Here is a 69,691-nt window from a genome sequence, read left to right on the forward strand (position 1 = left end):
ATTCAGAGGCTTAATATTAATTATCAATTATATAGCCTACGGCAGGCCTTTTGCTAGCTAGTTCTTATAGTTTAACTCAACACATAATTATTAATCTATATATTGCCATGTGTTCCATGGCTTTATCTGTATCCCATTACATGTTGCTCCTTGGGCAGCAGGCTCAAGTCTCTCCCTCCTTTCTTTTCTTCTCCCCATATATCTGCTTGGATTTCCTACCTGCCTCTAAGCTGCCTTGCCATAGGCCAATGCAGCTTTATTTATCAACCAATCAGAACAATACATATTGACAGCATACAGAAAGATATCCCACAGCACTGCAGGGGTCCCTGAGCTCCACCTAATTTTTGGCTGTGGGTCTCTGAATCTGCTCTTATCAGTTGCTGGATGAAGCCTCTCTGATGACAATTATGATAAGCTCTGGTATAAGAGTATAACAGAATATCATAAGGAATCATTTACTTGACTTTTTTTTTTTTTGCCAGTTATGTTTGTTTCTATCCTAGGTCTCTAGGCCATCCAGCTTCTGGTTCCTGGCCCTCCAGTCAGTGTCAGGCATGGGCTCCCTCTCCTGGAGTGGGTCTCAAGTTGGACTAGTCATTGGTTGGCGATGCCCACAAGTTCTGAGCCACCATTACCCCAACACAGCAGGCAGGACAAATTGTAAGCCAAAGGTTTTGTGACTGGGTTGGTGTCACAATCTTTCCACTGGAAGCCTTGCCTGGTTACAGAAGCAGGCCAGTTCAGGGTCTGTATCCCCCATTATTAGGAGTCTTCACTAGGGTAACCCTTGTAGATTACAGGGAGTTCCCATTGCACTAGGTTTCTACCTCGCACCCAAAATGCCCCCCATTCCAATTCGTCTCTCCCAGTACTCTCCCCCACAACCTCATTCTTCCTGTTTCCATCCCCACCCACCCCAAGACCACCTGTGAAATCTATTATTTCCCCTTCCCAAGGGAGATCCATGCATCTCCCCTTGAGCCCTCTTTGTTACTTAGCTTCTCTAGGTCTGTGGGTTGTAGCATAATTATTACTTACATCACTAATATCCATTTATAAGTGAGTACATACCATGTTGTCTTTCTGGGTCTGGATTCCCTCATTCAGAATTATTTTTTTCTAAGTTCCATCCATTTGCCTGCAGATTTCATGATGTCATTGTTTTTAACAGCTGAGTAATACTCCATTGTGTAAATGTACCACATTTTTCTTTATACATTCTTCAGTTGAGGGACATCTAGGTTGTTTCCAGTTTCTGGCTATGATGCATAAATTTGCTATCAACATAATTGAACAAGGGTCCTTGTAGTAGGATGGAGCATCCTTTGGGTATATGCTCCAGTGGTGTAGTTGAGTCTTGAGCTAGATCAATTCCCAATTTTCTGAGAAGCCGCCATATTGATTTCCAAAGTGGCTGTACAAGTTTACATTCCCGCCAGCCATGGAGGACTCTTCCCCTTGCTCCACATCCTTTCCAGCCTGAGCTGTCACTTGTGTTTTTGATATTAGCCATTCTGACAGGTGTAAGATGGAATCTCAGAGTCATTTTAATTTGCATTTCCCTGATGGCTACGGATGTTGAGCAATTCAATGTCTTTCAGCCATTTGAGATTCTTCTGTTTAGAATTTGAGGATGGATTTCAGAGTAAATAGCTCTGAGAGAGCTCATTGGAAATGGATCCATCCCTGGAAAATAAAGGCTACTGTAGGTGATTTATTTATATGGAATAAAATGCATTCCCTTTTGCCTTTGTTTCTCAAAACCTGCAATTCTCATGCCTCATCAGAATTTGAACACGACTAATAAAACACCCTTTGCCCTTCACAGGCATTTTTCAGGTCCCCATTGCAAACAAGTCTTTTAAGATGCAACGGAACACAAGTGTATGTACTATTGAAAAGGTTTTGTCAAAACTACTTTGCTGCATTATTAGTCTAGTCATTGTTTGGTAATAAAATTAGGCCGGCCACTCTGACCCTCCACCTGTCCCAATCTAAGGGGAAATTAACCTTTCCCTGCCTTGCCTCTCCTCCTGTCCTTGGCCCTTCCAATTCCATTCCCCTTTCCTTTCTTCCCATTTATACATTTTATTTTTTATTTACTTACTTTCCTGGGAGTGGATGCTAGGGGGAGATGGCTCTGTTTGGTTTGTTTGTTTGGTTTTTTTTTTTTTTTCCTTCTGAGGTAGGGTCTTACTGTGGGGCACAGTCGGTTATTGACTGCAATTCTCCTGCCTCCATCTTCTTCCAGGAATCACAGCACTCCACCAGGCCCTTCAGCTATTTGTCTTTTCAAGGTACCCTGCTCCTATGGGCCCCAGAGACCCAAGTGTGATCCACCCACTCTCCGATCCATATCTTCCTGCACCACCCCTTACTTCCCAGCGGGTATGAGCTCTGCCAGGCCTGCTGCCCCTACCAAGTCCATAGCAACCTACTCAATGCATCTCCCTCCTCTTGGATCAAGCGGCACCCTTGGGCTCTCAGCCCTTGGGCCACTTTGGGCAGAGGAATCTGGGGGTAGAGGACAGAAGGGTAGGGGCTCCAGGACACAGGACAGCACCGACTTCAGTCTCTCTGAGCATATCAGGCTCATAGTGCAACCCATCTGGCCAGGCTCTTGGCATGGCCAGGCAGAGATTCAAGCGCTCAAGTTCCTGCCTATCCCAGCCCTAGCTGTGGCCTGGCCCACAGTAACTTGTATCTAAAGATAAAAGGTGGGTGGAAAGGGTGTTGTTCCCAGTCCACCTAGCTGGAGTCAATGAAGAGAGGACCCAAGAACATGGGAGGGAGTGTGGAACTTTCCACAAGACGCCTAGAACTTGCCAGAGTTCCCAGGGCCCAGTGAGAACTGAACTTCTGTACAGGGAAGACACGTCAGGGTGTGAAAGAGTGCCCCATGCAGAATGTCACTGTGTCCTCAAACAGGTGCCTTCTACAGCCTGGGCAAGTAGTCCTTGAGGTCTCGAACACCTTAGTTTGCAGTCCCCAGAACCAGCCTCCAGGCTAGCCTACCTAGAAAAAGGAAAACTTTGGCCTCCGGAAGCCGAATATGGCCAGCCAGGGAAGGCTACACCAACTGAGCAACATAGCTGACCGCCTGAAGGGAGTGGATACTAGGGCTCAGAGGGGGCACCTCACTACCCACAGGGACCAAGCAAGCTGGGTAAGGGGGGCTGGGAGATACTTGAGGGGTTTTGTCTTCCCACCTGGACTACCTGTGACCACCTGACGGAAGAGACAGACAGGGACTATGCTGGGCCTCTTTCTGCGATCTGGTGGTAACAAAGCAGAAAGACATAAGCATATGACAAATGGGGACAGGAAGGCAGCCATTGCTACCATCATGTACGAGTTAGGTTTGGCCACCAAGTGGCCCTACCCCACATCAGTCTGAGGAAGTCATCCATTCTGCCCTAAAGCTCTTGATCCTGCCTCTGCCCCCTCCCCCTGGGCAAGGTTTCAACCACCCTCTCCAAGCTGGACCTACGTCACCAAGCTGAAGAGGAGGATGGACCGTTGGAGGCCCACAGTCACATGGGACACCATCACACTGCAGAGCCCAGTCTCCATTGTGCAGCCAGGCTGACCCACTTAGGTGAGCAGAGGGAGGACTTTGGGATTTGGGGTGAGTAGGCAAGGGCAGAGGAATCCGGGGAATGGAACAGCTGAGACCCTCATTAGTCTACAGAGGACCCCAAAGAACTTGCTAGAGGAAGATAAGGGCTGAAGCCTGTGCCAGCCAGGAAGCCTGTCTCCCAGGAAGAGATTTCACACCGTTCTAACATGGGATCGTCTTGCAGGAAAGACTGGAGCAGAGACAATGACGGGTCAGTGGTGGGTGGGGCCACACCTTGACCCGGACCGCTTAGTCATGTATACCTCTTCTCCTTATTTTAAACCAAACTTTATATTAGTACCCTAAAGATGGGCTTGGAGGAATCACTGGATCCCTTCATTTGTTCCTCTCTCAATGTGGCCACACTGAATAATTCTCTTTTCTCTGCTTTTCACTATTACCCATATCTTTAATTAGTATATTGGACACCAATGGCCAAGTCTATCTTGTTGGGGTTTCCAAGGTCAAGTCTATTACCCTAAGAACTCTGGTTACATCAGGAGCCCTTTAAAAGTCTGGAACAAGACACTGGAAAAGCTGGCAGCAAGATGCTTAAAGGAGACAGACCCAAAATGAAGGCAGAAAAGCCAGGCTTTCATCCATCCCCACTTTAGTTATCTTGTGGGCCCAGTGAGCCAATGGAAGAGCAGTTTCTCAATGCCTGCTGCATAGTCATAGCCAAGAAAGTTCCACTTGTTTCAGACAGGGTCTCATGGAGTCCAGGATGACCTTCAACTCTCAGACATTCTGCCCATCGTCCCTCTTCCAGCACCCAAGAGCTGGGATTATAGGTGTGCACACCAAATTGCTTTTCTAAGCCAGGTTAAATATTCTCATCTGAACAAACAGCATAGCAGTGCTTGGGGGACTCACTCATAAGCCTCAGGGACAACTCAAGGATGATAACCCAGCCATTAGTGCTATCTTGCCTGTCTGGCCTGCCCAGTCTGGCACTGATGGCGTTAGGGGAACATGCTCCTCACCTTGTCAGTTTCTTTCTATCCAGTGCTTGGCATCAGACCCCCCAGGCTCCCTAGAAGTGCTGCATGGGAACAAAGGGCAGGCATGGGAGCTGTCAAGAGCCCAGGACCCAGGAGCTCAGGTCATTCCCGCCTTTCAGTGTGGGCACCCCTCCCATGCCCAAGTAATTATGGCTCCAAGCATCCTAAACAAAGGGCTCCAATGGGGAGAATCTTTATCCAGGGACCCAGAAAATCCATCAAAGGCTCTGCCACCCCCTGTAGGATGTAGGAGGTAAGAACCTACTGGTCAAATGATAAATTTGTAGTTCTTGAGGACTTCCAGGGGTTTCAGGCCATGAGGACTGACCCTTATGAGTTGGCTTGGGACCCCACCTCCTGTTACCCTAATAACACCAGAAAGGTAAGTAAGCTTTGCTACTCACTAGGATTTAAATTACCATGTAGGGGTTGGAGGGATGGCTCAAGGATTAGGGTTAAAAGCATCTCTTGCTTTTCCAGAGGCCCACGTTCAGTTCTCAGCAACCACATCACGTGGCTGTAATTCCTCTTCCAAGGGGTCTGAAGCTGTCTTCTGTCCTCTGAGGGCTACTGCATGCACGTGGGGGCACATACACGCACACAGGCAAATATACACCCACATAAAAAAGATAAATAATACATATCTTTAATTAAAACTAATGTCTGGTGTTAGAAAACCTGCAGGGAATTTTTCCTGGGTACAGAAAATGCTATGGCTCTCTGTGCTAAGCACCCAAGAGTACTCTCAAAGTGAAGTCAATACTTCCATACTCGAAGGGGAAGTGGGGGAGGACAGTAGTAACTAACTCTGTGGCTAGCTCTGTCCTCTGGTCTTCAGGCAAATTTTATTTCTTAGATTACATAATATACCACCACAGTTCTGTCTCCTTATTTGGGTATTGGTTACATGATGACATGGGGGAGTACGGTTTATGAAGTTTGCCTTCACACTTACGTGCAGTTTCCAGTATATGCATCATATTTCAGTACGGTCTCATTTATTTTCATTAACATATTTTTTGGTTTTGTGTATGGATTTTTATTTTGGGTTTTTGTTTTATTGTCTTTGTTTTTGGTGTGAGTGTCTGTGTGCACATGCGTGCATGCGTGAGCCTACACCAGTGTGCACGTGGGTGTCAGAGGTCGACATCTTTTGCCAGATGTCTTCGAATCTTACTGCACTAGGAGCTCACAGATTAGTTAGGCTAAGGGGCTTGTGAGTTCTGGGGATTCACCTGTCTCTATCCACACACACACACACACACACACACACACACACCTCAGTTCAGCAGTTTACATGGGTCCTGCGTACCTGAACTTGGTTGGGTCCTCAGGCTTGCCCTGCAGACATTTTACCGACTGAGACATTCTCTCATAACTAGATTTAGGTTTCCTTCCCTTTTCGTTAAAAATTTATTAATTTACTTATTGTATATGTGTGATGGACGTGAGAGTATACTTGTGCCACGGTATGCATGTGGAGGTCGAGGACAATTTCTGTGAGTTGGTTCTCCCCTTCCACCTTCATATGCGGGTTCCGGGATGGAACTTGGGTGCTTCTGTAAGCCATCTGGGCAGTTTTAAGTTTTGGGGGACAAGGTCTCACTCTGTAGTCCAGGCTGGCTTGAACAACTCTGATGCTCTTGGCTCACAGTCTCTCAAGTGTTGGTATTACAGGTGCGTGCCCTCACGCTCTAGGAATTCAGTAAGATTTTAAAAAACATTTTGCCATGCTCCATAGCTGTTTATAACGGTATTGCTCACAGAGGAAATCATGGAACCCACCTGAACAATCCCAGCACGTGGGATCCCGCCTCCAACTTAAATTAATGAAATTCCCACCCCTTTCTTCCTGCCTTGACAGGCAGGTTGTTTCTGGAAGGGGATCTGAAGGTACAGGAGCACTTACTCCTCAGTGGTCAATTTGATTTCACTACAACGTTCCGCCCTCCCAGACGCTGCCGGTTGGTGTCACGTGATCGCCGAGTCAGCTGACCTGTGTCTGGCCGGAAGACTCCTTGGATTCGGTCTCTTGGCACCATGGTGAGGGATTAGTGGAGATGCGGAGCTGGGTATCGGGCGAGAAGGGGGTTTGGTGGTTCTAGGGGCGCAGGGAGAGACTCTTCACCGGTGCCTGCTGGGTGCGGCAGGACGGCCGAGTTCGCAGGCGCAGCCACGCATCACAGCATGGGCGCGCGCCCGCGTTCATCCCTGGCCAGGCCCCACCTCCCGGGACCCCGATTCTCACACACTCCCCACGGCCCCAGGAGGCCCTCCCGCGGGAGCCTACTTCCCGTGCTGTCCGGTAACCAAGACGAGAACATGCTTAGGACGGGTCAACACGGTTAGGAAGCCTCTGCCGCTTTCCAGAGCCAGGAAGTGGTTCCTGATTGGATTGAGCTTTCTTACTCCTGCGTCCATTCATACAGCAGATTCGTGTTGAGTGTCCAGCCATCGGGACTTCAGCTGCAAAAGGGGAGGGCAAGTCAGAAGCAGGAATTGGCAGGCATAGTTCTTTCTCGAACCGCAGAGACTTTTCCTGAACCTTGGGCCCACTCGGCTCAGTGAAGGGTAGTTTCTGTAATCCTGTTGGGAAGCAGGGGCAATGGAAAGGTGTCCTCAGACAGGAAACAGTTGTGCAACCTCTGAAAGAGCGAGGCCCCCGGGAGAGTGCCTATCTTGTCTCGCCAGAGCTTGGTTAAGATCAGGCAAGACCAGCAAAGATCAAATCTTGCTGGGACTTGGATCGCCTTGTCAACATAGTGGGCTTTCCATCTGGCCGCCCAAAGCGCTTTGTTTAAAGAGGAGATTGTGGGAAGTAGAATCTGGTGCAATGACTTAATGGTAGACATGCCCGAGGCTCTGTCTTTGAGCCCCAGGACTGCCAACAACAAGCCCCCAAAAACCTAGGATCGGGAAGGGCACATCTGATAACTTGATGTTTAAGTAGATCCCTGAATGAGATGGGAGGGTTGGGGGCGTGGTGCGTGAGAATAGAGGGTCTAGCGAGGATGAAGGCGGGGTGAGGCTGGGGTCAGCAGCTCAGGCAAACTGGTGGCTGGAGCGTGCTGGGCACTCAACTGTAGAACTGCCACAAACTGATGTTTGTTGAGCAGATACAGTAAAAGTCAGAACAAGGTCAGGTGGGATCGAGTACTCAAGACAGTCTAGTGATAGGGGAGAACAGGTGACCAGAGAGTGCTCATCCTGGACTTTTGGATCCTGACCACACCTCAGCCCTTCCTGAAGCCTCATTTCCCACCTTACTCTCTTGCAGAGGTTCCGGTTCTGTGGCGATCTGGACTGTCCTGACTGGGTCCTGGCAGAGATCAGCACACTGGCCAAGATTGTTGAGTGCACTGGTTTACTTAGGGTTGGGAGGAGGAAGGCTTGGGGTCCGGAATGGAGGGAGGAGATTGGGACTGGGAGCTGGGGATGGGGATGGAGGAGTCTCCCTGACAATGGGGCCTCCATACTATGTGGCCTTGGTCACAGTCACATGGCTGGCCCTCCTTCAGCCGATCCCCCAGAAATGAGGGTAAGTAAGGTGGGTCAGTCTGGCTGAAACAGGGAAATCCTTTCCAGTCCTCTGTGAAGCTGCGGCTGCTGTGTAGCCAGGTGCTAAAGGAGCTTCTGGGGCAGGGGATTGATGTGAGTACAGTACCCAACACTCCACTGTCCGATATCCTTATGACCCCCAGAGAAGTCTGTTCTGCAGCCTCCCAGCCCCCTTGGACATCCCCTTCCTTCCCTCCAGCCCCTTCCTTCCCTCCAGCCCCAGCACATTCCTTACCACAGGCTCTGGGCCAGGGGCAAGGGGCTGGTGACAGGGCTCTGGCACCCCCTGAGGACCTCCTTTCCCCATAGTATGAGAAGATCCTGAAGCTTACTGCTGATGCCAAGTTTGGTGAGTACCCCAGACCAGGAATCACGGCCTTCCTTGACCCTCCTGCATCACGGGAGGACAGGAAGGGAAGAACCTTATTGACAGCCCTGTCCCCAACCTCTGCCACCTCCTGCTGGTCCAGTAGCAGTGCCCAGGGTTCAAGAAACTCGGGGCCCAAAGCTGAAGATAATAGGGCAGGGAAGTGGTTGGGGCCACAGTGACACCCCCTGCCTCGCCTGTGGGTCTCTAGAGTCTGGAGATGTGAAGGCCACAGTCGCGGTGCTGAGTTTCATCCTCTCGAGTGCAGCCAAGCATAGTGTGGACAGTGACTCCTTGTCCAGTGAGCTGCAGCAGCTGGGGCTGCCCAGAGGTACACAGGGTGGACGGGCAGACGGGGAAACCTGTAGGTAGGGGTTCCCGGAGGGTACGCTAGGGCCTTGTTGACCCTGAGATGTACCCAGTCCCCTGTGGGCCCTGGATCCTGAGACCCACCCCTTAAGCCCAATGCCAGTCTCCACCCGGCACCTCAGCAGAGCTCCACCTCAGCCCCATCTACCTGCAGAGCATGCCACCAGCCTGTGCCGCTGTTATGAAGAGAAGCAGAGCCCTCTACAGGACCACCTTCGGGCCTGCAGCCTGCGTGGTGAGTATGAAAACACCCGGGGAGGGGGGCGCGATGGGGTGATGGGGGGGGGGGGGTGACGGGGCAACGGGGGAGGGCGATGGGGGGGGGCTGTACTCCAGGAGGTATGAACACAAGCCAGATGCCATTGCTCTAGGAGAAGCTTTAACCACAATTACACTCAGAGCAGTTGAGGAGTTTAGAACTGGCCAAGGAGGCCCATGGTAGATATTGGAGTACCTGTCCTTCAACAGGCCTGGGTTGAAGGGCCTTGAAGGGTTGTGGGATGAGCCCCATTGTGGAGTGAGGACTTGCTGGCTTGCCTGGTTGATAGCTGCCTAATTTCTCGCCTGCAGTGAACAGGCTGGCCAGTGTGGCCTGGCGGGTGGACTACACCCTGAGCTCCAGCCTGCTCCGTTCTGTGGAGGAGCCCATGGTGCACCTGCGGCTAGAGGTGGTGCCTGCCCCGGGTGCCCTGGCCCAACCTGTTTCCATGTCCCTCTCAGCAGACAAGTTCCAGGTTCTCCTGGCAGGTGAGGCTGCACAGAGGGTGGGGGCCCTCCTGGGTCTGGCCGACTTGGAACTGGCTATAAAGGCCAGGCTGGCCTTGGAACTGGCTTCTGCTCCTTATCACTCCCCATGCACCTGCCTTGTCCCCTGCAGAACTGAAGCAGGCCCAGACCCTGATGACGGCTTTGGGCTGAGAAGGATGTTCCCAGCCTCTGTGGAGCTGCCCTGCCTGGACTGAGTTGCTCCCCTCCATCCACACTTCCCTTCCAAGGGTGGCCCTGTTCTCTTGGGTCTCTGGCTGCCTGACTTTCTATGTAGGGCTCCTGGGGATCTTCCCCAGAAGTCCCTTCTGTCCCTTGAAAGAAAGTGCTTGTCAACCATTTTTACAGGAAGAAAGAATAAACTCATGTACAGCCATGTGTGTGGGTTTTGCTTCTGTTGTTATTGACAGAAGTCCTGAGGCCAAGTTGGACTCCAACTTGGTATCTAGTTGAGGGTGATCTTAAACTTTTAATCCTCCTGCCTCTACTTCTTGAGATTACAATCACGCACCACCATGCCTGGTTTGTGTGGTGCTGGGAACAAGCCCAGGGCTTCATGCATGCCAGGCAAGCTCTTTACCAGCTGAGCTAAATCCCAGCCCAAGTAAGAGAGACCAGGTGACGTTCTAACCTCCTGCCCATCACTTATTTTCTCAACACTGGGACTGAGGACCAGAATGAACAGCGTGTCTGTGGATTGGCAAGTTGGGCACTAGCTCCGTCTTGTGATGCTCTTGGCCCTGTCCTCCCTGTGAAGTCCTTGTCTTCAGGCACGCAGCAAGTGAGCGGCATTCGTCCTGGTGCCCGGGGCAGAGAGGAGAAAGAGCTTTTCCTTGCTGACATGGCTAGGAAGAGAGTGTAGCGCGAATCTTGGACGGTCCTATTAATAAAAACAAACCTGGAGCCAGGTATTGGGGTGAACGCTGAAAAATCAGAGAAACAGAACAAGCCACAGCTTCTTCACCTCGCCAACTTCTCAGCTGATCCTGTTTCCTCAGACTGGAAGCCTCTGAGTCCTCGCCTGAATGAATCTCAGCTGAACTGCTGCTCAAAACCTCAAAGCTTAACCAGGCTCAAGTTCCTGGACCTCAGGCCTTGTATACCTTTCTGCTTCTGCCATCACTTTCTGGGAAGGCCAAGCAAGACATGAGATCTCAAGTGCTGGGATTAAAGGCGGGTGTCACCATGCCTTGAACTCACAGAGATCCGGATAGATCTCTGCCTCTGGAATGCTAGGATTAAAGGGTTGTGCTACCACTGCCCAACCTCTATGTTTAATATAGTGGCTGTTCTGTTCTCTGACCCTCAGGTAAGTTTATTGGGGTACACAGTATATCAACCACAGAAGAGTCCAAGCCTGAACACCTCCTTAGCGAGAGGTTGGGTACTGCAAACTGAATATTCACATCCCCCCACACATCATGTCTGAAGCTATCCCTCTCTGTACATGCGTCCAGAAGGGCCATTTGAGGGTGCGGTGGATAGGTGGCTGCTTACAAGCCAGGAGACCCCCTCCCTGGGAACTGAGCCTGCCAGCACCTGGATTTTTGACCTGGACTCCAGAATTAAGAAATGTGTCTATTCAGTCCTAAGGTAAAACCGATAGTCACCCAAGATGGGAGTAGGCTGGGTCGTCTCCTCCTAAAAGGCTCACTGTGTGGTCAGGGCAGGGAGAGCCTGGAGCATCTCACAGTGTAAGGAAGCTGTCAAAAGAAGCCAGCTCACCTCACTACCCGGAGGGAGATCATTTGGGGCATCAGAAAAAGCTCAGGACTAAGGAAGAAGGTTGTGCCTCACCCCTGTAATCCTAAGGTTCAGGAGCCTGGCTCATGGCTCATGGATTACCAGCCTGGACTGTTAAGAGTGAGATACTGGCCTTTTTTTTTTTTTGAAAGAGAGAAAAGAAATCCCATGAAAAATTCTCAGATGTGTCCATATCAGCTTGTTCCCCAGGCGCCACCCCTCCTGTGTCCTGGGTATTTCTGCCTTTGCCCTTGGGGCAGTGGAATTTTGTCAATCATTTGTCCCTCTGACCAGCCTGAGCTGTTTGGGTTGGTTTTGTTCTCATTTGAGACTGGGTCTGTGTAGCCTGGGCTGGCCTGGAACTCATTATGTAGCCCAGTTTGGCCTCCTGGAACTCATTCAGTCCTCCTGGCTCAGGCTCCAGAGGACTGGGCTTACAGGTGTGGGCCACCATGCCTAGTGTCAGCCGGAGTTTCTCAAGGATAGGAACTGTGTAGCCCCGATGCAGACTCTTCAGTGGCTGGGGGGGGGGGGGGGGAGGGTAAGGACCGCAGTGGCTGTTTGCATTTGCTCTTCTTTGAGCTAGGGCTCACTATGTAGCTCTGGCTCACCTGGAGCTGGCTGTAAAGGCCAGGCTGGCCTCAGATTTGATTCTGCTTCTCAGCATTCCCAGATGGGATGGTTTACAGGTGTCAGACGCAGCTGGCCCTTGGTGCTCAGAAGTGAAGTCAGGAATTTCAGTATTTTAAGATCATCCATGGCCACATCCCAGGCCTGCCACTGTCACCTGAGACACTGTCACTAATTCATTAACTAAAAATCTGAGCCGGGAGAGAAAGCTGAGCAGTTAGAGCACTCACTGACTACTCTATGAGAGGACCTAGGCTTGATTCCCAGCACCCCGTGGTAGCTCATGACTGTAACTCCATTTCCAGGGGATCCGTGTCTTCTGACCTCCAAGGGCTTTGTACGAATGTTGTGTACAAACATACATGTAGGTTCAAACATACATCCATACACATAAAAGAAATTTTAGGAAGAAAAACTTTTTAACAATACATGAGTCCATAATGACGAGGGAAAAAACAACAACACTGCCTTATATTGGCAGACCAATATAGTTTGTAACTATCAGACACAATTACTGCACCAGAATCTTAGTCTGAAAATTGGTAAAAGCACCAGGCATGGTGCCACACACCTTTAATCCCAGTACTTAGGAGGCCAGACGCAGGTGGATCTATGTGAGTTTGAGGTTAGCCTGGTCTACAGATCAAGTTCCAGGACAGTCTGGGCTACACAGAAACCTTGTTGAGAGAGAGGGAGGGAGGGAGGGAGAGAGAGAGAGAGAGAGAGAGAGAATCAGTAAAGGAAGGATCCTTGAGATAGAATTACAGCTCAGTGGTGGAGTGCTTACCTGCCATATACAAGGCCCTAGGTTTGATTTCCAGAACTGAAAAAAATAAACAAACATGGGCCAGGTGAAGTGTGCACATCTTTTACTGAAGCACAGGAGAACTAAAGCAGGAAGTAGTACTTTATTTCAAAAAATAATTTCAAAAGTCAGCTGGGTATGATTGCACACATCATTAATCCCAGCACTCAGGAGGTAGAGTCAGGAAGGTTTCTATGAGTTCAAGGTCAACCTGGTCTACATAATGAGTCCTAGGACAGCCAGGGCTACATAGAAAGATACTGTATCAAAAACAAAAAACAAACAAACAAACAAAACAAAGTCATAGTCAATAATGTGAAACTTTTTTTTTTTTATTACAGAAATTGCAACTAGTTGATAGGTAAGTATTGCTAGACTAGAGCCAGGCATTGTGGTGCACACCTGGATCCCAGCACTTGGGAAATGAAGGCAGAGGATTAGGGGTTCAAGTCCAGCCTTGGCCACACACAGCAAGTGGGATACAGGAGACATCAAAAAGGACAGAGGAGACATTGTGTAACTGCTAACTAGATCCGAGGTGAAGAGCAGGCCCAATGGTGCAAACCTGTTGTTCCAGCTGCTGAGGCAGGAGAATTTTGAGCAGGTTCATGGGCTTCTTTGGGGAATTAGACATGTAGCTCACTAAGTAGCATTTGCTCAGAATGGCTTCAGGCTCCAGCACTAAAAAGAAATAGCTGGTATCCAACCTAACATCTCTGTAGCCTTTTAGCCAGGTATAGGCAGACATTTCTTTCCCGCCCAGCAGTTCCCAAATAACCGACACAGAGACTTAATATTAATTGTAAATCCTCGGTCGATAGCTCAGGCTTGTTACTAGCTAACTCTTACACATTAAATTAACCATATTTCTTATCTACCCTCTGCCATGTGGCTCATGGGCTTGTTACCTCATTTTCTACGTGTCCTGTTTCCTGTGTCTTCTGGCATCTCCCCCAGCTCCACCCTTCTTCATCTCAGCATCCTGACCAGCCAGTCAGGATTTTATTAAACCAATTCGAGTGACAAGTCCTTACAGTGTACAAAATGATTCTTTCACAGCAGCCAGGCAAGTGGCTCATATCTCTAATCTCAGTACTTAAGAGGTCGAGGCAGGAGGATGGCCGTGAGTTTGAGGTTAGCCTGGGCTACTTAGTGAGTTCAGGCTAGCTTACACAATTTATTAAAACTGTTGTCTTTCTAGGTGTGGTAGTGCAAGCCTTTAATCTCAGCATTTGGGAGGCAGAGGCAGGTGGATCTCTGTGAGTTCAAAGCCAGCCTAGTCTACAAAGTGAGTTCCACGACAGCCAGGGCTGTTACACAGAGAAACCCTGTTTTGAAGAACCAACAAAAACAAAAACAAGAAACTATTGTCTTAAATCATTTTTTTAACTATATAGACCAGGCTGGCCTTGAACTCAGAGATCTGCCTGCCTTTGCCTTTAACCCAAGGGCTGGTGTTAAAGGCATGCGCCACCATGCCTGGCAAGTCATTTTTTTTTTTTTTAAAGGCTGGTGATACAGTTCAGGACTAGAGAGTTTGCCCAGCACTCATGAGGTTCAAACCTTGATACAATAAACAAAAATAGTTGATGTGGCAAATCATTAGGAGTTCAAAAACCTTTGGATGAAATGTTGATGAGGGGTCCTTGAGATGGCTCAGTGGGTCACCTGCCCTCAGCCTGAGTTCAATCCCTGAGGCCTACATGGGGAAAGGAAGAATGGGCTCCAGAAAGTTGTCCCCTGGCTGTTGTATTTTACAAACGGTGGAAAAGAGTCACACCATACAACAGGCCCCCCCCCCCCCCCGTGGGAGGTTTATTGAGGGGAGGGGAGAGAAGGGGCAGAGAAGGGGGCAGAGACCGGTCCCCGGGGGCGAGAACGCAGGAGGAGAAAGAGACTTTTATAAGGAAAGGTGCTCTTAGTGGCTGCAGCTCAGGATGTATCCTGTCAGGACCCTAAGGGCAGGCCTGTACAGATGCCTAAAGGCTAACACTGACCTTCACATGTACACTTCACACTGCACATGTGAGCCGCCACCCCCACACGGAAAAAAGCAATTTTAAAAACTTAAGCTGAGAAACTGAGCAGTGGTGGCATACATTTTTAATCCCAGCACTCAGGAGGCAGAGGCAGGTGGATTTCTATGAGTTGGAGGTCAGCCTGGTCTACAGAACAATTTCCAGGACAACCAGGACTACATAGAGAAACCCTGTCTTGAAAACCAAAAACGAAACAACAACAACAACAAAGCTGGCTGTGGTAGTCGAGATCATTAATCCCAACACTCCTGAAGCAGAGGCAGGTGAGTCTCTGAGTTCAAAGCCAGACTGGTCTACACAGCCAGTTCTAGGAAAGCAAGGGCTACATAGTAAGGCTCTGTCTTTAAAAAAAAAAAATTTTTAATGTTGATGTGAAAGTGGATATTTGCATAGTCCTGAAGAAACCATCAGTCACATCCCAGATGCCCCCAGGTGGTAACTGCATAAACAAAGTGGCTACACAAGAGAGTATTTTGACTTTCAAGAGGAATGAGCTAGTAAGCACAATGGCATGGGCAAGTTTGGGAGTAGAAGATAAAACAGACTCCCTATAATGTGACAGGAGCTGTTAACACAGATGGCGCAGCACAGGTACTTGCTTTTTGACCCTGGAAACCCATGTAAACAGCAGGACGTCATAGCTAGCATTTATAATCTCAGCCCTCTTAAGGGGAGGTGGAGACAGAACTGTCCGGAAGCTCTGGGGACAGCGGGCTGGAGGACAGCACAGCAGTGTAAACGAGAGAGGACTGCTTCAACCAGCAGAACTGACCCGGCAAGCTGGCCCCTGACCTCCACATATGGATGCATTGTTGTACACAGTGCTACCCTTTGTATACACGTCACAGCACCAATATAATAAAAAGAATACACAAGAGCCACCCCTTTGAAGTGGTGTTGTACAACCATGCTAACTACAGATCCCATGCTGCACGTATTCATCTTGGGCAACTGAAACTTTCTCCCTATCAACTTCCTCTCCCTCCTTTCTACAACCATTCTATTCACCCCTTCTGTGTGTTTGACTGATTTAGATGCCCCATATAAATGGGATCTCAGTGTTGGTCCTTCTGTGACTGATCTACCACTTAGCATAATGTCCTCAAGCTTATCTATGCAGCTGCCTGTGGTAGGCAGTGAATAATATTCCACTCTGCTTATATCCCGTGTGCTACGTTTCTTAAGATTTGTCTTTATAATCTGTGTGTGTGCACATGCACACGTGTGCTCGGCAGTTCATGTTCTCACACGTGAGTACAACTGCCTGGTGAGACCAGAGGTTTCAGATGCCCTTGGAGCTAGTGGCGAGTTGCCAGATGTGGGTGCTGAGAACCAAACTTGGTCATGGTCTTGGGAAGATCATTACGACTGGCTGAGTATGGAAGGAGTGCTTTAACCACTGAGCTCTCTCCAGCCCAGTATATATACCACATGTTTTAAAAATCTATGTATCCACAGATAGCTATTGAGGTGGTTTCCTCTCTGAGGCTGCTGTATGTATGCTTTCATGGGTATTATCTCCTGAGTGTGGGGAGCAGCTGTATAATTATGTGTATTTGTCACACTCAGCCAGGTGTGGCAGCACGCACCTTTAATCCCAGCAGAGGCAGGTGGATCTCTGTGACCTTGAGGCCAGCCTGGTCTACACAGCAAGTTTCAGGTCAGCTAAGGCTATATAGTGAGACCCTGTCTCAAAAACACAAAACAAAACAAAATGTAAAACCCCCTCCTACTTCAGGGATAGACATGATACAGCAGGTAAAAGTACTTGCTGCTCTTTCAGAGGCCACAGGTCTGGTTCCCAGCACCCTCTGTAATTCTAGTTCCAGCGATCTGATGCCTTCTTCTGGCCTCAAAGTGCACCAGACAGGCACATGGAGCACAGACATACATGTAGGCCAACACTTATATAACTAAAAACAAAACAACCCTTTTTAAAAACTCATAGTCGAGCCAGGCCTAGTGGATGCCTTAGTTACTTTCCTATCGCTGTGACAAAACACCATGACCAAGGACGGCAACCTACAGAAGACTTGGGTGGGGCTCACAGTTTCAGAGGGTGAGTCCATGGCCATCGTGGCCAGGAGCATGGCGTCTGGAAGGCAGGCGTGGCACTGGACGGAAGCTGAAAGCTTACATGTTAAGACACAAGCAGGAGGCCGGGGGAGAGGAGGGGGGGGGGGAGGAGAGGGGCTACCTGGAAAGGGTGTGAGCTTTTGAAACCTCAAAACCCACCCCCCAGATACACACCTTCTACAATGCTTCCCAAACAGTTCCTTCAAGTATTCAAAAGAGTATTCAAAAAATAAGCAGCCTATGGGGGCCATTCTCATTCACACCACCACAGTGGCCCAGACCTATAAGCCCCGTTCTTACTGGGGAGGCAGAGGAAGGAGGATTAGAATAAATTGGAGGCCAGTTTGAGTTCCAGGCCAATCATGAATACATAGCAAGACCCTCTCTTTAACCTTCCTCACCTGGAAAAAAAAAAAGCAAGAAGTAAATAAATAGAAGGGCAAACCCTGGCTGTTGGTCAGCACAGGGAAAATGCAAAGTACCCTGCAGAGGCTTTCTTTCTCTTGTATACTTTTTAACCCTTCTACTTCCACCTCCCAGGGCTTTTTGAGGCTCAGCCCTAACAGTACTTCCCCCTTCTCTTGTCCTCAACCTAGCCCACCCCCCACAGCCCACCCCACAGCACTTCCTCAAGTTCTGTTCCTGCACTTTGCATTGATCCGTTGTGCCTGGCAAAAAAAGTATCTTGTCTACCCTTTTTGTGTCTGCGGTTGTGACAGTCAGACCAAACAAGCTTTTGTGCCTAAATCCTGGCTTTACCTAAGGCTGCCACAGAGCCCCTCCCCCACAGAACCCTCTTAAGCGGATTCAATTTTAAAAGCCCCTGTTATTGCCTGATTCACTTTCCGCTCCGCGGGCAGTGATGATGTTGTTTATATGTTATGTCTGACTGCATTCACATTTACGGTCATCTTGGGTCCCCAGGGGTTGTTTATCATGCACCTGTGTATGTCTTGCACACAGCTGCAGGTGGCTCTACCCGGTCCTTGCCGTTTCCGGCTGCGGGTGTCAACCCTGGCCAGACTAACTGGCAACCTCAACTGCAGACAGCTGCGACTCCGGGCACCAGTTCTGACTGCGGCTCTGCTCACCGTAAGACGGGTTCTTTCGCCACCTCCGGGCCACGCGACTGCCCCAAAGCTTGCCCAACACCCGGGATCCCGGTAACTGAAGAACTCCATTCCATTCTGCGCCTCCTGCCCGAGGAACTACATTTCCCAGGAGGGGCCAGGGCGGCTACGTCCTCTCCCAGCGTGCTCTGAGGTTCGGCAGGACGCTGTGATTTACCCCTTAGTGGCTGCAGCTTCGTTTGAGCTTCAACCAGAGCAGGTATCCAGTTTGGATGGGTTCGATACGGGTTCTCAGTGGAACTGAAAATCTAAAGTATCTGGGAGCCTGGGCAGGTAGGGAACCCAAGATTTTGTGTGTGTGTGTGTGTATGTGTGTGCGCGCGTGTGTGTGTGTGTGTGTGTGTGTGGAGGTGGAGGTGGAGTGGGGTGCAATAGTGAGCTCCGCCTCCTCGTAAAACTAGGGCTCCGAAGGTTTTCTGCTCACCGAACCCGTTTTGGTGCCGAGGCATCTGCCCTAGCTAAACCGCCCGTGTTCCTGACAAGTACCTTCACCCCAAATCCTGCAAGTAGCAAAGAGGATGTGAGGGTGTGAGGGCAAAGAACCAGATCCCGGTCCCTCCTGGCACCCACACTGTACCTACCCCACCCCACCCCTGGGGTCCCTAAGAACAGGGCTATACACAAATGGAGCATTCCCTCCTCCTAGTTCTGCTCCCTGCCCTGGCTGTCCTGTCGTTGTGGTGATAGCAGCAGGCTAGGTCTATTGCTGCTGGCCCCACACTCAGTTGAGTTTCTACCTCCACGGATGCTAGAGAGATTCAGGGCCAGTCTAAGCTGTGGTTGATGAATGATCAGATCTTTGTCTTGGGGTGCCAGCAGGGAGAGGCTGGAACCTTTGAACTTTGGGAGCTCTGAAGTCAAGATGTGGATGGGGAGAAAGAAAGCCTCCCTCAAACGTCCTACTGTGTGTGGTGTGGGGACAGTGGGAGCAAAGGCCTGGAGATGGGAGGAACAGGTTTGTGGGTGGGTGGGTGAGCTCAGGGGACACAAGGTATCAGGCTCCAGCAAAGATCTGCACTGTGTTCTACAACCAGGTGTGGGAGCCCATGGAGGGACGGCATTAGTGAGCAAGACAGCCGCCCTGCCTTCCAGCTTCAGCCTCCCGGTACCCTGTCCTTGCCAGCACTTTGGATGGGAAACGGGGGCTGTGTCTAGGTCAGCATTTTCCTGCCCATCCTAGACGGCCGCGTGCCTCTCTGCCTTTTACTCTGTAAAGCTTTGGTGACAATTTCTACGTAACAGGTATCTTCTGGCACAACCTGTGGTCCTCTTCCCTCTACAGGGGCCGCCATTCCTCCTTCAGAATGCCCGAGGGCCCAGAGCTGCACCTTGCCAGCTGTTTTGTAAATGAGACGTGTAAGGGGCTGGTGTTTGGCGGGTGTGTGGAGAAGTCCTCTGTCAGCCGCAACCCCGAGGTGCCCTTTGAGAGCAGTGCCTACCATATCTCAGCCTCAGCCCGAGGCAAGGAGCTGCGCCTGACCTTGAGCCCCCTGCCTGGTGCCCAGCCCCCTCAGAAGCCACTGTCCCTTGTCTTCCGCTTCGGTATGTCTGGATCCTTCCAGCTGGCACCTGCAGATGCCCTGCCGCCCCATGCCCATCTACGTTTTTACACGGCCCCACCCGCCCCCCGGCTTGCCCTTTGCTTCGTGGACATCCGACGCTTTGGCCACTGGGACCCTGGGGGTGAATGGCAGCCAGGCCGTGGACCCTGTGTCTTGCTGGAGTATGAACGGTTCAGGTAGGACCGGGTATGTAGAGTACCATCCAGGCCCTCAAGAGACAAATCCTAACCCTCCTGAGCCTCAGTCCCCCATCTGTGGATTGAGGGGGTGTCAGGGCGGCAAGTGTGAGAGAGGGCAGTCCAGAGGAGGAGGACAGTCAGAGGTCCCAGACACGGAACAGCGCTAGAGTTGGGTGGGGCCCAGCACCCCACTTTGCTTCCTGGTGGCCCCGGGCCATCAAGGACAGTAGAGGGACCTTACGAGACAAGCCTGCACAGTGGAGAGGGTGGTCTAGTGACCGGAAGTCAGGTCTTGGTGGTCCTCACATTCTACCTGCCCACCCATCTCTGTCCTGGGGTCTCCTCTGACTGCCCCTGTTATCAGTACTTTCCTCTAAAGAAAGCCACTGCTCCAAGGCAGGCCCTGTAGGGAGCAGCAGCGGACAGGGTGAGTGTGGTCCCTTCGTTCACTGCACTGATGATGTGCAGGTAAGGCAGTGGTCAGGACACACAAAATAAATTCACAGACCTTTGCCCAATGGTGGGGAGCACATCAGGAATGGCCACCTGAGGGAAATGATCTTTGAGCTGAGATCATCTTCTGGCCAGTGCGGAGGGAACCAGCTGTGTAAATCTTGGAGGGGAGTCTTGGCAAGAAATGCAGGTGTGCAGGCCTGGGGTGGACCTGGCACATTCTCATTTTTCTTCCTGGGAACAGATTTTGTGCCTCTGTTGAGCCCTAGACTTGGTCACATCTCTGGTGTCACAGAAACAGTTGACTCCTGGCTGGCCCAGGAAAACCACTGTCCATAACCCTGGGTTATCTATGCTTCATCTTTCCTGGGAGTTGGGGCCACAGGCTGCTTGCCAACAGGTTGTTTCGTCTCTTGATGACCTCAAAGCTGTTTCTATAGTCCTCCAGGTGCCTGGGGGGGGGGGGGTCAGCACCCCACAGAAGCGTCTGCTCTTTTTCTTAGAACTTCTTGTTACCCACCACCCAGCCATTCCTTCATACTTTAAGGGAGTAGGGACAAGTCGAGACAGGATTTCACTCTGTATACCAGGATGGCCTGGTATTTGCTACATACTCAAGGCAGCCAAGTATTGGGATTTCAGGTGTGAACCACCAGGCCTAGCGGAACATTTTTGATTCTTCAACAATAAACAACCCCATGTTGTTCCCATGTCACAAATGGGAGAACGGAGGCTCCAGCTGCCCAAATAGTACCGAGACCAGAGGAAGCTGGGACCGTTTCTCCTTGCACTCAGAACTGCTTCCCCAGCCCTTCATCCCTACCCCAGGGTGTGGGATGAGTCTCATGCATCCGCCTGTGTCCTTCCAGGGACAACGTACTTCGGAACCTGTCAAACAAAGCCTTTGACCGGCCCATCTGCGAGGCCTTGTTGGACCAGAGATTCTTCAATGGCATTGGCAACTATCTTCGGGCAGAGATCTTGTACCGGTCAGCAGGCAGGCTGTGGGCACAATGGCTGGGGTGGGGCATGGGTGATCACATCCACTACTTAGCCTGGGCCCGTTCCACCATCCCAGGCTGAAGATCCCCCCTTTCGAGAAGGCCCGGACAGTTCTAGAGGCCCTGCAGCAGTCCCGGCTGGTGAGGACGGTGTACAAGCGTGTGTGTGTGTGTGTGTGTGTGTGTGTGTGTGTGTGTGTGTGTGTGTGTGTGTGTGTATGTGTGTGTGTGGGTGGCAAGGGTATGTGTAGTGTCAGGTATCTCTTACCTTAGCTCATCAAGTGTGTGGAAGGGGTGTGAACCACATTAAAGTCTTGCCAAGCATAAAGCAGAAGTCCATTGTCCTCAGTATGAGGTGGGGTGAGTTCCCTTCGTTAATACCTTGGTTCTGCCCACACCCCCTTCAGAGCCCAGAGCTGACCCTGAGCCAGAAGATCAAGGTCAAACTGCAGAACCCAGACCTGCTGGAACTGTGTCACTTGGTGCCCAAGGAAGTGGTTCAGCTGGGTGAGGCCTGGGGAAGCCAAGATGGCCAGTGATTTCTGCTTCAGCCTCTGTGCGATGCTGGGCAGCTGTCATCCTGGCCCTAGGGAATGGGAGTTTGCTAAACAGACCAGGTCTCTTAGCAAATTTCCTAGCCTCCCATGCTGCAGGAGGGACAGGATTCACCTTGCTGATAGAGAGGGACCAGGACCCAGAGTGTGGGGGGAGGTAGTGTGGCCCTGACTCAGTCCATCAGCTTCTTTAGCTGAGGTCTGAGCCATGTCGAACCAGACTCCTTGTTCCCCCCACTCCACAGCATCCTCTCACCTCTGACTGGTTCCTCTGTCCCTCAGGGGGCAAAGGCTACGGGCCAGACCGTGGAGAGGAAGATTTTGCTGCCTTTCGAGCCTGGTTGCAGTGCTATGGCGTGCCAGGCATGAGTTCCCTGCGAGACCGGCATGGCCGTACCATCTGGTTCCAGGTTCGAACCCTACTGCTCACAAGGGCAAATGGAGACCCTAGAAGAGCTGGTGGGGTAACAAGATAGGAGGTAGAGGTCTGAGCCAGGCAGAGATGACCTTAGCCTGTGGAGGCCTGCCAAAGATCGCATTGTTCCTGAGTGTATAGTTCTCCATGTGATGCTCTTCTCCTTGGAACCCCAGGGTCCAGGCCAGTAGAACAGCTCAAAGCAGCTAATGTGTGTGTGTGTGTGTGTGTGTGTGTGTGTGTGTGTGTGTGTGTGTGTGTGTAGGGGTTGGAGGAACTTCCTAGACAGGGAACTATATTGATCTGAAAGGATATGGCCTTGCCGCTCCAAGGAAAACTGCCCCTTCACCAGACCAGGTTGACTCCAGAATTGTCTTCATTCCATTTTAGGGTGATCCCGGACCCTTGGCACCCAAAGGTAAGCAGCTCTTGATGTAAGAGATAGAGAGCTGGAAGGACCATGGGCCGGCCTTGCACACCCATCCTCCCATCTCTCTCCAACCTTGGAGTCGCCCAGCACTAAGAGTCTAGAGAGGGGCGGAAGTCCTAGGGCTAAGTCCAGTACAACATCCTCCAGGGGGCAGGTCCCGAAAAAAGAAGCCACGGGAGACACAGCCGGGGGCTGGAGACACGGAAGAGGTATGAGCCCAGCCCCTGCCTCCCCTGCACTTACTCCGGTCAACCCCACTTCTCAGGCCAGGCTCCTGGCCAGCTGACTCCCTCTCAAGGGGGTGTGGGTGCATGGTGGGGAACGTCAGCAGTAGATCCTAACTGCTGGGAAGAAAAGCTAGTAAGGACCATCTTCTCTATCCAGGACCGGCCGCTCTCAGGCGAGTCCATTTCCAGGACTCGGAGGGCCAGGAAACACCCTCCTAAGAGTATAGCTCAGCAGTCTGAAGGGACCAGCCTCCAACAAAACCGGGAAACCCCCACAGCCCCCACGAAAGGAAAGAGAAGGGGGCGACCGGAAACCACAGGTGGACCTTTTTCAACATCCTCCTGGAGCTGGAAAGGGACCCCGGGGAGTGGCTCTTCAGGGAGGCTGGGAGGTAACAGGGTGGGCAGAGGGAAGAAGGCCTAGTACAGGACACACAGTCACTGCCTCCCCTGCTCTCCCCACAGGTGGCCCTGCCTCCCCTGCTCTCCCCACAGGTGGCCGCAGACCCAGGAAGAGCAAGGCTGATTGGAAGAGCAAGGCTGATACCCGATCCCGGGAGGCTGGGGGAACTTCAGCCTCCTAGAGGGAGGTTCCCTTGCTTGGTGCGTCCTTCCCTGCTGCCTTGCTGTGAATCTAGGGGCGTCTGATCCCTGGAGGCTGTGTTGGTAGGGCGGTGTACCCCAGGCCCTGTGACTTTTCCTGCACAACCTTTTTGAAGCAGGGTCTCATACATCCTAGGCTGGCCTTGAGCTCATGTGTACCTGAGGATGACAAGGAACTCCTGATTGATCTTCCTGCCTTCATTTCCATAATTGCTGGGATTACAGGTGTGAGCCACACACACCCTGCTGATTTTTGTTGTCTTTTCAAGACAGGGTTTCTCTGTGTATCCCTGGCTGTCCTGGAACTTGATCTGTAGACCAGGCTGGCCTTGAACTCAGAGATCTGCCTGCCTCCGCCTCCTGAGTGCTGGGATTAAAGGCATGGGCCACCACCTCCTGGCTTGTGATTTTATAAATATATTCCACCTTCCACATTTTTAAAAAGCCCATGTGAAAAACATTAACACACTAATGAATTTGAACCTTTGGGCTGGCTGCATGAGGTATGGGAAGGCCAGGTTGGAAAGGCTGGCTGCATGGCCCCACCTATTTATAAATATAACCCCTGCCTTCCACCCCCACTCCCACAAGACTCAATCAGAGGACACTCTGCCTCTGCACGGCCAGCCCCTCTGCAGACCCGGGCTCAGGCAATCCAGGTGTCAGAGCTCTTGCAGTCCAGGATTCTTCAGGGCCTATGGTTGGCTGCACTCCCAGCCTAACACTTGCCCAAAGCTTTCCTCCCAGTTGAGGGTGCTGGGATAGGAAGGGGTGTGTGTGTGTATGTGTGTGTGTGTGTGTGTGTGTGTGTGTGTGTAGGGTGGTGGCAGCCTCCAGGCCTCGTGTCCAGCTGTAGCCCTTCTGCTGCTACCACGGGAGGAACCCTTTATCTCAGGGTCTCCAGTCTCTGAGATGGGGCCCTGCACACACAGGTAACCCCTGCACACACAGGTAACCCCTGCACACACAGGTAACCCCAGCTCTTGCCCCTGGAAAGCAGCTCTCTCCATCCTCCTTTCGGGCCTAAGAGTGGCCCTAAGGGGCGAGCGGGGCTCAAGCACAGGGCTGCCAGTCTAAGCATTTATTGCACAGATGCTTGTTGGGGGCTGGGCAGGTGGAAAGGAGGAGTTCCCAAAGCTTTCCACCGACATGACGATTCAGTTCGGGGGAGGCTGCAGCGTGAGCAACAGGGACCTCACTTGAAAGGGAGAAAAGGTGAGCTTCAGGCGGTTGTCCCGCAGGGACAGGTGACCTGTAGGGTCTCGCTGCTCCAGGAGGTCACAGCTGGATGGAGGAAAGGGGAGGCCGTAAGGGCTGACACGGGCAGGGCTCCCCACCCCCAACCTCTCCCGTCTCCACTCACAGGATGGCCTCCTGAACGGGCAAAGATGTGTACAGCCAGCAGTCCACGTGGCTGCCGTGGGCCTCGTACAGCCTTAGGACCAGTGTGCGGTGGTGCTGGGGGCTCTTCTCGGCCTGCCAAAGGAAGGCAGGGCAGTAGGCGGGGCCAAGAACCTGCGCATCCCAGGGACCTCCCTAGACTCTCCCGCCCCTTGCCTGCTTGATGGTCTCCAACACTACTGCTGGCGAAGACACAGAAAAGGCACTCCAGGTGGTGGCAGGGGCCGGGCCTGGAGCTGGCAGTGCCAGCAGGGGGAAGTTGAGGTTGTAGGCAGCATTGATGACACCAGCTTCTTGGAAGGAACCTGGGGAATGACCGGAAAGAAACACATGTGGACAACGCGAGTTCCCCACAGTGCCTCTGGAGGAGCTATGGGGCTAGGCTGCCTCAGTTTACCCCAGTGCCTGCTGGAGGTTCAGGAAAGGGCAAGGAGGTGCCAAGAGCAACAGAAGGGCCCATCACCCTGGTACTTACCCTTGTGTGGCATCAAGGCATAAGTGAATTCATGGCGCCCCATGTCAGCAGTAACATCCGGGGCCTTGGGTGCACGCAAGCTGGAGTGGGGGGGGGAGGAAGGGCTGGAGCTCTCACACAGGAAGCCCCACACCACGCCAGCCCTGGGCCCGGCAGGCACTGCACTCACAGCGAGAGGCTGAGGACGTTGCCTCGGACCGACGCTCCATACTTGCAGTTGTTAAGCAGGGCCAGCCCAAAGCCACACTCAGACAGATCTATCCAGCGGTGCGCCCACACCTGAAGGGCAGACCCAAGGCCTGTGGGTGGCTCTACCCCAACGCTCTTTGCAGTAGGAGCCCACGGCTGAATCCCAGCGGACACTCAAGGAGCTTTGGGCACGCCATCCCACCCGTCTGCCCGCTGTCTGTGAAATGCTAACAGTGGCTATGGGGGCACAGCAGAGAGAAGCATTTAGCAAACGCCTGGCCCGTGGTAGGAAGCACAGGTATCCGGCATTTTCTTCCTCTTGCCCAAAAATCACAAAAACGAGTCTCTCCTCAGTCAGGGATGAGTCCAAGTCCTACCCTTTCCCTCGACCCCATGTCTGACCTCATATCGAGCCCAGTCCCAAGAGGTGTTATAGTGGGTAGGTCTCTGAAGGTGCCCAAACTGGATCTCGTAGGTAGCCTGGGGGCTCCGTATGCGAGCAGGGAACTCCACCTTCAGGAACTTGTGGGCCTCATGCCAGTGCACCTGGGAGTGGAATGGAGCACGAGGACAAGGGAAGGCCATTAGGTCTCCTCACCAGCCCCATCTGGAAAAGAAGGCCACTACCCTGACCCTTCTACCTCAGTGTGGAAGCGGACATAGGGACAACCAATGTCCAGCACAACCTCCTGGCTGAGCCGACTCGTGGGGCTGATCTGCAGCAGAAACCAGGCACTGCCCCGAAGGCCACCTTCAGTGCCTACCGCCAGGGTCCCTGCCTGGCCCCGCACAGGCTTCCTGTGGGATGAAGGTGGGAAGCACTGAGCCAGAGCAGCATGTATCCACAACCACAAGCACCCCCAGGACCTGCCCAGCATGTACCGCGTCTCCAGATGATAATCCATGACATCCCACGCATCCCAGTACAGTGGTACATCATCGAACAGCACAAACTGGTTCCCCAGGGCACCCTCAGCAATGGCCTCCCTGGAAGGACATAGGGACGGGTGCGTCACAAGAGTATGACCTTGCTCTCTCCGGTCATACTTTGTGGGGGCAGGTTAAACAGGGCCAGGGGCTAAGGGACTGCTAGCCCAGGCTGCCCTGCCCATGTGTGGGTCCCAGCCTAGACGCACTTGTAGACCACTTGGTCAGCGTGGTGGCCAGGGCCCAGAGGGAAGAGGGAAGAGTTCGGGATCTACTTGCCAGACTGGAGTTAGGAACAATGAAGGGTTGGCACCTGCCAGAAGCCACCAGGACCAGAGAAGTAAGGCAGCCGGTTGGATCCAGTCTCACCCGGATGATGCCGTTGTCCAGAGTCACAGAACCATCAGCCTTGGGTGGGAGAGTCCTTAAGCTGAGTTATCTGTGCTCCCACCCCCAGCCCAACCCTCTTAAAACTGCGCATCACCCCAGCACCTGGGTCAAGACCAAGGCGCATCCCAGAGTAGGCCCCACCCCATTGGAGGCCGCTGGGACTTACCTCCTGCACCACAAACACAGGCTGCTGGGGCATCAGGGGCTGCGGGGACGTAGGGCTGGGAGCAGGGGCATAGCCCACACTGGGCACTGTCACCAGGGCTGGGGACAAGGCCTGAGCATCAGCGTACTCTCGCTGACCTTCTAGAAACCTTACTCGGGTTAAGGATAGGTTGACTAGGACAGGGTGCAGCTACTTCTCTTTTTAGATGGGGGTACCCCAAGATAGAGATCCCTGGGGGAGTATCCCTGCCACGTTGCCTAGCCTTGGTTCCTCCTGCTGCAGGGCCAGCCTTCCCCTTCGGCTCATACCTAGGCTGTGAGCCCCACCAGGCTTGGGCAGGGTCAACACTTCCGTGCGCTTCCAGGGCAATGTGTTGATAATGAGGAGGCCCTCGGGACCTGGCTCCCCAGCACACAAGGCCGCGGCTGCAGTGCTGAGCAGTGTACTGCCATGGGAACGGATGTCTGAGGAGAGACAGGTTTGATCACGGGTAGGCGGTGGGTTCCCCTTGGCCCCGGGTGGAGAACGGTGGGACTGCTATGAAGTCAGGCCGGCCTCACCTTCATAGTAGTTCATGGCATCTTCCACCACCAGCTGGATGCAGCTTCCGGTCAGCACATCATGGAACTGGTTGAGGAGCAGGAGCCTGCAGACACCACAGGCAGAGAGAGGAAAGGCTGGGAGGGGCAACCAATGAGGGGGTGAGGGGTCAGGTGAGCAGCAGGAAGGAGCACGGGACTGACCTCCAGAGGTGCTCCAGCTGGGCTGCTGGGTACAGGAACTGGGCACTGCGGGCGAGGGCCAGGCTGCTCAGCAGCTCCACGTCATGAAGGATTTGCTCACACTCCCGATTCATCTTCTTGAGCTGTGCCCAGAGAGGGAGGACCAGCTTGGGAGTGTGCTGTGACCAGGGCACCTTCCAAAAAGCTCTCTCTTGCTTAGAACCCTTGCTCAGCCTCCCAAGGCCTCTTGGACGTGGTCTTTCATCGGAAACTTACAAGTGGCCTCCCACCAGAACCCTGGAGAGGTTCTGTCCCACCCCCGGCCCGTGTGTGTGGGATTAACCCAGCTCTCTTTTTCGAGCACCCACTTGGAGAAGGAGCCCGCTGAGCCCCACCTCGGCCCCTCCCCACCCTTTCCCCACAGCCCTGTGCAGACCAAGGCCCTCTGTTTGCCAGGCTGGTAGCCTGGCCCTGACCTGGGCATGGGTGGTGTAGGTGCCATTGTGCAGTTCCAGGAAGAGTTCCCCAACCCATGTGCACAGCTGCCCCGAGTCTTTCTCCAGTGCTGTGAAGAGCTGTCCAGGAGAAGACAGCTGCACCCTGGGGAAGACCACAATCCTGGGCTCCCAGCTGGGAAGAGTTTTCCCTTCATCTACAGTGCAGACCAGAGGGCCCCAACAGAGAAGACACTCCCTAGAAAATTCCCTGTAGATAGTGCTGCACTCTGGTGGGGTCAAGCCCCTTCCTACATCAGATTTTCCCTCCACCCTATCCCCAGAATGGAAGTTTGGGAGAATGATAGGCCAGGACTTGAGACACAAGGTCCAGTGGAGGGCTGAGCTTCCTACATAAACTTCCTACATAAAGGACAGACTCAAGGGCTTGAGGGTGGGGCTATATGAAGGTGGCTTGAGAGCCAAGGGCTGATGTTGGCTCAGGCCTGACCTGGGCAGCCCATCAGTATTGCCCAACCGCTTCAAGCGGTCCAGCATGGTCTGTGTGGGGCCACCACCGCCATCCCCGAAGCCAAAGAGGAAGCCACTGTGGTTGGTCCGCCCCTTGTCTCGGTTGTTGGTCACGGTCTTCAGCACCTAGATGGGGAGGGACAGGTCAGCCTAGGACAGGATACCTAGCCCTCTCTGAATCCCCAGCATTGTATATCCCCTCACCTCCTCCACACGGCCCTGCATTCCGTATGAGTCTCCAGGTGGGAAGTGTACCAGCACTCGGGAGCCATCCAGCCCCTCCCAGAAAAAGGTATGGTGCTGCCGGGCAGAGAGAGGCAGGAGAGAGGTCAGTCAGGCCTGAGGCAGTGTGGGCCATCCACATCCATACTAGCTGTAATCCAGGCAGAGGCCTACCACAATCTGGATAGGGTTTTGGTGGTCTGTCCAGGCACCCTCAAGAGCCTGGAAAAGGATGAAGGGCCAAGTGGGATCCAAACCCTGAGACCCTGACCCCTGGGGCTTGCTTACTGGGAAGGAGTTGACCAAGTTCCAGCTCAGTTTCTGTGTCAGGAAGCGTTTGATGCCACAGCCACGCATGATCTGGGGGAGCTGTGCTGAGTAACCAAATGTATCTGGCAGCCAGAACTGCGGGGAGAAGGCTGTGAGCGCTCAGTGGAACCACCTCAGTCTCAGACCCTGTGGGCCAAGTCCCAGGGGCCCCTGTGTACACCTGCTGTGGCAGTCCCCAGCCTACCTCAGAGCACATCTTCCCAAACTCCTGCAGAAAGAAGTTCTGGCCCTGTAGGAACTGCCTCACCATGGACTCTCCACTGGGAAGGTTCCCGTCCTGACGGGGACAGCAGGACGAGCTGGGGTTAGCGCCAGACTGGACACAGGTAGGAGCCTGGGCCCACTTCACCCCGCTGGGAAGGTGTAAGGGGGGCTCTAACACAGGGTTATAGCCCAGCAAGAGTCCACTCTGCTCATTTCCGGCCCAGCCAACTAGCTGCTAGAGGATGGTGCGAGGAACAGGCACTTACCATTTCTACCCAGGTGCCCCCCACAGGCACGAACTGTCCACGGCAGGCAAACTCCTGGAGCCGGGTGTGCAGGCCAGGGTAGTGGCTCTTAACCCACTCGAGCTGTTGAGCCTGAGGGGAAGGGGAACGTGAGGTAGGAGCTGGGTAAGAGTGAAAAGGACCCTCCTCATGGTCCAGCATCGGGCAGCCCTAGGGGTAGCTGAGTAAGGAACACTCTTGGCCCTTGAAGTCCCCAGACCTTAGGGAACCCCAGGCCCACCCTGCTCCACGTCGCTGCCCTCTGACCTGAGAGCAGACGAAGACGAACTCAGTGTTCTGCTCCATGAGCTTGACTGTTGTCGACCAGCTCCGGGCACACTTCCGGACAGTCTCCTTGAAGGGCCAAAGCCAGGCTAGGGAGAGAGGGGGCCGGAGTAGAGAGACAACAAGGCCCCTGTTCTTCACAGTTCTCCAGCCCACCCCCTCTTCCCTCACCTCAGACCCAGCCTAGCCCTCTTCCCATCCAGGTCTACCCTGCTAACCCTTTTTGTATCATCCTGCAAGGTAGGAGGAGAGGGTCGGGGGAGATGGGCTGAGATCAACTGTCAGGACACAGGCACCAGGCCCTGGAAGAACATTACGTTAAGGCTCAGATTCCCCGGAGGCAGAGGTAGGTACTAGAACGTGACAGAGGATGGGCTTGTTTGAGCAGGCTGTACTAGGGGAGGTACCTCCAGTGCCTCCTGATCTACAGGCCTCAGGTCCAACCTTATTAGCCCAGGACACCACATGGGGGCTCAGCAGACAGAGCCCGTGTTGCATGTTTAGAAACCTTAGCTGAGTCAGAATGAACACAGCAAGGATCTTGTTTAAAATATGCATGTCAGGGTGTGGTGGCTCACACCTGTAATCCAGCATTCAGGGGGCTGAGGCTAGCGGACTGCTACCAAAACCTGCCCATGATACACAGCAAACACCTGACTTAAACACAGTAACAACGGGCAAATAAACAAAAGCCCAAAGCTCTGAGATACTCCAAGCTCATCAGGTTCAAAGCCGAACACTTGACCCTTCCTGGAAACCCACCCCGTGCTTGGGGGTCCCTGTCTCAATCTGGGTTTTTCATCCTCACTAATTCAAAAGTCACTTTGCCCAGGAATCCTCTCTGGACTTCCTAATCTAGCTAGGTTAAATACCTCTTCGGGCCCCAAGTTCCACATGCAACATCACCACGCCTGGCCATTCTGGGGTCACCAGTCCCCACAACCCACCCAGTGTCTGTCACAGGCCTCTCAAGGCACCAGCTTTTGTTGGAAGAATAAGCAAGCCAAAGCAGAGCCCATGATCCAAGATCCCTAACTCATTATACACATGGGGAAAAATAAGGTCCAAAGGCAGCAAAAAAATTACCAAGAATCATGTGCTTTTCAGGCACAGCCAGGGCTTAAAGGGGTACCCCTGACACCCTAACAACCAGTGGTTGGTGTCCTACCTGTATCAATGTGGCAGTGACCCATGGCATGGATGGTATGTTGACTTTCACCTCCATGTTGGCCAAAGAACTTGGAGGCCAGGGCCTTGGCTGCTAAGTAGGTCTCAGGCTGGGCGGGGTCACACACATTCACGATCTGATTGGCTGTATACAAGGCCTGGAAACTGCGCTGGTTGTCCTCCCCGAGGCCCTGTGGCAGGGTTCTGTACTTCAATGCCTCCTCAAGTGCGACTACAGAACTAGGCTCCAGCTGGTCTCTCAGGGGTTCTCCACAAAGCTCCCCCATTTCTAGTCCTGTATTCCCATTGGTGCCCCAACTCAATACCATTCCTGTTTACACAGAACATTCAACTCTGACTCTGAATTCCCAGAGTTCTAGTGATTTGACCCAAGAAACAATCTACCTGGAACAGGGCTCGAGATGGGGGTGGGGGCTGGAGGGTGGGGGTGCTCCAGTACCTTGGCCACACCCAGCAGCAGCTCCAGGTCCACCAGGAGCTTGTGGACATCACGGTGGAACACAGCCAGCTCAGCTTTGCTCAGTTGGAACATCTTCTCAGGGTCAGGGGCTGCAATCATGCTTCCCTTCCCGGCCCCCAGAAGCCCATTGCAGGCTACTTCCACGAAGAGGGTCAAGCTATAATGCAGAGAGGCAGTCTCAGGTCAATGGACGGGCAGAGATCCTGGGAGCTTGAGAAGAGGGCACGTCGGAGGCATTCAGGTGACCCCTCCCCATTTACTTCCAGGATCCACTTCCCAGGGAACCCATGGGATATCAGGTGTGTTTGTGGGAGAACCACAGTAAACTCCAGTTCAAACCCGTGTCCTCCTGAGGCGTGTCCTGCTATGGGCAGAGAGGAGAGTGGCTAAGTCTGGATTCCTACGGGCTGCACTGCCCTTTAGCTTCATATATCGGAAGCTGTCTGTGTAACGTATTCTTGTCTCAGAGCCCTCAGTGCACAGGAGACAAGTTCGGCTCTTCCCAGGCTGACTTTCAGCATCAAGCTCCACAGCCAGCACAGCACAGCTGTTCCTGGAAGCAGCACCTGGGCAGCAGAGTGCTCTGCTGGAGCTAAACTCAGCGGCACGGGGGAGGCCCTTCTGCCGCTTCTTCCGGCCCTTCCTAGTCTGGGGATTCTCCTACGGAGTTCTCAGTATGCTCCTCCAGACTCTTCAGCAGTGTCATAATTCTATGAACATTTCTGTCTCCCCTTGTTGTCAAGGGCACTTTACCATATTCCCAGTGTTTGGAATAATCTGAAACCGTGTACAGCTAAATATAAAACACAATAATGCCATCATGCATGGTGGCATCCAATTTTATTTTATTTTTTGGTTTTTTGAGACAGGGTTTCTCTGTGTAGCTTTGCACCTTTCCTGGAACTCGCTTTGTAGACCAGGCTGGCCTCGAACTCATAGAGATTCGCCTACCTCTGCCTCCTGAGTGCTAGGATTAAAGGTGTGTGCCACCACCACCCAGCGGCATCCAATTTTAATCTCAGCACTTGGGAGGCAAGAAGCATGTAGATCTATATGACTTCAAGGCCAACCTGGTCTACATAGTGAGTTCTAGGATAGCCAGGACTATACAGTAGGACCCTGTCTCAAAACAAAAAAACAATGCCAGGCCTGGTGGTACATGCTTTTAATCCCAGCACGTGGGAGGCAGAGCCAGGCGGATCTCTGTGAGTTCCAGGCCAGCCTGGTCTACAGAGCGAGTACCAGGATGGGCACCAAAATTACACAGAGAAACCCTGTCTTGAAAAACAAAAACAAACACAAACAAACAAACAAAAACCAACCAAACCAATAATTTCTTATTTTTTGATGGCATCATAGATGCCCCCTCAATATAAAAAAAAAAAAATGGAATATAAAAGGTCTGAGTGCAAACTATCAAAGAGGTAGATTCTCAACTGGTAAACAGAGTTTTTACTAACAGAAATTTTGAGACTATGAATGATGAGATATGAAGAATGGCCATCCCAGGGTGGAAGGATAACAGGAGTGATTTATTTCTTTGTGTTCTTTTATATGTGTCACAAGAAAAGAAAAACTATTTTAAGATTTAATTTATGTCTGTGTAAATAAATGCCACATGCATGCAGGTACCCTCAGAATTCAGCTGGAGCTATAAGCAGTTATGAGCTGCCCGATGTGGATGCTGAGAACCAAACTCAGGTCCTCTAGAAGAGTAGCAAGTGCTTCTAACTGTTGGGCCCTGTCTGTCTCTAGCCCTAGACAGTAAATGTTTTTATATTCAGGGAAAAAATCAAGCTTCCTATAACCAAAGTATGTGAGGGTAGATGTGCTAGGAGGTACTTCCGAGGTCACTCAGGCCTCTGCTCCTCCCGGTCTATTAGTCCCCGGGGACTCGCTCACCTCCGGGGGTCTCCTTCTCCCAGCTTATTGGTCAGGACATAACTGGTCTTTTCACCCTCTTTGGTCAAACCCTGGTAAAGAAAAGACAGGGCCTGAGGACTTTGGAAAATTCAAAGGAGGTGTAAAGCCAAGGGAGGCCAGGCTCTGCCATCTAGTGGCCCAACCCCAAGTCTTCTCCACCAGGAGAGGCCAGGATAAACTAATCAGGGACACCTGGTAGCAAGTGCCCTCCCAACTGCTGACCAGCCTACAGCATGTTTGCTAGCAGATGATCTAACGGGAAGGATCCTGGGCAGGGGTTAGGAGGCCTGGAGTGGCTTCTGATGGCCTCTCTCCTGTGAATATATAAAGGGAAATCCCATGGAATGAGCCAGATATGGTGATACGGGCCCATACTTCTAGCTACTTGGGAGGTTGATGCAGGAGGATAACAAGGTTGATGTTACTAGCATGGAAACACAGCAAAACCTTCTCAAATTAAATGGGTGTGTGTGTGAAGGGTGGATTAACAAAGTGGTAAGAACGCTTGCCTAGCATTTTGAGATCCTGGGTTCAGTTAACTAAATAAAAAGTCCAAGGAGTTGGAGACAGATTTGCTCATCCCCAGTGTTTAACAAGGTGGGTCCCAGGGAGCATCTGTTTAACCAGTGACGGGAGGAAGGCTGAGTAGGCCTCTGCCTCCCTTTAGGACAATTCTCACCCCAGATACTGGAATTTGGAATGGAAGTTGAATGCACCATAGAAGAAACCTCTATCCTAGTTTTTAAATCTATAAATGGACATAAAGTCCTATCATACAGGACTACAAAGATTAAACTTGGTATGACATTTAACATACAGAAGCGGTTATAAATCTGGGAAATGAGATGTGGAGATAAGAGATTCATTACTCATGGGAAGATAATTTAATGCCTTACTTAATACTATTCTAGAGTGATCTGAAGTTTCTCCATTAAGTGTGTACTAAATACAATAAAAACAGTTTATGAAAACTGGGGGCTTATAACACTGGCGTCCAAAAGGCAATTCTCTCAGTCCTGAAATCATGAAACCACTCTGGAGGGCCATTCATTCAGTTGTGGCTTCTCCAAAAACCATGGCTAATCTGTGGCTGTGGCTGTGTTTAGGGGTTGTACCTCACCTGGACAGGTTCTCCATCACGCCAGACAAGGCTTTCTCCATCACTTTCCCAGCAAAGATGGACTTCCTGGCCCACCCATGCTTCGGGGATGACCAGTTCTACCCGGAACCAGCAGGTCCACCATCTGTAAGAGAGCTATCGTGATGGGCCTAGGAGTGGAAGCCCTGTTCTTGAATTAAATGTCAGCAGGGCCTTAAGACTTTCTCCATGCATCTGCAGCATCACAAGGTACTCAGCTTTGAGCCACCGGAACGGAGAATTGGGGAAGAACAAAGACCCAAGGGAAAGATCATTCACCTAGAGAGGGAAAGGGACAGAGGCGGCAGGGATGAAAATACTCAGGTGAAGACATCAAAGGATGAAGGCGATTCTCCCGGCAGAGGGCGCTACTCTCTGCCATACAGCAGTCCAGGGCCCAAGACAATGAGGCGTGGCTTTGGTGAGCAGGAATGAGAGGGGCGGGGCTTCTCCAAGCTGGGTGTTACCCACGTGGGTCCGAAGCTGTCGCCGACCTGCGCAGGGCTGAAGTTCTTCTGCACCGCTTCCTCATAGGGGATCCTCTCCCGCTTTAGGAAGCTGGACAGTGTCACCGGGCAGCTGTCCCCGAAGAGCCTGGGCAGGAAGAGCCAATGGGCGCGTGCTTGAAGCCGCCGCCTTTTCACCCGTGAGCCAGCCGACGGGTCGGAAAACTCTCTTCTCAATTTAACACCTTGCGGATTGCCTGGCAGCTCCGCAGCACAAACCGCCCTCTACCCACTGCTCCCCAGCCCCTGCCTTGTCCGCGACGGGCACTTTGTTCCGCGGCCCGGGTGGCCACAAGCCTGGGTTTCCCTCCGGAAGGGAAGGGATGAGCGCGCGGATGCGGTTTGCGGCTGCGCAGCCCAGGGGCCACACCTGCCGCGGAGGTTACAGTCGGTGAAGTAGATCGGAGACACGAACTTCTCCACCCGCTCAAAAGTAGTCCGCCAATGCTTCAAGAACGGCGCCGCGGCCATGGCGATGCACCCACTTCTCTCCCCGGAAGATCCTTGGTGCTGCCGGCTCGCTGCACTGCCTGGAACCAAAGGTTCCGGCTTTCGACCAGCGCGATCCTAACCCGAGCAGCTTTTCTTGGGACACCAGCGGCTTTTGCAAGGTGCTGGCTTTGGGGAGCCATCCTGGTGAGACCCAGAAGCTGCACTGTAGTGGTATTCTATTGGTTACATCTACACTGCACCTTCGCAGTTTTCATCTCATCCCAGCTGTCAAGACAGCTGGGTAAATTATCCTTAAATAAAATGATAGGTTTGAGCTGGTGATGTGGTTCGGTACGGAGAATGCTTGTCTAGGATGCACGAAGCCCCGGATTCGTGGAGGCGGGGAGTGTAAATTGAAGGATATCCGCAGCAACATAGCGATTTGAGGACAGCCTGGGCTACTTAAGATTCTGAAGGGCGAGGAATATGGATAGGATCTCTGGAAGGTCCCAGAAAAGATTTAGGGCTAAGCAAGAGTTAATTTGCTTTCCAGTCGCTTTACGTAACACAAGCACTAGTGTCTCTTTGCCCAGCTCAGTCCTTCCATGCGCTGGGTGGGACCATACTGCCTCCTCTGATCCCAGGGCACTCCGTTCTGTGCCTGCACGTGTGTCTCTTTTTCCGGTTTGCTCCATCGTGGTGCAGGGTAGGACCATACTGCCTCCTCTGAGCCTGGGGCACTCTGCCCTGGGTCTGTGTCTATTTCTCTTTACCCAGGTCAGTTCATTGATGCACTGGGCAAGACCACACTGCCTCCTCTGATCCCAGGGCACTCCATTCTGGGCCTGCACGTGTGTCTCTTTTCCCGGTTCGCTCCATCGTGGTGCAGGGCAGGACCACACTGCCTCCTGAGAGCCCAGGGCACTCCACTCTGGGCCTGCATGTGTGTCTCTTTTCCCTGTTTAGTTCTTGGTGGCATAAGGCAAGATCATGCTACCTCCTTGGAGCCAGGGCACTTCACCCCGGCCTGCATATGTGTCTCTTTGCTCCATTAGTCCGTTGAGGTGATGGGCAGGATCATGCTTCCTCCCCGATGCCTGTGGCACACCACCTGCCTGCATGTGCGCCTCTTTGCCCAGATCATTCTGTCCATGTGCTGGGTAGGACCATACTGCCTCCTCTGAGCCTGGAACACTCAGCTCTGGGCCTGCATATGTGTCTCCTTTCCATGTTCAGTCTTTCGTGGCACAGGGAAGCACCATGCTTCCTCCTTGGAACCCGGGGCACTGAGCCCCAGACCTGTGTTTCTCTTTTCCCTGCTCAGTCCACTGTGGAGTTTGGCAGGACCTTGATTCCTCCTGGGAGCCCAGGTCATTCTGCCCAGTCTCGTGTGTGTGTCTCTTTTCCCTGTTCAGTCCTTGGTGACACCGGGCTGTAGGACATTTCTTTCCCACCCACCAGTTGCCAAATCATCAACACAGAAACTACGTATGAATTACAAATGCTTGTCCAATAACTCAGGCTTGTTACTAACTAACTTACACGTAAATTAACCCATATTTCTTTGACTTGTGGCTTATGGCTTGTTACCTCTTTTTTTTTTTTTTTTTTTTCTTTTTTTTTTACACATCCTGCTTTCTGTGCAGCTGGTAGCAGCTCTCTCTGACTCTGCCCTTCCTCATCCCATCATTCTCAGTTTGGCTTTCCTACCTAACTTTATCCTGTTCAGCTATTGGCCAGTCAGCTTCTTTATTAAACTAATCATAGAGACATGTATTCCCACAGTGTACAGAAGGCTTATTCCACAGCATTTCCCCATTTTTGTCTAATTAAAAAAGAAGGTTTTAGCCAGGCGGTGGTGGGGCATGCCTTTAATCCCAGCGCTGGGGGAGGTAGAGGCAGGTGGATCTCTGTGAGTTAGAGGCCAACCTGGTCTACAGAGCAAGATCCAGGACAGGCATGAAAACAACACAGAGAAACTGTCTCAAAAAAAAAAAAAAAAAAAAAAAAACCTAAAAAAAAGAAGGTTTTAATTTTAACATAATAAAATTGTATACAATAAAAAAATTATTAAGAATTACAGTATTCGCCGGGCGGTGGTAGCGCACGCCTTTAATCCCAGCACTCGGGAGGCAGAGGCAGGCGGATCTCTGTGAGTTCGAGGCCAGCCTGGGCTACCAAGTGAGTCCCAGGAAAGGCGCAAAGCTACACAGAGAAACCCTGTCTCGAAAAACCCAAAAAAAAAAAAAAAAAAAAAAAAAAAGAATTACAGTATTCAATCAATTTGTATTTGGCAAAATCAAAGAAAATATTCTACTATCTATCTTATCTTTATGACTCTAAAATTTTATAATTAATTTACCTTTTATTGTAACTAAGGAAAACTTTATGAATATCTTGTCTTGCCTTGAAAGACCCCAAAAGGGTGAAATATTATCTAGTGACAGGAACATCTGGCATCCTGGACAATCAACCAAAGATCATCCATCTTTGGCCTACAGGCCTAGAATATCTGACAGACATTTCTGAGAAGCAGGGAATTTTTAAGGACTGTCTTACCTTGTGTTGGCAAAGTCTTACAGTCACATTCTTCTGCATCCCGCTGGTCTAGTTGGACAGTATATGTCAGTAATTGAAGCAAAGGCAGTTTTTTGCCCAAATGGCTGACCTTTGACACAAAGAAAGCAAACTCCATATGGAGTTTCTTTAATGCCCATCATCTTCCATGAAGCAGATTGGTGTTGTCAGGAGCAGAATGTCTCACTGTCATAAAAAGCCTTAGATTATTCAACACATTTAATGCCTACTCTGTAGGTCTAAGAAGTGTTTAAGATTACCTGTCTATCTAAAATATATCTCTGTATGACCTTGAAAACATAACTAACATGACTAAGTGTGACTAACTCTTAACCTATGTATAATCTTAATTATACATTACTTTTTAAATGAGCTGTATAAACATAATACCTTAAACAAGAGTAGAAACATACATACAGCATAACAAAATTAATTTAAGTTTGTATCAGTAAACCACAACCCATACCAATGTAAAATATTTAGGACTAGTAGCTATTGAAGATTCAATAATCTGCCCTTTTATTCTGTCATTTCCATATCATATCCCCCTTTTTTCTTTTAGAAAGAGATCTTTAAATTTAATATTTGTTTAGCTTATTTTAGCATTACCAATAACAACTTGTAAACAACCCCCCTTAAATGATAACAAACATTTATAACCAAATTTGGGGGAGGTGGGCATTGTTTTCTCTAAACTGCTTTCTGCTTTTTATAGGCATTGATATCTTTGGGGGAACTCTGAGAAAATCAGAATAATTTTCAGGTCTTGGCTGAAATAGTTTGTTAGACTGGATCATCTTAGCTAGCAGCCTTGAAGCTGTTCTGGATACAGAAACTCTGAGGAAACTCTGGATACTGTAACAGAGGCACTCTGAAAGGCTGGATCACCTGCTCCACTCGCTTCACTGGTGTCTGGCCCCTTGTTCTGAAAATAAAACTTTTAAAGGTAACATATATATCTGTATTATACAAGTATAGACTCTGCATTGTATACAAGTCAGCCAAAGATGATTTTTTTGTTTAATGTTGGAGCAGGTAAAATATACATTACATGCCCCATAGTTTTTTCATGTTTGTCATCAAAATTTTTCAGGGGGGTTGTCCTCAATCATACCATATTAACCTGGAAAGTAATCCACAGCTTCTCGTTTCCTGTGGAAACAACAGCATAACCTCTTCTCCAAAGTAACATATCTTTTGACTTAACTTCTGAAGTCAAGACGTTTTAAAAATATATAGCATTCTTCCAGCTGGAAAGTCCAGTCTCTAGGCACTAGGCCCCAAGGTACACCTTGGGCTCCCCCACACACACACACACACACTCATCCAGCACAGCCTCTGAGCCAGCCAGCAGGCAGGGCTCCTGCGGGCAGGCCTTTCCATTACTCCCATCAGACCCTATAATCTGCAAGCCCCACTCTGCTCCCTAAGCCTACCCATCCCCCATGACCTCAGCAGCTTCCTAAGACAAAGACGTTGCCAGCACTGATTGGACTAAGAGGTGAATGACTATTCTCCCAGCTGGACAGCCCAGTCTCTAGTCCCTAGACCCCCCTACATCCACCCAGTGCAGACCCACAAGCCGGCCAGCAGGCAAGGCGCCTACAGAAAGGCCTTTACCCCCATCAGACCCTGTAATCTATAAGCCCCACCCTGCCCCCCAAGCCCACCCATCCCACATGAACTCAGCAACCTCAGAGACACAGATACCACCAGCACTGATTGGACAAAGAGGGACTCCCTGAACCACACCTGCTGCCTGCACCAATCACATGGTAAGCGCCTCCTTCCCCACCCCCCAGTGCACTGCCATTGTCTGCACCAATTGGAGGAAGAGATGGGTAGATTTTAGTGTAAGAATGTATTTAACAACATAAAGAACAATATGGCACCACCAGAAACTAACGCTTCTACAACAGCAAGATCTGAACATCCCAATGTAGAAGAAACAGAAGAAAATGACCATGAAATGTCTTTATGAAAATAATAGAGGCCTTTAAAGAGGAAATGAAAAATTCCCTTAAAGAAATTGAGGGAAAAACAAACAAACAATTGGAAGAAATCAATAAATCCCTTAAATAAAGCCAAGAAAACCAAGAAAAAGCAATCAAATAGGTGAAGGAGACAGTTCAAGACTTGAAAATTTGAAATAGAGGCAATAAAGAAAACACAAATTGAGGGAATTCTGGAAATAGAAATTCTGAGTAAACAAACAGGAACTACAGATGCAAGCATAACCAACAGAATACAAGAGATGGCATTGAAAATATGATACAGGAAATAAATTCATTGGTCAAAGAAAACATTAAAGTCAACAAAGTCATAACACAAAACCTCCAGGAAATCTGGGTGACCATGAAAAGACCAAACCTCAGAATAATAGGGATAGAAGAAGAAGAATACCAGCTCAAAGACACAGAAAATATATTCAGTAAAATCATAGAAGAAAACTTCCCCAAACTAAAGAAGAAAATTCCTATGAAGATACAAGAAGCTTACAGAACACCAAATAGATTGGACCCCCAAAAAAGTCTACTGCATAATAATCAAAACCACTAAACATACAGAATAAAGAAAAAAATTAAGAGCTGCAAAGGAAAACAGCCAAGTAACATATAAAGGCAGACCCATCAGAATAACACCTGACTTCTCAATGGAGACTGAAAGCAGGAAGGTCCTAGACAGACATGCAGACACTAAGAGATCATGGATGTCATCCCAGACTACTATACCCAGCAAAACTTTCAATCACCATAGATGAAGTAAACAAGATATTCCATGACAAAACCAAATTTAAACAATACCTATCCACAAATCCAGCCCAAAGAAAGCACTAGAAGTAAAATTCCAAGCCAAGGAAGTTAGATGTGCCCACAAAAACATGGGCAATAGATAATCCCACACTAGCAAATCCCAAAGAAGGGAAACACACACACACACACACACACACACACACACACACACACACACACACACAAACACAAACACCAAAAAGCAAGAATTATCAATCACTGGTCATTAATATCCCTTAATATCAATGAACTCAATTTGCCTATAAAAAGATACAGGCTAACAGAATGGACATGAAAACAGGATCCATCGTTCTGCTGTATATAGGAAACACACCTCAAAATCAGACACTACCTCAGAGTAAAGGGTTGGGAAAAAATTTTTCCAATCAAATGGACCTAAGAAACAAGCTTGTGTAGCTATCCTAATATCTAACAAAATGGACTTCAAACTAAAATTAATCAAAAGAGATGGAGAAGGACATTTTATATTCACCACAGGAAAAATCCATCAAGGTGAAGTCTCAATTCTGAACATTTATCCCCCAAATACAAGAGCATCCACACATGCAAAAGAAATATTACTAAAGCTTAAATCGCACACCAAACTCCACACACTAGTAGTGAGAGACTTCAACGTTCTACTCTCACCACTGGACAGGTCTACCAGACAGAAACTTAACAAAGAAATAAAGGAACTAACAGATATTATGACTCAAATGGACTTAATAGATATCTACAGAACATTCTACCCTAATACAAAAGAATATTCCTTCTTCTCAGCACCCAATGGAACCCTCTCTAGAATCGACCACATGCTCAGTTACAAAGCAAATCTCAACAGATACGAAAAAAAATTGGAATAACCTCCTATATTTTATCGGACCACCATGGCTTAAAGCTAGATTTCAACAACAAAAATTACAGAAATCCTACAATCTCATGGAAACTGAATAATGCTCAACTGAATCATCAATAGGTCAAGGAAGAAATAAGAAAGAAATTAAACACTTCCTAGAATTCAATGAAAATGAATGTACAACATACCCAAACTTATGTGACACTGTGAAAGCAGTGCTAAGAAGAAAATTCATAGCACTAAATACCCACATAAAGAAGATGGAGAAATCTCACACTAGTGGCTTAACAGCACACCTGAAAGCTCTAGAACAAAAAGAAACAAACTCACCCAGGAAGAATAGATGCCAGGAAACAATCAAATTGAGGGCTGAAATCAATAATATAGAAACAAAGAGAGCAATACAAAGAATCAATAAAACAAAGAGTTGGTTCTTTGAGAAAATCAACAAGATAGACAAACCCTTAGCTAGACTGACCAAAAAAAAAAAAAGCATCCAAATTAACAAAATCAGAAATGAAAAGGGAGACATAACAAGAGACAGGAAATCCAGAGAATCATCAGGTCATACTTTAAAAACCTGTACTCCACAAAATTGGAAAATCTAAAAGAAATGGACAATTTTCTGGATAGGTAACACATACCAAAATTAAATCAAGACCAGACAAGCAGTTTAAATAGACCAATAACCCCTAAGGAAATAGAAAGTCATTAAAAGTCTCCCAACCAAAAAAAGCCCAGGACCAGATGGTTTCAGTGCAGAATTCTACCAGATTTTCAAAGAAGAGCAAATTCCAATACTCTTCAAATTGTTCCACACAATAGAAACAGAAGGAACATTACCAAACTCTTTTTATGAGGCTACAGTTACCCTGATACCCAAACCACACAAAGATGCAACAAAGAAAGAGAATTACAGACCAATCTCCCTCATGAACATTGATGCAAAAAATTCAACAAAATATTGGCAAACTGAATCCAAGAACACATCAAAAAATTATTCACCATGACCAAGTAGGCCTCATCCCAGGAATGCAAGGATGGTTCAACATATGAAAATCTGTCAATGTAAAACACCATATGAACAAACTGAAAAAAAAAACGCACATAATCATCTCATTAGATGCTGAAAAGCCTTTGACAAAATCCCACACTCCTTCATGATAAAGGTCCTGGAGAGATCAGGAATACAAGGAACATACCTAAACACAAGAAAGGCAATTTACAGCAAGCTGACAGCCAACATCAAATTAAATGGAGAAAAACTGTAAGCGATTCCACTAAAATCAGGAACAAGACAAAGCTGTCCACTATCCACAAACTTATTCAATATAGTACTTGAAGTTCTAGCTAGAACAATACGACAAAAGGAGATCAAGGGGATACAAATTGGAAAGGAAGAAGTCAAACTTTCACTATTTGCAGACGATATGATAGTATACATAAGTGACCCAAAAAATTCTACCAGGGAACTCCTACAACTGATAAACAACTTCAGTAATGTGTCAGGATAGAAGATTAACTCAAAAAGTCAGTAGCCCTCCTATATACAAATGATAAACAGGTTGAGAAAGATATCAGAGAAACATCACCCTTTACAATAATTTCCATCTTTAAATGGCTATTTCTTTTATATTATTTTTATTATCTCTGTAAAGACTTTATTTTTTTTATTTTTTTTAAACTATTCAATTTCTTTATATAACCACCTATATTCATTTTCCTCTCTCTTCCAAGCCCATGTACATTTTTACATATACTGTGAGCTGTTTGGAGGTTTATTTAATCTGAATCTGTCTTTTTTTTTTTTTTTTTTTTTTTGGAGACAGGGTTTCTCTGTAGCTTTGGAGCCTGTCCTGGAACTCACTCTGTAGCCCAGGCTGGCCTCGAACTCACAGAGATCCGCCTGGCTCTGCCTTCCAAATGCTGGGATTAAAGTCGTGCGCCACCACTGGCTGGCCTGAATCTGTCTTCTTGTGAATCTGTGATCCTTTGCCCACCAGGAGAGATTTTAACCTGCTAAGCTGCATGGCTAGGATGAATGCGGCGGCAGCCCTGGCTGCTGCTTCCACCCCGCTCCCCTTTTCAACACGGTGCGGGTACCAAGGTGTCATGCTTATCTCCCCAATTCTGGGAAGCAGTATTAAGTAGTATGCCTGTGTTTTTAAGCCTGAGGCTGTGCTCCCAAGCCCACAGGCAGCAGCTGGAAGAAGCCTCTTTGTATCGTGGTCCATGAGAGACTGCAGGAGCCCACTGTGTAGTTGCTGAAGCCCGCCATGACCAAGGGACATGTTTCTGTACCACTGCCAGTAATGAGATACACAAACTAGGAAGCTGTTCTTAGTTCCATTTAGAATCCCTTTTTAAGATCTCTCAGGTTTTAGGTGGAAACTCTTGCCCCATGTTGGGTGTCATTTGTAGGCAGAAGTTTCTTGGTCCCGCCTGGCCCCATTTTTTTGGTCAAATCTCTCCTATCCACAGACCCGCAGCTGCTTAAAAAATAATTACACAGAGGCATATATTAATTACAAACTGTATGGCCTATGGCTTCAGCTTATATTAGCTAGCTCTTGCAACTTATTCAGTCCATTCCTATTGATCTATGTCTTGCCACGAGGCTTCATGGCTTACCGGTACTTTTACATATTTCTTCTTGGGTGGCTGGATCGCGTCTCTCCTTGCCTCACCTTTCTTCTCTATCTCTCTTTGATTTTCCACCTGGCTGTAAGTTTTCTTGTCATAGGCCAAAACAGCCTTATTTAGTAGCCAATGGGAGGAACACATATTCACAGCATACAGAAAGAAATCCCACAGTATGAGTGCAAATTTGTGCAGCCACCTTGGAAATCAGTATGGTGACTTCTCAGAAAATTGGGAATCCATCTACCTCAGAACCCAGAAATACCACTCTTGGGCATATACCCAAGGGAGACTCAATCATACCACAAAGACACTTGCTCAATTATGTTCATAGCAGCATTATTCATAATATCTAGAATCTGGAAACAACCTAGATGCCTCACCACTGAAGAATGGGTAAAGAAAATGTGGTACATATACACAATAGAGTATTACTCAGCTGTAAAAAACCAATGGCATCATGAAATTTACAGGTAAATGAATGGGACTAGAAAATATCATCCTGATGAGGTAACCCAGACTGAGAAAGACAAACATGATATGTATTCACTCATAAGTGGAGATGTAAAGCAAAGGATAACCAGATTACAGCCCACAGCCCCAGAGAAACTAGGTAACAGGAGGACCCTAAGAGAGACACATGGATCATCCTGGGAAGGGTAAATAGGTTAAACTGGGGGTGGGGGTAGTACACCCGTGATAAGGGATGAGAACATGAGGGAATGAATTATTAAGCTGGGGGAGGGACAGAGGGGGAAAGCAATGAAAGAGATATCATGATAGAGGGAGCCATTATGGGGCTAGGGAGAAACCTGGTGCTAGGAAAATTCCCAGGAATCCACAAGGATGACCCCAGCTAAGACTACTAGCAACAGTGGAGAGGGTGCCTGAACTGGCCTTCCCCTGTAATCATAATGGTGACTACCCTAACTGTCATCATAGAGCCTTCATCTAATAACTGATGGAAGCAGACGCAGAGATCCGCAGGTGAGCACCAGGCCGAGCTCTGGGAATCCAGTCCAAGAGAGGGAGGAGGGATTATTTTGAGCAAGGAGGGTCAAGATCATGATGGGGAGGTCTGCAGAGACAACTGAACCAAGCTCATGGGAACTCACGAACTCTAGAGGGACAACTGTGGAGGCTGGGTGGGACCTAACTGGGCCTGCTGCATGTGGGAGACAGTTGTGTAGCTTGGTCTATTTGGGGGGCCCCAGGCAGTGGGATCAAGAGCCATTCCTGGTGCATGAGCTGGCTCTTTGGAGCCCATTCCCTATGCTGGGATGCCTTGCTCATCCTTGATGAAGTGGGGAGGGGCTTGGTCTTGCCTCAGCTGAATGTACCAGGCTTTGTAGACTCCCCATGGGAGGCCTTACCCTTTTGGAGGAGTGGATGGCGGTGGGTCAGGGGTTGGGAGGTGGCAGGGAGAGCAGGAGGAGTGATGAGGGGGGAATTGTGGCTGGTATGTAAAATGAATAAAAAATTTTTAAAAATATACCTTGGTAAAATCCATCAGCCCTCACAATCCATCCAATGTGTCTTAGTAGATACTGCTCCTTTCTCAGCAGTCAAAAAGTTCAAAGACAACTCAAAATACAATATCCACACACTCTGTGTATTTTTCATCTTTATGTGGCTTATTATATAATATAATATTATATATATATATATATTACTCTATTCCGTTTTTAAAGGCTTTATTTTAAAACTATATTTTTTAAATCTAAAACTGTATGTATTTTTTCTCTTCTCACTCCTGAGCACATTTTAAAAAACACAGTGTGGCCCTTTTAGCGGCTCTTTTAGTCTGAATCTGTCCTTACTGTGCATCTGTAACTTTTTTTGTCTACATGAGCAAAACCCAAAGTGTTGTGTAACTTAGATCAAGGTGTGCTGGTGGCTGGTTCCTCCCCCACTTGGTTCCCTGAGAACTTAGCCTCACTGTGGAGGTACCTGTGGGAGCCATGTTTACTGAACCATCTCTGGGGAGTTTTTGAGGCCACGCTGCCACTGAGCAGTGAGCTGCCCACTGCTCATAAACCCATTTAAGTGGTTGGCAGCAGGGCCTCATGGAAGAGCAGCACAGTTTTTGCCACTAAAGCTGAGTCAGGAAGCCATCTCTTAAAGGAGCTGTGCCCCTGCTCACTGCTAGAAAGCAGAGCCTACCCAAGAAAAGGCAGTCACCAAGAAGCCGAGTTTGACTCCATTCATGTATACCTAGAATTCTTTTCCAAGCTCTCTCAGGTTTCTCTGGGAAATTCAGGCCCCACATTGGACGCCATTTGTAGGCAGAAGATTCTTTCCCACCCACCAGTTCCCAAATAATCAACACAGAAACATTCATTTTTTTTATTATAAAGACATTTTCTATTCATTTTACATACCAACCACAGATCCCCTCTCTTCCCTCCTCCCACCCCACCTAGCCTTTTTCCTTAACCCAACCCCCATTCCCACCTCCTCCAAGGCAAGTTCTCCCATGGGGACTCAGCAGAGCCTGCTACTTTCAATTGAGGCAGGTCCAAGCCTCTCCCCTCTGCACCATGCCTGTGCAAGGTGTCCCACCATAGGCACTGGGCTCCAAAAAGCCCACTCATGCACCAGGGATGGATCCCAATCTCACTGCCTGGGGCCCCCTAAACAGTTCAAGCTAAACAAACTGTCTCGCCTATCCAAAGGGCCTAGTCCAGTCCCATGGGGGCTTCACAGCTATTGGTCCACAGTTCATGAGTTTCGACTAGTTTGGCTGGCCATCTCTGTATGCTTTCCCACCATGATCAACACAGAAACTTAATATGAATTACAAATACTCGGTCAATAGCTCAGGCTTGATACTAGCCAACTCTTACTCTTAAATAAACCAATATTTCTTATCTTAGCTTTGCCTTATGGCTTGTTACCTTATTTTTTACATGCCCTGCTTTCTCTGCATCTAGCAGCAGCTCTCCCTGACTCTACCCTTCTTCATCTCATCATTCTCAATTTGGCTTTCCTGCCTAATTTTATCCTGTTCAGCTATTGGTCAATCAGCTTGTTTATTAAACCAATCATAGCTATATATATATTCCCACAGTGTACAGGTTATTTCTCAGCACAGGCTAGGACCATACTGACTCCTTATTGCCTGGGGTACTCTGCCCTCTGTGTGTGTGTGTGTGTGTGTGTGTGTGTGTGTGTGTGTGTGTGTGTGTCTTTTCATGGCTCATTCCTCCCATGCAGCCTGTGGAGGTCCAACAGGGGCTGCTTCCAGCTTAACTGGATCTGGAAACAGAATGAGTTTAGTGAGGAGACATGGATGAGGTTTTGACCAAGTTTTTTTTTTGTTTGTTTGTTTGTTTTTACAATGTTTGATATTCCCCAGATGGATCCAGGTGACCACCCTAGGTCCCGGCCCTGCTACCCCATGTTCGGGGAAAGTTTCTGCTGCTTTTGATTCTTTTTCTGTGTCTTGTCTCAGGCTGGGAACATCCCTTCTTAGGGCACTGAGCTCTTCCTCTTGGGGGCAGTTCTCCTGCTTGAACAGCTGGTCACTGCAGCCTTCACATCTGCTCCCCAGTAAAAGGACCAAATCAGATGGTGTTCTGAGTCTCACATGACTGTCTTTCTAAGACTGTTTCTAAGAAGTGCTCAGTTATTTCTTCTCACTACTGGGCTTAAGTCTGTGGAAGCAGCTTTTTGAGGGACTCAAATAAGGCTAGGACTCATGAGAAAGGGACAAGGTACTGGGACAGAGACATAGCAGATAAATGAAGAGCTATTAATAAAACACTCAGGACTGATGCCGGGGAATCATAACAGAGGTTTAGGTCAAGTCATGTGGGCAATGAGACCAGGGACACAGGTCAGGAGCAAGTGGAAGGTGAAAAACATCCCAAAGCCTCCCTGGACTGCCAGGTACAGAATTCAGTGTCAAAATGACCTGTGGTAACAGGAGGGGGCAGGGCTCTGGGTAAGAGGTAATCAGAGAAAGTGTGACTGAAGGATGTGGCCAGGCAGGTGGGCTCTTGATGCTCTAGGCAGGACACACAGGACAGACTCGATGCATGGCCAATGAGAGAATGTGGTCATCTCATCTGGTGATGAGCAAAGGCTATGACGTTACTGAAGAGGCTCCTGGGAAGACAAATGGAGGAAAGAATACTTAGCCTACAAACTAGTGCTTACAGAAGGGGAGAAAGAGCTCAGAACTCATTGACTGGAACACACAGGAGTTCCACAGACCTCAGGGGGCAAACAGAGGTGGCAGGAAGCAATGACAGTGTGATAGTACAAGATGGGGTAGGGAAGTGAGGCTTGGACATGTGTGAGTCTGTGGCCCAAGAGTTCCAAGGAGAGGTGATGCCCAAGTGTCCAGGCCTTTTAACCCTGTGAATGTCTACCACAGTCTTAGGGAGGACTGCAAGGCCTACCCTCTGCACCTGGAGTACTCATGCAAGAATATTTGAAAAGCAGCACAAAACCAGATCAAAAGCCCATATTGCTCATTACTCTCGAGTCTGAGGCTCCTAGATGGACAGGCAGTGCTCTAACTCCCTTGCCTAGCACCCCTGAGAGCCTCCCAAATGTCAGGAGCATCGGCTACAAATAAGGTGAAATTAAGTTCTGTGCTCACTCCCAGCTCCGCGGTGAGCAGAGCAGAGGCAGAGTCAACTCTCTGTTCTCGCCGCACATGGACCCTTTAAAGTAGGGCTGACGGGACAGAACGAAACCTGCATGTGGTTGCACATGTATGCACAGACCAGAAAGAGATCTTTCTCCTGCACTGATGGGCCCCATCTATAAGATTCGTGTCTGCAGGTTTGTGCCATGGGCCCATGAGAGAGTTGTGCCCCACCAAGTAGATCCCTCTGTCACAGCTCAGCATCCCAAAGCCAAACTTTGACGGACACAGTTGACTAGAATGAACACAACAAAGGAGACAGGAGGAAGCAGATGATCTGGCAAAGATCCATTTGAATGGCGGGGCCTCCAGCACGCAGGGCAGCGTCCACAGCCAGCGCTGCTCACCCTAGTGCATTGAAAGGAAAAGCATGCGTACCCACACACGTCTCAGCCTTTTCTCTGCTCCCTCGGCCTCTAGAGCACAAGGTGTGACCTGGCTGCTCCTGGTCCCACTCACTGCATCCCACAGGGATGTGTTGACTTTATCCCATTCTCCTCCCCCTCTTCAGGGTCCTTAGATCCCAACGTCCCATAGCTGCTGTGTTTGTCAAGAAGAAGAGACGCTGGCTCCATCATTCCTGCCTGTGCCAGGTGAAGCCACGCTGGATCTCACAAGATCCACTTCAGGTTCCCTCTGGTTCATAAACTCTCAACGGAGTTTTCATATTACCAACATACAACAGTTAAAAAACCAGGTATGAGGCTAGAGAGATGGCTCAGCAGTTTAGACCTGAGTTGAGGTCTCAGCACCCATTTCAGGTATTTCATGACCACCTGTAATTTTAGCTCCAGGGATGGGATCCAACACACAGTTCTGACCTCCACAAGCACCAGCACACATGTGGCAGGCACTCACAGAAATGCATGCACACACACACACACACACACACACACGTAAAATTTTAAAAAATAAAACATCAAAAATGTACTCAGGTATTTCTCACATCATTTTGTCTGCACACCCTTTTGTTTCCCTATGATGAAGAGTCAGGGATCACTCTTCCTAAAGTCACAACCCTTGAGATCTGGCTCCATTCACAAAGGTCAAATACATGGGGCTTCTGTACTTACTGATGCTGGTATTATAAACTGCTGCCCACTAGATTTACATGAAATTTTAGGGCTGAACTCCAGTCCTCACCAGCATGTTCCTAGCTCCTGTCTTCTGGATGTGAAAAAGGACATCCAGGGGTTTGGTGATACCTGATTTATAAAAAGACTAATGACTTGCATCCCATGCCTATGCCATCAGACATACAAAATGGTTTTTAAGGCTTCACGGGCTTTTGATTCAGTGATACATGTTCATTGTCTTTCACCAATGTCAAAATATATTCCCTATCTATGTGACTCTCCACCAAAGACAACATGTAATAAGTAACTAAAATTCTAATAAATGCAAGAACAGAGAGGACCAGGAGACAGGAAGGCAAACTTGACTGGGTTTGACTATTTAGATAATAACAAACTATTTAAAATCCTGGGCAGATAACACAGGCATTACTTTCTTCCTGGAACACACTATCTTCCTGTGTTGAAGGAAGACAAGGAACAAAGTATTAAAGAGAAGTTGAATCCTGTGTTGATGCTTAGACAACACAGTATGGAATGCAATGTCACTCTAGACGAGCGCGGAACCGCAGCCCTCTGCTCCAGTGACGCAGGCGGAGCACGGCTTCCACACACCTGAAAACCACTGACCTGACTCTCCCAGCCCTTTGCCGCCCCTAACGGAGGTGCAACCTCTCCACTCCCGGGTCCTTTCCCATCGAATCTGATCGGGGATGCACTATTTACAACTCCTGTATCCTGTATTTCTCAAGCTGACCATGTCATTCTTTGAGTCTGTAGTGTCTGAAATAAAGTGAGTACAGAAAATAACTTATACATACATTATTGTCTCTAGCAGGGGAAGCCACACTGCTTCACTAAAGGGCCACCTCAGCTTTCCTTTGATTCATATCATTCAATAGGATTAAAATGGGTGTTAAAATACATTTGTAAATCCTGTGGTTGTAGTTGTACTGATGACTACATAACATACACTTCATATAGTAAAAAAAAATTATAAAAACATCATATACTAATGAAGTGTAAAATAATGTATAACTACCCTAAATAACTCAAGTAATTATAGAAATGATCTCTATTAGATCAGGAAAATAATGAAATAAGTGTTATAATTAAAAGAGATTTCTATCACTTCATCAGGCCATTTTCAAATCAGGAAAATGGACACTATTCTTAAAAATCAGTGAAACTGTTTTTCTCTACCACAGATCAAATTATACATGTGCAATATGTTTGTTAACCACATATGACTTTAATTTCAATTGCTTCTATATTATTATTAGAAATACAATTATTATTATACCTGTGTATGTACTACAAGAAGGTGGGCTTTTTTGTGTGTATGGTGGTGGTAATTGCTGCTTTCAGTCAGGGTCTGTGTCAAAACCCGGGCTATTCAGAAAATGCCTGAGACTGAAGATGACATTAAGTTCCTACCACCCCAAATCTCCTTCTTGGATGCTAGGATTACAAACCTATGTGCCAACACCCTAGTTTCTGCAGTGTTGAGTATCAGACTCAGGGCCTCATCCATGGCAGCCTGGTATTCCAATAACTGAGCTTTAAAAAATAACTATAACAGTACACCTGAGCTATCTCTTACACAGTTGTGAACATCTACAGCCTGAAACATAGAAGGTACCTTCAGCCTTTGACTACTGAAACAGCCAAGTTACTGTTTGGGATCTCAGGAGGTAAGGCTTGTTTGGGGTATATGCTGGAAAGCTGAGATTTCTACATAGTTTCTACATGTATCTTGATGGGGTGAGAGGCAGAGGTTATAATCTGAAATGGCATGTTTATCCCATATATCTGGGAACACATTTTGCTCTTGAACTCCCTAGCTACCCACCTTGATCACTTACCTCCCTGTCCTTGTTGGGTCTTCTATAATAGGGTTTGCTAAGAAATTAACCCATCAAACATAGTTGTGATGAGACCTAACTTAATTTAGCAAGAGTGTGAACTCTGCTTTCATTGACAAAATGGACACTGGAAATTGGTTTGGAAAGAAAAACACACATACAGACATTTCATGATACACAAAATCCCAAGGCAACTAAGGTGGACTGAGGTAACTCTAGACCCATGACCATGATGTGTCATCTAGAATATCAGTTGTGATTTTAAACTCTACTAAATCCTCATTGCCAGCAAGTTGCTGTGAAAACACTGGAGAACCAGACAAAGACAATGAATATGTGTACAGTTCTTATCTACAATGTGTCCTAAGAAAGTAATTCCAGAATACATACGGCATCTGCTTTTCTCCAACTGGACACTGAAATAAATGTGAAATGACGGGTTTCTAGCCAGGTGTAGGGCCCATGCCTTTAATCCCAGCACCTGGGAACCAGAGGCAGATGATCTCCAAGTTCAAGACCAGCCTGGTCTACAGAGTCAGTTCTAGGACAGTCAGGACTACACAGAACCCTGTCTCAAAAAAAAAAAAGAAAAAGAAAAAGAAAAGAAAAAAGAAAAAAATAGATTTCTGCTTTCTCTTCAGAACATTTTGAAGGACAATTGGCCTTTCTTTCTAGATATTGGTCAAACCTCTTCTAACCCTATAGGCTAGCATCTATCTAGATGCATTAACCACATATGATTTTCTAAATTAACTTTATGAACATTGTTTGTGTGTATTTGTGCAAACCATGTCATGTGTGTTGGTTCAGAGGACAGCTTTGTGGAATTTCTTCTTTCTTTCATGGTTTACAATGTAATCTAGTGTTGCTAGAGTTTTCCTGCCTTGCCCACAGTCAGGACAAATCTTTGTCACCCACCAGTCCCACAGCCACTTAGACCCAACCAAGTAAACACTGAGACTTATATTGCTTACAAACTGTATGACTGTGGCAGGCTTCTTGCTAACTGTTCTTATAGCTTAAATTAATCCATTTCCATAAATCTATACCTTGCCACGTGGCTGGTGGCTTACCGGCGTCTTCACATGCTACTTGTCATGGCGGTGGCTGCAGTGTCTCTCCGCCTCAGCCTTCTGCTTCCCATGATTCTCCTCTCTCCTTGTCCCACCTACTTCCTGCCTGGCCACTGGCCAATCAGTGTTTTATTTATTGACCAATCAGAGCAATTTGACATACAGACCATCCCACAGCAATCTGGGAATCAAACACAGATCATCTTGTTGGGTTTATTTGTCTGTCTGTCTGTGTCTGTATGGATGTATGTGTGCCACTTCCATGCCTGACAACATCACAGGTTAGCAGAGGACATTTGATGCCCGGGAACTGAAGTAACAAGTGGTTGTGAGCATCTGATGTAGGCACCAGGACCTGAACCTGGGTCTTCTGGAAGAGTAGCAAACACTGGACTGATGTGCAGCTCCTCCAGACCCTGAAGCATTCGTTTTATGTACAACGATGGCTTATTTCAAAAGCAGAAGATACTGATGGTATTACATTTTAAAAGTAGCCACTCTGGCTGCTAAAACATCCTCCATGTCTTTGGCACTGTGGAAGTATAACCCCCTTGCACTTTAAGTCAGGATCCTACCTGACTTTTTGTCAGGTATTTATGGCAGCAATAGGAAAGCAGATGATACACCCTGATTTGGTGACAGAGTCTCATCATTGCTTCTGCCTACTTGGAAGACCTTGAAATTGACTTTCTTTCTTCCTCAACCACCCTAGCCAAGAAATAACCCAGCTGCTCCTAGACCTCCTTGTTGGATCTGACCAGAATGCCAGTACCATTACCATGATCATTGCTTTGAAGCCTGCTCTCCATATCCAAGTCATTCTCAGAGATGTCCTCCTCCTGATTGTTAGTTGGAAGAAAGTCAGTGGAGTGACTCACACATTGGTGTCTGTAGCAGGTGAAGCCACACTGTCTTACACAAGAACCAGATCAGCTTTCCTTTGGTTTATATCACGTAATCAGAACCAAATAGGTGTTTAAATATGTTTTTACACTGTGTTGTTGAACTTTTACTGATAAGCTAGAAAAACACTGTAAGACACCTTCATTCTTCTCACAAAGATGTAGTATAGTCACAAATATTATTCACAACTAATTACAGAATTGCCATAGTGTCAGTTGTGCTACATGACTGTTCTGTGGCATTTCACTGTCACACCCATGTCCTGGGGGGCCAGGGGTAGAATACGGTGCTTTGAATAACAAACTGACTCAAAGGCTTGTGTACTTGAATATTTGATTCTATGGATGGTGGCAATGTTTTGGGGAGATGATGTAATGTGTAGGACTTGAAGCCTTGCTTGGGGAAGTAAATCACAGGGTGAGGGCTTTGCAAATTTGTAGCCTCACCCCACTTCCTGACCAACCTCTCTGCTTTCTGAATGTAGCTGAAAATATAATCTCAAGGCTTTTCTCTGTGGCCCACCTACTCCATGCCTTGGCCAAAATCCACCATATCACTGCAACAGAAACCAAAGTTATTTCTTCCATTGTGATTCTGGTGTTTTATTATAGTAACAAAAAAACCACTAATACAGAAAACGGTGTCAGAAAAATGAGTTATTGCTGTGATGGACCTGATCGTGTTGCTTGGGAGAGGATTATGGAAATGTGGTGTTTTGACATAGAAGATCCACTGAGTGCTCAAAACTGAATAAGCTTGCATGTAGAAATTTTTTTAATATATCACCACACTTTTTCTTTTTCTTTTCTTCTTTTTTATTAAAAGATTTTCTATTTATTTTACATACCAACCACAGATTCCCCTGTCCTCCCTCCTCCTGCCCACCTCCCCAGCCTTACCTCCCAACCCACCCACCCCCCATTTCCACCTCCTCCAAGGCAAGTCATTGGGTGTCAGCAGATCCTGGTACATTCAGTTGAGGCAGGTCCAAGCCCCTCCTCCCGGCACCAAGGCTGTGTAAAGTATCTCACCATAGGCACTAGGCTAAAAAAAAAAAAGCCTGCTCATGCACTAGGGACAGGTCCCAATCCCACTGCCTGGGGTTCCCCTAAATAGTTCAAGCTAAACAACAGTCTCACTTATCCAGAGGGCCTAGTCCAATACCATGGGGGCTCCTTAGCTATTGGTCCACAGTTCATGCGTTTCTACTAGTTTGGCTGGTCGTCTTTGAACATTTTCCCATCATGATCTCGATGTCCCCTGCTCATAGAATCCCTCCTCTCTCATCGATTGGACTCGGGAGCTCCACCTGGGACCCAGCCATGGATCTCGGCATCTGCTCCATCAGTCACTGGATGAGGGTTCTATGATGACAGTTAAGGTGTTCACTAGTCCGGTCACCGGAGTAGGTCAGCTCAGGCACCCTCTTGAATTTGGAAAACAATGGAGAAAGGAGGGCAGACGAGGGAGTCTTGGCTTGTGGAGGGGGAGAGGGCAGCCACGTCTCTTTGGAGCTGCCTGTGAGAAGTTTGGGTTAAGAATCTGTGAGGTGAAACCTTCTGTCCTTTTCCGGGACAATGGCTACTGGGTGTCCAGGACTGGGAAATCAGATGACTAGGGGACCAGCATCATAGACACAAGCTCTTCTGAGAACTGTTTCCTTCACATCCACACACAGCAGCTCTGGCTCAGCGGGGCAAGGCCGCCTCCCAAGCTGGCACCCAAACTTGGTGATGTGTCAGAGTCTCTGTGGGCTACTTGCTATGGTGGCATAAAGCTGCAGGACTGAGGGGTTGTGGAAAGAAGCTGAGGCTTGGCACCATGTGGAAGGGCCAGAGTCCCTAGAGAGAGGCTAGGCAAGGCCATTGGTGAATGATCGGTTACTAGGAGACCTCAGCATATTAGAGATCGCAGGATGTGGAAGGCAGTGTTTTTGGAGTGGAGCTGGCATGAGCCTCCAAGACAAGGCCTGGATGCTGTGGGTGGCTGTGTGAGATCTGCAACTCTGCAAGCCTTTGAGTCCAGAAGATGGTGAGTGATTCCTGGGTGTCGGACATTGCGCTTCTTGCACTAGTTTAGTTTCGTTTTTCTTTCCTTTTGTGACTGATTTCTTCTTGCTTCTTTGAACAAAAGAGCACATTAAACTTGTTTTTTTTTTTTTTTGGCAGGAACCTATAGTTAAGAGACTGGATTTTAAAAGAGAACTTGGACTTTTAAATGGTGGGCATTATTTGAAGACTGTGGGACTTTTGACATTGTACACTATTTTATATAATATCAACATGAGATCTTGGAGAAAAACAGGAAATGCTATGATCTAACAGTGGCCTGCTTGTGTGTCAAGTTGACAAGAGGTGACTTGTGCTATTTGATCTTCACTGTCAACCTCACACACCGAGGAGGGAATCTACACTGGGAAATCGCTTCCAGGAGATCAGCTTGTAAGAATGACTGTGGGAATATTCTTGACTGCTAATTGATACAGGAGGATCCAGACCACTATGGGTGGTGTTACGCCTTAGGCAGGTGGGGTGCACTATCTAAGAAAAATAACTGAGCAAACTAGAGAGAGCAAATCAGTAAGCAACATTCCTTCATGGTCTCTGCTTAGCTTCCTGGCTCCAGGTTACTACTTTGAGTTACCGCCTTTGCTTCCCTTGAGGGTAGACTATAACCTGATAGATGAAATAAGCCCTTTCCTCCCCAGCTTGCTTTTGGTCAATACGTTTGTCATACCAATGGAAAGCAAATTATAATGTGTGCATTTGACAAAATGTAGGAACACAACATAATTAAAATACTTATTAATGACTGCACCAGCAGGACAATGACACAGAGAAAGAAGCATCTTTGCTTTAACCACTAGACGATGACAACAACCTACATTAAACTCTGGACCAGATGACATGGTAATTTCTTTGTCTAAGGAGTACAAAACTAAAATACTGAGTCATAACATTGAGAAGAGCAACTGAAGGATGATTCACTAATAAACTCTTACCATTGCTTCTGCCTACCAGGAAGACCCGGAAATAGACTTTCTCTGTCATCCAAGGAGAGGGAATAACATGACTGCTCCTAGACCGTCTCATTGGCTATGGCCAGGAATGCTATTACATACCACTAACACCTTGTTCTGTTTCTAGGGTGTCATTAGACACATTGACCATGTACTTGCTGCCATCTGTACCATCGATATCTGGAAGGAAGGAAGTGGAGAAAGTGACTCACGCATTGGTACCTCTAGTAGGTTAAACGCACATCATGAAATAACAATCTCAGCCTTCCTTTTGGTCATAGCATTCAGTGAAGACCACAACAGTAGATTAAATGTGGTGGGGGTTTTTGTTTTGTTTTGGTTTGGTTTTTGGTTTTTGGTTTTTAGAGACAGGGTTTCTCTGTGTAGTTTTGGTGCCTTTCCTGGATCTCACTCTGTAGACCAGGCTGGCCTCGAACTCACAGAGATCCACCTGGCTCTGCCTCCCGAGTGCTAGGATTAAAGGCGTGCGCCGCTGCCGCTGTCGCCGCCGCCGCCGCCGCCGCCGCCGCCGCCGCCGCCGCCACCACCACCACCACCACCCAGCTAAATGTGTTTTTAAGTCCCCTGTTTGTACTTCTTTTCAGGAGCTAGGAAATTAACACTTCACATACTAAAAGATTTTGTAGACATCTTCATTTTATTCACAGAGGAAACACAGTAAAATATACAACTTTTGTTAATATAATATAAATAATGGATTACCACATTATCATTGATAGAGTCACAGGACTTTTATGCTTTGTTTAATGTCACTTGGCCATGTGTCTAAGGGGCCAGAGCATAATATGGTGGTTTCAATAGGAAAAGCTCATGTATCTGACTATCTGGGTCCCCAGTTGGTGGTGGTATTTGGAGAGGTCATAGAACATTAAGGTCCTGGAGTCTTGCCGACCAAAGGGCATCACTGGGAGTAGGTGTTGAAAGTGTACAGCCTCTCCCCACTTGCAGCCCCGACTCTACTTTCTGAATATGGTTGAATATTTGATCTCCCAGCTTCCTGCTCTGGCTCTTATGCTCCTGGGCTTCTCCTACCATTACAGGTTCTATCTCTGGAAATGCAAGTGATTGACACACTTTCTTTTTTAAGTACCTTTTGCTGATGATGTTTTATTACTGCAACAGAAAAGATACTAACACAGAAGTCAGCAGCAGGAAAAGTGAAATATTGCTGTGATAGACCTGATCAGTTTATTTTGAGGAGGATTGTGGGAGCATGCGGAACTTAACTTGAGCCATTGAGTGCTCAGAGCTTAATAGGTTGGTTTGTCAGAGTTTCAAAAATAATGCTGAAGGCAGACAATACAGGTCTGAGCCGTGAAGTTTTGCACAGCAATAGAGACTCTGTGGGGTTATTAGCAGGTGTGAAGTGGAACTGGCGTGAGTCTACAAGACAAGGTGTGTGCGCTGCTGCTGCTAGAACCAGAGAAGTATGAACTGCCCAGGACACAGGATTGAGTGGGTCGTAGATACTTGGCACTGAGTGTCTTAAACTATGGGATTTCAATTGTGTTTTCATGTAACTGTGCCCTGATTCTTCCTTCTAAAGAAAGCAAGGTATATAACATCTTTTATATTTGACAAGAGCCTATAGTTAAGAGACTTTGGATTCTTAAAGAGAATTTGGACTTTTACATGGTTGGAATTATTTCAAGATCATGGGACTTTTAAGATGGTACAGTATTTTATATATAATATTAATGTGAGATCTTGGGGACAAAAAATAAAGAAAAGGTTATGATTTGAATTTAACAGCAATGTGTTTGTGTGTTGAGTTGATAAGGGGTTATTTGTGATGTCAGTCTCCACTGTCAGCTTCACACACCTGGAAAGAGGGACCTAAACTGGAGAATTGCCACCATCAGATTGGCCTGTGGAAATTGATGTGGGGCATATTCTTGCTTGCTAATTGGTAAAGATGAGCCTAGCCAACTGTGGGTGGTGCTGTTCTTTCACAGGGTGGCCAGAGATGTGTATTAAATGTACCTTAGCAAGCCAGAGAGGTCAAGTCAGTAAGCGTTCCTCCATGGTCTCTACCTCCCTGCCTCCAGGTTTCTGCTTTAACTCTCTCCATGATGGACTATAACTTAAGATGAAATCAATCCTTTCTTCCCCCAAGTTACCCTTAGTTAGGTGTTTATCAGAGCAACAGAAAGCAAACCAGAACAGTATGACAGAGGGTAGAACACAGAAAAGAACTAATGAGAGCATGAATAGGACAACAATTCAGGGAAGGAACATCTTTAACTACCCAGATGAGAACAATCTACATTAAATGCTGGACCACACGAAATTATCACTTCTTTGTCCTTGGAGTATATTGTCTTCCTTGAAGAATGGTTACAAAGATTGAAAGAATAAGAAGCTGAGTCCCTGTCTTTCCACCTAGAGTCCAGATTATATGACATGAGATGGTCAATCTACACAAGACCTTACATCATACTGTGTGTTTGATTTGTGTGTTAAATGTCCCCATAGCTTCATGTGTTTGAATTCTTGGTCCCTAGCTGGTGGTGTGGCTTGAAAAGGGATTGCCTCCAGCAGGAGGTGGATCTTCCCTGGAGGAAGTGAGTCTCTGGGAAATCTTTCAGGCCTTGGAGTCCAGCCACACTTCTGTTAACTCACTGCCTCCTGACAGTGGATGCAATGTAAACAACTGGCTGCCTACACTGGCTAATACACCTTCCATGCCAGCTGCCATGGCTTCCCCACAATAATGGAATCATCTCTTTAACTACTAGCCACAATAAACCCTTTCTCAATTAAAATGCTTATCAGGTGTTTGGTCATAACATGAGAACAACAACTAAATATAATAATTAATAATAAAGTTTTATCATTGCTTCTTGCCCACTTGGAAGACCTTTCAAACTAACATTCTCTCCTAAATATCCAAGGAGAAGGAATAACCCCACTGCTCCTAGACCCTCCCATTGGATCTGACCAGGAACGCCATTACTACCTACCACTACGACCAAGATAACCACTCTTCTCACCATCCATGTCCTTCTCAGAGTCAACTTGTTTGAGATCATCAGTATCTGGAAGAAAGTCAGTGGAGAGATGGATCAGACCCGGAATGACCTACCACCACCAAGTCCGTCTCTTTGAAGGCTGTTCTTGCTACCCAAGTCATCTTCAGTGTGTCACCACCCATAGTGTTTGTATCTGGAAGAAACCAGTGGAGAATTGGATGTGACCAGAAACGACCTCCCACTGCCAAGATCATCGCTTTGAAGGTTGCTCTCCTTACCAAGTCGTTGGCATCATTGCCCTCATCCATATCTGAAAGGAAGAAAGTCGAGAGTGAGTAGCTCATACCTTGGTGAATGTAGTAGGTGAAGGCCATATTGCCTCACCCAAGAACAAACTCAGCTTTTCTTTGGTTCACATTACTCACTGAGAACCACAATAGAAGTTTGCGTGTTTTTATATTCTGTGGTTGTAGTTCTGCTGATGAACTGGGGAGATTAATATTTCACATATTAAAAGAACAGCGCAAGAAATCCTCATTCTTTTCATAAAGAAAAGGCAGCAAAATCTACAACTAGTGTTGATAACAAAGTAATTATTGAATTTTCATAGTACCGTCCAGTAGTGCCGCAGGATGCTACAGTACACATAGTCTCCATTTCTGATATTTTTGCTGTCTTTTTGGAATTCCGTGTTTATAAAAATCTGCTGTTTTTACCACAAGAGCAACTGGAATGCATTCACAATGAAAGGATGTCAGTTGAATAGCACACAAAACAGGCAAATGAATTGTTGTTCTGTGTTTTAACATTTATCTCATTACTTATTTCCAAGCACACTCATTTGATTCAGGATGTTATTTCTGGAAGATCACAGACATCATTGTAAACTAATTGCAGATGTGACGTGGTCAGTATGGGTAAGGTCTCAATTCATGTGGATCAGACAGTATTGACAGAAGAGCAATGTGACTGAAGCTAAAGATGAACAGCATCCAAGTCATTTTTAAACCCACATGAACACAGTGAAATCTGTGCAGCTCCTCACTTAACTGTTCTTGGCACTATGACACTAAAATTTCCTAAGAACTCACATTAAGCCTAATGAATCTACAAAAGCAAATACTAGCAAATTTTTTTTAAAAACAAAAACACATGTCTACAAAGTGCTCTATAGTGTTTAATAAGTGCCAGAAGAACCAGCTAGATAGCAGTAGTTAGATCTGCTGTGATTTGTATGTGTCTCAGGACAGTGGACAATGTTTCTTCTCATCCTTTACATAACCAAGGTATTTTACATTCACGGGAAACACATGATACCATCTTCGGGGACAGGACTATCTACACCTCTTACTTAGAACCTGCAGAGACTGTATTAGTTACTAATTTTATTCCCTGTGAGAAAATTACTTGACAGGAAAGAAAACTGATAGAGATGGATGTACTACTTTTCAATCCCTGACACAAAAAGAGTTACCTCCAAAAGAACAGGAATGAGGGATGCTGGTTAGCTCAAATATGTGGCCTTCTCCTACCAACACCTTCACATTGTCAGCTTCCCCTCAGTGAGTGTTTCTAACCACGTTAGCGAATACAGCTAGGTATCATTGTTGTCTACATGTGGGATACAATGTCATTGACCGTGGCTGTGACTAACTCACTAGTTCCTGAGTTCCCACAGTTCCTTCAGTAGTGCTGCCAGGGCTTCCTGCGTCTCCGTGGGGCTCTGCTGTAGATCTCCCACTGTCATGTGAGGGCTTAACATTGCTTAGACTCCTTTTGGTGGTACCTGAAAAAACGATGAAAGTTCAACAAAAGGAGTTCAGTCTTGAGGGCAAACAAACAAACAAAGCAGAGGACAACCAATTACCACTCTGAGTTTAAATATTTTCAAAATGCTTTATCTCATTGTTTGCTTCTGGAACATTATTATTGAGAGCTGCTGGAAGCCAAAGGCCATGGGAGTATAGAGAAGGTGACAACTAGTGTTTAGAAGATCAACCTATCAGAACCAAGGGTTCTGTTGGAGAAAACCATCACTCAAGGCATTTTGGAATTACTGCCTTTTGAATGAATTGGCTGTTTCTTGTTGTAAACTTCTTGTACAATAACAGCTATGATTCTCCCCATTTACTGTCTGTTTCCAAGTTATATGTACATGTAATCTCATGATTGCATCTCAATCATTTGGGCACATATATATGTGGGTGGTCAGGAAGATGGCTTTCCATTTAGCTGTATAATATTAATATATAGAAAATATACTAGGATATGCTTCATAGCCAGATCCATTGTCCCACGAGACTGTAGACACTTAAAGCATCTGTTCCTTTTGCTCAGACTAACACAGAAAATAATAATCTCTCTTCAGTCTAACACAAACTCTACACATTTAGCTCATTTTTACCTCACAGCAAGTTCAAACTAGACTGAAAGCCTTTGTATATAGATCATAAGTTCAAAACTTTACAGTTACACACAAGGTCAGAGTTGTGGGTGTCTACCAAGGTTACTAACACTAAGAAAAGCCCACCAATTCTTCACTTGGCAAGTCTGCTGATAAAAAGCTATGTCTCAGAGTTTGTGGCACTGGGCACTGCGCCCCTCCCTCTGGTCCTGAAGCCTTGGAATCTTGTATTACTATGGTTGTGGCTCTGCTCCGTACTGTCTATTGCAAGGAGTCTCTGGTTAGAAATGTGAGAAGTCAGGCAAGAGAGAGGGATGAGAGAGAAAACTAAGAACAGAGAGAGAACAGCAGAAAAAGGTACAGAGAATCAGGGAAGAGAGGAGCTAAGTATGAGAGCAGAAAAGACGCTGTGTAGGTAGAATTGACTTAGAAGAGCAAAATGAATGGGCTGAAAGAGATCTGCATGCATAGATTCATTTGGTATCCCTCAGATTGGAATCCCGGTCTCTGTAAGCATCTTCCTCAGGACTCTGGGAGAAATCTCCTCAGGGTAGGTACCTGGGGAACGGGGGACTTTCCTCACATCGTGGAGGTCAGTGTACACTTAATGTAGGCATTACATGGTCAAGAGAGGTAAGTTCTCTCTTATGGCTATGGCACAGTAGCAACAGAAAAGCAGTGTGAAATTTGTACAATTCTTTGCTTCTCTACTCTTTGCACTGGGACACCAAAAGTTAAGAATCCTTCATAAACCTCATGAGTGTGAAAATAATTAACGACAAAGGCTTAGTTAAAAGCACTGGACTACAGAAATGTCATGACATTTGTTAAATGTAAAATACAAACAAGACCCCAGCTTGATTGAGTGGCTACTTGCAGAGAGGGTGTTAGCCTGGCCTTGGGCAATGGACAGTTATGTTTACTTTTCATCCTTTACACAGCACGGTGTTTTACAGGTCATGGACCACATACAGTGTCACCTTCAGTGGACCATGGCCAGAGAAAATGACACTGCCTACGTTTCACCCGAGGCTACTGGAGTATTTAATTTCATGCCATTATGACCAAATTGCCTGACAGAAAAAAATTAGAGATGAATGCTCTACTTTTGAATCCCTGACACAAAACATGAGTTTGCAAAAGAAGTCATTCAGAGACCTCAGAGGGGTAAATGTGTACCTGTGTCTGCCACCACCTTCATGATGCCTCCCTGTAGTCTCTAATAGCTCAGTCCATGGACACGGGACCCCTTCTGTCTGTCTGCCACAATGACTCAGAGGCCAGATCATGCTACCGCAGCTGTCACATGATGGTGGGGAGGGAAACAACACCGTCTTTCAACTGATCAACCCCGAATAAACCTTCCTCATAAACTGGCAGGACAAGACGCCTAGATCACTGTGACTTAATGGACTGAGTGTGCGCATTCCACTTTCTCGCTGACAATTACCTTTGGCAGCAGTCTCTACAGCCAGACCAGGCCTGCCTCTGAGCGAGGGCTGCATTATCACTGATCAGTATGTGTCTTCCCTATTCACTCCTTCCTCAATGAAGTCCAGTTTTTACTAAACAAATTTTGTTTCCGTTCACTGGCTACCCAGGGGCAGGACACACAGTCCTGCTTCCTCTGAACGAAAGCCCTCCTTAGCAAATGCCTGAACAGACAGACACATCCTGGTATGACACCCAGTCATACCATTCAGTGCTGACTGTTTGCAAATGCTGAATAGATAGGCTCTCTATGTTCTCATCAGTCAACATGGAGACTGACCATCAGTAAGAGCAAATACTTTTAGAGCATAGTCTAACTCATCTTTAAATGGGGTTGGTTAAAAGAAGGAGACTATATCGATTGGAGGCTTCTCTTTTTATTTATTTCTTTTCTTTCTCTTTTTAGTAGACATACGCCCTAAATTGTGTGGTGCTTTGAGCTCCTGAGAATGAGCTAAAGCATTTCACCAGTTCTTACTGGAACCTGTTATTTCTAGAATTTCAGTCGTGACACATATACAATTTGTTTTTCTTGCTGTAACTTTCACCATTAGAATCAATGCTCTCACTGGTGGAAGGTCAGCTCTAAGGTCAGCTCTTCTCCTGCTTGTCATTTCTGGTTCCCATTTTGTTATTGTCATTAGACATAGCCTCATTGTACAGCCAGGAGGACCAGAAACTGTCAGAGAGTGAGAATAAATACCAGCTCCTTATAGATTTGTGTGCTACCACTCAGGTTTATGTGTTACAAAAGACCTAACTGAGGGCCTCCTGCATCACAGGTAGACATTTTACCAAGAGAGCTATTTTCCCACACATGTGGGCTTTCTCTGGCTTTCACTCTTGTGGAAGGCTGCACCCAGGTGCATGGATGCTAAAATGGGTTTTGATTGTTGCTGTTACTTTCTATCTCTGGAGATTTGATTTGTTTGAGGTCCAGCTAGGGGCTGGAAGCCTTCTACAGTGACTAATGGTATCTTGATAGGGTAGTAAGTGGAAGTTTCATCTCATAGCACTGATACTGGACCCTAAGTTTATGTATGCAATGGTGGTTCTTGGCCTATGTAGTCACACATCTCAACCACTTACCTCTGTGTCTTGGTTGATTCTTCTATGACAGAGTTCACAAAGAAATAATGCCAGCATGCATGGCTATGATGAGTTCTGAACTAATATAGGGAAAATGTGCACTTTAATTTTTTTCTCATTGGAGAAATTGATATTGGGTTTAAATGACTGGGATTTCTACCTAGGAGAAATACAGATATAGACACATCCTGGTGCATAAAATCTCAAACTAAAATGATTACAACTAAGTGCATGCATAGTAAACATGCTTACAATTTGTTATTTGGGATATCACTGTGTGCGTGTGCATGTGCATGTGCGTGTGCGTGTGCGTGTGTGTGTGTGTGTGTGTGTGTGTGTGTGTGTATGTGTGTGTTTCTTTATCTAAAAATCTCAAGCGTTACTGTGAGCAGGTGGTAGAAATTGTAGTAGTGCACCTGAGAAAAGACAGGCAGTACTTGTAAATTTCTTATCTAAAATGTGTCTTAAGAGAGTGGCTCCTCAATACATACGATACGTTTTTCCCTCAGCACAACCTACAATTTGGAGAAAAGAAACACTCTTAGGTACAGAACAAGGTGAGTTTTATCTCCACAGTTTTTTTTTCCTCTCCTAGTACTTAGGGTAATTATAATTAGGATGGGGAAGAATAGTCAAGACAAAGATTCTGTATTAGTCTGTCATATGGTGCTGTCCCAAATCAGGTCTCCCTATCACTCTACTAAGGGTTTTAGGATACACTGTCACATGGCAGAGAAATCCTTTTAAACCTGCTCTTACGAGTGCCCTTTGAGAAGTGCCTCCATGCCCCAATTAGCTACATTAAATGTCATGCTTTCCAGGTCTGGCTACTTCAATGTTCCTATAGTTGATACAGCAAACGTCTGTCACAACAGTTTCAAAAACCTCCTTACGCTGTCTAAAACATGGAACCCTGCAAGAGAAAGTGGAGATGACACGTACAGATATACACACTCTTCATAAACACAAGTCAGCCGCCTTTGAAAACATTCATCTGTTGTATGTGTGCTCAAGTATATGTATGTGTATCACACATGTGCAGAAGTCCAGGGAGGCCAGAAAAGGGTGCAGGGTGTCAGATCCTCTGGGAATGGAGTCACAGGTGGTTGTGAACCACCGTGAGGGTGCTTGGAACCGAACCTGAATCCTCTGCAAGAGCAGCAAGTGCTCTTAACCACTGAGACACTGCTACAACCCCATCTATTACCTTTTGAGTGTAAATTACACAACTTTAAAAATAAAAACGAACACTTGTTCAAGAAGAAAAGGCCTCCTAAAACACACCTGACAGTGACATTTTGAGTCAGGGATGATTTGGTACAATTTCATTTCATTTACTTCCTAAGTAAAAAACTTAACATGTGTAGTGTACATGATCTTTTTTATTATTCAAATATAGTATCTATTAAAAATGAAGGGATCAGGAAAGTAGCTTTTCTATCTTAGAAAATGTGATGTTCATCTTACCTTCGATGACCTTGCTGACTCTTTTTGTGGGGCTGTCAACAGGCTGTCCTCTAGAAAAACTAGAACACAAAATAAAATCTCAAGGTACAATTTGTAATTGCCCAGAAATCTTTGCTTTATATGAACAAAGATCTATGGCTTTACTCCATATGGCTGGAACGAATGGATGTCGTTCATTAATACGCATGATTGGGCTACTGCTGGGCAAATCTTTTCAAGAGGAAAGGGAAGGGGGGATAATACAAGAAGAGAAATGAGGGATAATAATTTTTGCCTCTCTAAGTATTGGGAATCTAAGACAATGTGCAATAATCCATGTTTGACTGTTTAAACACTAAAATGAATCTTAACGTTATACAGGAGCTCTACCATGTCTTCAAATCATTCTGAAGCCCAAGAAGATTGACATTTCTTTCTAGGAATCTCTCAAATCCATGTCAATGCCCACAAACTGAAATACACAGAATTTGCATTTGTCATTAAGCAAATGGGAATTTAAACTCGATAGTCTACATACTGTACTAGGGAAATAGACTTGGTAACAGGCACAAGATATAATTATATTCATCCACTTATCCTTTGATACACAATAAGATTACTGAACAGTAAAAGATACTGACGTTAGTACATTTTCTAAGTAGTAACTATATATAATACAGTTCTTCTGATCCTCCTTTAATATGCTATCCATTTGTTTTTGTGGTGTTGTGTGGCTGCCCATATTTGGCTCAGTGGACCCACAGTGTAGTGGGTTAGAATGAGGATCTGGCCTCTGTTGACCATTCCATATCAGAGTTTTCACTAGAATGATATATAACATTAATACTGGAATGCTATTCTGAGTTCTTATATTCCTGTCTCAGGTGTGCAACTCATACTGTCTCAGCACTTAACTTCACAAATATCACTAAAAGATATGCCCAATTTTAACTGACTTTATGGCAGGGTTGGAGACTGATCAAGGACTCTCATAATGTGCATGCCCCAACCCTCAGTATCAGTGAACTAATCAAAACCATCAGTTCCTTGTGTTTTGCACATAATAACTAGAACGAAATCTGATATTCTTGTAGCAATATCTGCCCTGGTGTTTGTAAGCGTGGGTACGAAGTGGATAATGTATATAATTTATATAGGCCAGCAGAAATCCATACACAGATGATGGCTCTCTTCTATGGTAGCTAATAACTCCACAGCTGAATGATGAGCACAGGTCAACAATTAGCGTGTCACACATCTGTTTCTACCTTGGCCCAAAGAGTAGAGGAACTTGAATACTTTCATCACTCTCTCTCTCTCTCTTTGATTCTCCCCATAAGGGCATACATCTGTGCTGTTGGTGAGTGAGTTAATGAACACAAGGCATGTGGTTTAAATCCTCAGGCACGTTAAATTATTGGCAAAATAAACTGCCCAGTTCCGCCAGCTTAGCTTGACCACAGACTCATGAAAGTCTTGGATTCTAAATTCCAAAGCCATTATTCTTCTATGACATACTCCTACTTAGCTTGAAAGCAACCATTTTTCTTTCATGCATACTTGGGTAGACAAAACGAGTTAACAGTTTAAAACTTATGCCTATGTTGGCCTAAGTACACACTCACTGTCTACTCCTAATGCTAGGTTAGCATTGTTCTTCAGAATGTTCCAGTTCCAATACCTATTTCAATAAGGCAGTCCCAGAATGCTGGGTGCACTAACATTACGTATTAAAACATGTAATATTTTAAGACCTGAAAAACCCACCATCTTACATTACTGATGTGTCACAAATTTGAGTGTCTCTCCATTTAGCTACTGAGAAAGTCACAGGGAAGTCTAGAGCTCAGCTTTTGAAAGAGCTCAAAACGAAGGGTCAGGAGAACTAAGCCCCACAACACTCGGAAACAGTTTTAGCCATTAACATCCTTTCAAATCTACAGGCAACCCCAATTTTCTCTGTGAATAATTCTAATCACATTATATGTATACATTATATACTAATTGCTGAATGTAAGACAGTATTAAGTTTATATGTTCCTATTTTCAGTCTTTACGATTGACCCTAGACCTCTATTTTTGTGTATTAAAACTGACTCCACACTGGAAAAGTAATTACCACATTTGACAATGCTTAGCTCTGCAGGGAAGTAGGTTGGAAAATTACTTCTAATTGATACCTCTGGCAATTCAGATGGCTCAAAAAATAAATGTTTTCAGAGTAATGAAATATAGAAAGTGCATGTTCCTATGAACCATCACTTAAATGAAAAACAGGTATTCATAATTACCTGAATAAAATGAACCTTTCAGGGAGAAAAAGGGAGTGTGTGTTAAAAATAAAGATATACACACATTACTATACAAAATGCCTCAAAATATCTCGAAAATTTTTGATTCACTCCAATTTTTTGAGATTAATAATTTAAATACATATAACCTAAATCTTATCAAAATATACTTTACAAAAGTTATTACATTTGCACCACAGAGCATCTAGTAAAGAAGAGCTTAACAACATAAGTTATAATAGGAATTTACACACACACACACACACACACACACACACACACACACACACACACACAATGGCTAATATTGGTTGTCAATTTGACTACATCTTGAAACAGTTATAACCCAAGCTGCTGGACATTCCTATGAGGGATTTTCTTGATTTGATCATTTGAATCAGTAAGGTCCAGCCTACGTCTGGGCTGCACCTTCTGGTGGCGGCCCAGGTACAAGGACATGGAATAAGGAAAGTCTGTTGTTTGCCTGCTTGCCTCACTCTCACTGGTGAGCTCAGCGACCCTGCTGCTGAGGCATTCCTTTGCCAGTCTTAGCACCAACTTCCTTGGGACTCCAATGTACACTGAAGATCAGCAGCTCCAGTGCCAGACTGAGAACGCTAAGACATCCAGCCTTTGGACCCAACCACTGCCGGATTCTGTCTTTTAAGCATGAGGCAGCCTTTGTTGAACTACCCAGACAGCATCCCATAAGCCAATTTAATAAGTTCCCTTGATATGTACATATATATTCTCTCTATTCTGTTCCTTAGGAGCCCTATTTATAAC

The 69,691-nt window shown here is 47.4% G+C and overlaps 3 protein-coding genes and 1 long non-coding RNA gene across 16 annotated transcripts in view; 2 read left to right on the forward strand and 2 right to left on the reverse strand.

Moving 5' to 3' along the window:
* The first annotated feature begins 6,531 nt into the window (after nt 1-6,531).
* On the forward strand, nt 6,532-10,058 carry Commd4 (COMM domain containing 4). Its single transcript, XM_006971560.4, has 8 exons — nt 6,532-6,666; nt 7,901-7,972; nt 8,209-8,274; nt 8,491-8,530; nt 8,760-8,879; nt 9,072-9,152; nt 9,488-9,664; nt 9,795-10,058. Exons 1-8 carry the CDS (start codon nt 6,664-6,666, stop codon nt 9,833-9,835), a joined length of 600 nt encoding a protein of 199 aa, XP_006971622.1. The 5' UTR covers nt 6,532-6,663; the 3' UTR covers nt 9,836-10,058.
* Nucleotides 10,059-18,175: 8,117 nt separating this feature from the next.
* Nucleotides 18,176-23,921, forward strand: LOC102918213 (endonuclease 8-like 1). 7 transcript variants are annotated; one of them, XM_076576329.1, is made up of 12 exons: nt 18,244-18,378; nt 19,140-19,260; nt 19,388-19,843; nt 21,169-21,288; nt 21,378-21,441; nt 21,708-21,807; nt 22,137-22,264; nt 22,660-22,687; nt 22,847-22,908; nt 23,084-23,246; nt 23,392-23,529; nt 23,666-23,921. In XM_076576329.1, the coding sequence occupies exons 1-11, from the start codon at nt 18,318-18,320 to the stop codon at nt 23,508-23,510; spliced, it is 1,422 nt and encodes a 473-aa protein (XP_076432444.1). In that variant the 5' UTR covers nt 18,244-18,317; the 3' UTR covers nt 23,511-23,529; nt 23,666-23,921. The 7 variants fall into 7 exon arrangements, with proteins under 7 accessions (XP_076432448.1, XP_076432444.1, XP_076432446.1 ...); XM_076576331.1 differs by having other exon boundaries at nt 23,422-23,529; XM_076576328.1 differs by having other exon boundaries at nt 23,392-23,921.
* A 674-nt stretch (nt 23,922-24,595) lies between these two features.
* LOC102917693 (alpha-mannosidase 2C1) lies at nt 24,596-35,852 on the reverse strand. Of its 3 annotated transcripts, none has more exons than XM_076576327.1 (26): nt 35,675-35,852; nt 35,270-35,392; nt 34,781-34,904; nt 33,640-33,710; nt 31,717-31,894; nt 31,258-31,447; nt 30,072-30,178; nt 29,787-29,897; nt 29,501-29,593; nt 29,275-29,391; nt 28,969-29,064; nt 28,745-28,890; nt 28,276-28,399; nt 27,821-27,942; nt 27,638-27,723; nt 27,386-27,541; nt 27,053-27,188; nt 26,835-26,945; nt 26,477-26,581; nt 26,236-26,392; nt 25,997-26,140; nt 25,575-25,684; nt 25,406-25,485; nt 25,087-25,235; nt 24,893-25,005; nt 24,596-24,813 (listed from the first exon to the last, which is right to left on the reverse strand). In XM_076576327.1, exons 1-26 carry the CDS (start codon nt 35,773-35,775, stop codon nt 24,687-24,689), a joined length of 3,177 nt encoding a protein of 1,058 aa, XP_076432442.1. In that variant the 5' UTR covers nt 35,776-35,852; the 3' UTR covers nt 24,596-24,686. The 3 variants fall into 3 exon arrangements, with proteins under 3 accessions (XP_076432442.1, XP_076432440.1, XP_076432441.1); XM_076576325.1 differs by having other exon boundaries at nt 26,835-26,929; nt 27,078-27,175; nt 35,675-35,849; XM_076576326.1 differs by lacking the exons at nt 33,640-33,710; nt 35,675-35,852 and having other exon boundaries at nt 26,835-26,929; nt 27,078-27,175; nt 35,270-35,328.
* Nucleotides 35,853-60,022: 24,170 nt separating this feature from the next.
* LOC121830850 (uncharacterized) overlaps nt 60,023-69,691 on the reverse strand; it is a 9,893-nt gene continuing 224 nt past the window's right edge. The window contains exons 1-4 of one of the 5 annotated variants that reach the window (XR_013052756.1): nt 63,768-69,691; nt 61,843-61,970; nt 60,463-60,494; nt 60,023-60,377 (exon numbers count right to left, since the gene is read on the reverse strand). The exon at nt 63,768-69,691 is cut by the window's right edge and continues 96 nt beyond it. This is a non-coding gene — a long non-coding RNA (uncharacterized LOC121830850). Of the gene's footprint in view, nt 61,971-63,767 lie in introns of all 5 variants that reach the window. The other 4 variants (XR_013052755.1, XR_013052754.1, XR_013052753.1 and 1 more) reach the window with 4 other exon arrangements.

The sequence above is a fragment of the Peromyscus maniculatus genome, chromosome 7 (assembly GCF_049852395.1).
Source record: "Peromyscus maniculatus bairdii isolate BWxNUB_F1_BW_parent chromosome 7, HU_Pman_BW_mat_3.1, whole genome shotgun sequence".
NCBI classification, from domain to species: domain Eukaryota; kingdom Metazoa; phylum Chordata; class Mammalia; order Rodentia; family Cricetidae; genus Peromyscus; species Peromyscus maniculatus.

Coding starts and splice junctions, on each gene's coding strand:
- Commd4 (XM_006971560.4), top strand. Junction 7,973..8,208: donor TCAGCACACTGGCCAAGATT/GTTGAGTGCACT, acceptor AATCCTTTCCAG/TCCTCTGTGAAGCTGCGGCT. Junction 9,665..9,794: donor GTTCCAGGTTCTCCTGGCAG/GTGAGGCTGCAC, acceptor TGTCCCCTGCAG/AACTGAAGCAGGCCCAGACC.
- LOC102918213 (XM_076576328.1), top strand. CDS start 18,318: ATGGGTTCGATACGGGTTCTCAGTGGAACTGAAAATCTAAAGTATCTG. Junction 18,379..19,139: donor GTATCTGGGAGCCTGGGCAG/GTAGGGAACCCA, acceptor TTCTACAACCAG/GTGTGGGAGCCCATGGAGGG. Junction 22,688..22,846: donor CGGACCCTTGGCACCCAAAG/GTAAGCAGCTCT, acceptor AACATCCTCCAG/GGGGCAGGTCCCGAAAAAAG.
- LOC102917693 (XM_076576327.1), bottom strand. CDS start 35,775: ATGGCCGCGGCGCCGTTCTTGAAGCATTGGCGGACTACTTTTGAGCGG. Junction 31,448..31,716: donor TGCTGCTGGGTGTGGCCAAG/GTACTGGAGCAC, acceptor ACCCTGCCACAG/GGCCTCGGGGAGGACAACCA. Junction 26,141..26,235: donor ATGTCCGCTTCCACACTGAG/GTAGAAGGGTCA, acceptor TTCCACTCCCAG/GTGCACTGGCATGAGGCCCA.